Here is a 71,282-nt window from a genome sequence, read left to right on the forward strand (position 1 = left end):
CACAATTCTGTTTCACCCACACTTGTGCTCCTCTAGGATTTGCCGAGCTGTCATCCTGTAATTGGACTGCAGGGCTGAGTTCAGCTAAGGAAGCTGACTTTTCCGCCCACAGTTCCTGTGTTTTGAACAGTTGGGCATTTTACAGCTGGGTTGGTGAAAGGTTTTGATGCTATTGGTGTCATGAAACATTTTATAGGCAAGGATAATTGAGTTTTTATTTTTACTAGGAAGGAGCGCCATCATCCTGGCTTTGGGGACCAAAGTAGGTAAGAAGTCAATTAAGGGCCAGGATGCAGAGAGGTCCTGTAATTATGAAAACTACGTAGAAACAAATGCGGAAAAACAAGACCAGAAAGAGCACACACGGATTTTCATTCTCCTGTTAGATTATTCTCAGAACAGTGAGACAGTCAAGGGCATTATAAATCCATTCATTTATTTCAAAATTTGCAAAACAAATCCCTTCTCACACATAGTATTTGTACAACATGAAATTATTATTCAATAAGTTGACATTTTAAACCTATTACTGCCTAAACCCATCTATTACTGAGCTATTCAGAGCACTAAGTTAACATTTACCAGCGCGTTCATCCTTGCATCGTGGGGAGATCAAGCTGCAATCCTTTATTTCATATTCTGATCTTGGCAGGTCAGGATTGAAATCGGCTACCTTTCTGATACTTTAGTGAAAAGCCACTGTGAAATCCACAAAAGAAGTATTATCAAGTCACCGGAGTTATTCAGCTGGGTGTTGACTTTGATATGTCAAATCTCTGATCTTTAATAGAAAATTGATGGTCGCGCCCCGAGGGTCAGTCATATGCATGGCCAGGACAGGCCAAGGTTTGCATTAAATTACATCCAGTCTTGTGGTCCCCGGCCCTGGCAGCTAAAGTCAAACAAAGCAAATGGGTCCCTTGCTAGTTGGGCCTCTTCATTGTTTCTGTGTTGGTATATGGATTTAATTCTGTAATGGGGAACTGCTGGGCACAATCTGCCTTATTGATTTTCTGAAGAGAGTTTTTTTTTTCCTTAGTGTACCCAGAAGTGCAAGAAAAGAAAAGCAGCCAGCACAGTCGTGCTTTTTCTCGGCCTTGGACGACTGTGCTCGCAGCAGGTTGAGTCTGTCGCTGGAAACCTTATGAAGATGTTAAGTTATATCATCCAGTTTGATTTTAGAGGCTGTGTGTGTGTGTGTGTGTGTGTGTGTGTGTGTGTGTGTGTGTGTTGGGCAGTGAGGAGAAAGAGGCCGGTAGTTCCCTCATGTCCCAATCATAAGGCAAGCTATTTGGTCACTGAGCCCTCTGGATTTGGGGTGAACTAAATGGACCCCCGCAGTAACAGGCTATGGCTAACAGACCCCATGACCAGAAGCAGGCCGGTGGAGGGCGAGGGGGGTGGGGAGGCAGATCTGTGGTTTTTACAGAGACCTCACGGCTAGTGGCTGGGGCTAGCAGAGCTCCTAGCCCATGGAAAAATGGGCCATGTTTCACTCCTCCCACCACTGACACTAATGGTAGGGACTGTGAGACGCAGGGAAGCCGAGAGGGCCATCTCTCTCTCTCCCTCCCCTTTTTCCCCTTTATGTTTCAGTTAGTCACTCATAAACTGTGCCTTTCTCACAGGTTTGCTGTGAGAACCACGTGAGAGCTCCTGGCTTAGGGCCTATGTGATTAAATCCTGGCAGCTGGTCCTTGGTGGTGTCTCCTGGGACTGGGTTGGCTGGGGTGGCCCTGGGCCTAGGTGGTCTTTCTGGGATGGCTTGAGCTGGGGGCTTCTTCGTGTCTCTGGTCTTTATGCTGTTTGCAACTGAGGTCTGTGAGGAAATGGACCCTGGACTGTAGTAGTCCTTGGTGGACACGTTGTTTTCCGGGCTAGAGCAGGAAGTACCCGTCTGGCTGCCCACATCAATGGCCAAGCTCGTTTCAAGTTGTTTTGAGACAATCTGAGGGGATGGGGTCTTACCTCTAATCAATAAGTCCTGTTAAGATCAGGGCAAGTTGGGAGGTCACAGTGTATATTATTGACGTCACTAGGAAGTCTCCCCCGATCTTTTTAATTTTTTTTTTTTTTTGGAGACAGGGTCCCATGCATCCCAGACTTGCCTCAAGCTCACTGTGTTTTCAAGGGTAACAATGAAATTCTGATCCCCCGCCTCCATTTTTAAAGTATTATGCTATGCAGCGCTGGCAGTGTAGTGAGGCTTTGTGGCAGGCAGGTTCCCCACAGAGCTACATCTCTGGCATACAATTCATCTTTTTTTTTTTTTAAATCTTTACTTCATGTATTGGTGTTTTGCCTGCCTGTATGTCTATGTAAGGGTGTTGGGTCACCTGGCAGTGGAGATAGAGACAGTTGTGAGCTGCTAAGCAGGTGCTGGGAATTGAACCCTGGTCTTCTGGAAGAGCAGCCAGTGGTCTTAACTGCTGAGCTATCTTTTCATAAACTGTGTTGGTGACTATGTTATTTCTAAGTTCCTCTCTGGCCTGTTGGAGAGCAGCAACAGTAGTTGCCAGAGAGTTAACAAGAGTTCATTTATTTTTTTTCTGTAAAGTTTGAGTGTTTGTCTAAGATTGTATTAGTTACCACATGGAATTTAGTCTGGAGAAGGGGAAAAGAAAGTCTTAGGTAAGTGACCTAAGTTTCCCAGAGTCCTCTGGCAAGTGGCCACGCAGTCTTCAGGTCCAGGAGTGTCCCCTCTCTGCCACCATGTCACCACGGTGCTGTGGGGGAGGGGGCAGACAACCACACCTCGGTTTCCTTTTCTCCATGTCTTGTGGGCTTAGGTTAAGGATTGCTGCCGGGTGTCTCTCGTTCGGTCCGAAGCTCTTACAGCCTCAGAACGCCTTCTGTTTCCGCCGTCCCAGGGTCACAGGTGTTTGCCAGGTTTTTTTTTTCCCAGTGGGAGTTGGGGATTGAACTCAGGTCATTGAGCTTAGTGCAAATACTTTGACCTGCTGGGTTCTCATGAACACCTCCTTCCTACCTCCCTTAAATGGAATAGCAGAAAAAGGAGTGGAAATCCACCCTGTCATCTCCTGGGGCAGGTCATTCAGTCAACAAACATCCGTTCAAGTCTTTGGCTTCTGCTGCCTGCCAGCTTGTGACTGGTGGGTGAGACAACAGTGAAGTTTTGAGTTTTTTAACTTAATGCAGTGTGCAGAGTAAGTAACCTGTCCCGATATGCGGAGCACAGGGCGGAAAGCCCCGCAGCTGAAGAGACTGGGTTGGGTTCGGTAGGGGCGCTTTCTCCTTCCTTAGTGATTGTATATTCTACAGGACAAATATTCAGGTCCTACCTTTGGGGAAGAAGGTGTTGTGAGGATCTTGAAGGATGAATTTTAAGCATGGCCCTCTCCCAGGTCTGTGGCTGTGAATCTGAAATCGCACTCACCTGAGAGCAAGTAAATACTCATTAAGGGACTTCAAAACTAAGACGCAGGAGGAGGTTCCTTTAAGTCAGGGTCAACTGACGCCCCCCTCAGATCCACACCTGCCGCCGCCCCCGCCTTCCTTGCCACGCCTGAGTAGGTTTTAATGAAAGAGGAACACTAAATGTTTTCGCTGCATTTGAAGGCATCGAACTCTCATCCGGAGAGTTCTGCCTCACAGCCAGAGCTGGCCTCCGCCTCACCCTGCCCCTTTCATCTCCCTTTGTTGGGAGGCTACACCGAGGCTGAGATCCCCCCACTGCTCTCTGTCTGACTGCAGCTCTGAGAGATGATTGCCTTCTGGTGAAGCCCTTTCCCCCTTCTTCTGTACCCAGGCTCCGTGTTCAATGAACATCAAAAAGCCTTATCATACCCCGATGGTTTAAATCTTTAAACAGAGCGTAACAGCCGGAGTACATCCAGGACGCTCACATCCCAGAGTCTTGTCACTACGCGCTCCTGCAACAATTACCAGGAGAGGGAGGCTTCGGAGTGAATGAGCAGCTCGCGCGCTGTCTCCCCGGACCGCACGCTGATGCTCTGATCACGACTTCAGCGAAATTCTGTTTGAAATGAGAATAGACTAATTTTCATCCGACTCTTCTCCGAGGAATCCCATGTGGTCCAACACGCCAAGGGTCATCATTAGAAAGCCACCTTCAAAAGAGCCGGGCCATCTTGTGGCAAAGCTCGCTCCCTTTGTTAAATTTATAAACATTTATGTAAAAATGTATACATTAATTGTTCAGGCTCTTCCTGGCCTAGAAGAGCTGTGCCCAGGAGTGTTCTTGGGGGAAATAAACTCGCAGAAAAATACCCCAAGTCAGAATGAAAATGGCCTCGTTTTGAGTGAAAATTCAGAAGAATTCTGTGATCAAAGGCAGTTCTTACTCCCAGCTGTTCAAAGGGACTTATATTAAAAAAAAAATCAGATGTGACCAAGAATAGAAAAGAACTCATTAAGAGCTTAATGAGATGGTGGCAGGTGAAGCCATCAGTTGCTTAAACGCTGTATTTTTTTTCCCTCTTTCATAGTGTTATTCATCGTTTTGTTTCCCTGGACTCAATCTAGGTTTTCTAATAAACCACTATAAAACGCGGCTAAGTTCATCACACCGGAAACACCGTTCAGTCTGGCATCACCGGGCATCTGTGTAATTAAGACGTCACTTTCCTCCCTCCCCTTGCCCTTACTCCTTGGGAGATGTCTGTGAATGCAGCCAGAGAAACAAGCCATTCCCTTTTACTGCCTCTGCTTTCCCATTTCCTCTGGAGGGAAAACAAGCAGGTCAGGAAAGGCTGGATTCAAGGAAGTTTAGCAACAAGCCTCAGGACCCAAAAGAAAGGCAAGCTTCGGGAATCCTTAGGGACCCAAAAGAAGGGTCCTCGGGGACGTATGGCCGTGCACATTTTCATGGTTTTGTTTTTGCTGCTCTAGTGCTTATAAATACCAGAAAACAAAGCGAGAGAACCTCCCTCCCAATCCTAAGTGGCTTAAACCCCCTTTGCTTTCCCGGGCAAGGCCGATTCCCTGGCGCTCACCTTCCTGAGTCTGGCCCTTCCAACGCCAGTTGCCAGGTTCCTTTCTTTCTTTAAGTGCTGGAGGAGTCATGAAAAATTCAGACACTGGGTTTCCCTGAGACCAATCTGGTGGCTTTTTCTTTGTGCTAACTGCTCCTTTTCCATGCATCATTCAAAGGGTACATACCAAGTCGTCAACCCTGAATGGCTACTTGTGTTAACATGAATATTTGTAGCTTAGCAAGGGACTAAATTTAAAAAAAAATTAATATTTGACAAGCCCAAAGAAAGGCATAACAACAGATCCAGAAGTATCCATTTGAAAGGTGATTTTTTTTTTATATTTGTAAAAAGTCAAAACTTTTTGTCTAGCTGTGATGATTCTGAGCCACATAAGCCTCATGTTGAAAAACCACTGATCATCTTCCAGGAGCCTTGATTATGATCATAGCCGGACAGATGCACAGAGAAGTCATTTTTTTCCCCTTGTAGTTGCAGGAGGAATATTCATTCCATGAAGGTGCCACTAATCTGACCAGGAAGCCAAGCGGGATGACGTAAGGTTGACCACAGCCACACAAGCATACACATAACAACGGCAAATTTGCCTTTCCTTGCATTTCTTAATTAGAATTAGAATCAGCTTAGGATGAATAGAATCTCTTATTAGGAACAAAAAAACCCGAGGCTGGCTCTCCAGTTCAAGTGGCACATCTGCATAACTTACAGCCTTAAGAGATTATGGTCCCTGCTACTCCTGCCTCACTGCCTTAACTCTCTCGTATTAATGAGTTGTTCTAAATTTAGTCTGCTGTGACAAACTAATATTAATATAGTATTTTATGGCCCAGAGCATGTTAATACATAGGAGTTGAAATCCAGAGTCAAAGGGGGAGGGGGTGAGATTACTTTGTGTGATTGTCAAGATATAAGATAATCCATGTATGTAGATATTAAGACTTAAATATAATACACTGCTTATGGATTTATATTATGTGAAACATTTTCTATCACTTTAAATCCTCATGGCATTAGTTTCCTATTTTCAGGGGTTTATAACTTGGCCATACAAATTCACTCCGGGCTGAGGCTTGGAATGCAAGGTCTTAACCTGCAGACATTTTATTTATTTATTTATTTATTTAGTTAACTAAATTAAAAGTGAGTCTGGGCATTTTTAACCCGACCATGTAGCAAAGAAAGAGTAGCAGGTTTGTAATAAAATTTGGTACCCAGAGCTCGAGCCTGTTTCAAAACAGGGAGACACCCAGCAAAACAGACCACAAATGACAGACAGGGAGGGCGGGGTGGGGGAGAGATTTCTTGCAGAGGAAAATTGAGATTACAGGTACAGGTAATAAACACCGTGGAGAGTGTCTTTCTTTAAGCACCTTTTCAAATGTACAGTGTGGGTAGTAGGTGATGTCTATAGGTAGAGGCTTGGGTTGCTGGTCATAGACAGACATTGCAGAAGGGGATGAGTGTGTATGTGTGTGTGTGTGTGTTGTATATGGTATCTATGGTATATGTATACTGTATGTGGTGTGTCTGTGTGTGTGTGTGTGTGTGGCATGTATGGTGTGAGTGTATATTGCGTACCCGCACATGCATGCATGTGTGTGGTTAATACAACTCAAGTTTGTCTTCCGTAACCAAGGAGTAGAAACATCCAGTGTGGGATTGACCCTGCTTTCTGGTGAGGTACAGTGCTTTCTTTTTAATGAATCCACAACTTGAGGAGAAGAAAAGCGAGTGTCACAGTTATTATCATAGGCTGCTCCAGGCTGCCAGCGGCATCAGTCAGGAGCGTGTGAGCGAGGAAGCAGTGGGGTGGGAGCTTATGGCAGAGACAGATTGTGAAGCGTATTTTAAAAGAAATGCAGGGCGGGGAAGCAATGGAAATGGAGCGACGTTTTTCGTCTGGACCAGAAGCTGGACAACTTGCTGCAAAGCCAGCTCTGGGGGCTGCGCATGAGATGGGTACGGTATCCACCTGGCAGGTGTTTTAGAAGAGTCTTTTCATATCTTTAAAAGGAAAAGCCTGAGAGAGTAATTGTCCTATTCCCAAGATGTTTTCTTGTTTCTAGAAACACAGCCACTGACTCCTCAGTGGGAGACCCCTTCTCTTCCGGCTCCTCTGTGTCTTCAGCTCTTTGCTGATGGCTGTTTTCCCCTCTCCTGAAGTTCACTGTGTCAGGGCCAGTGCAGATAGTCACCGAAGAGATAGCATCCTGTCCTCCAGCACATCTCGGCAAGATGCCTGGAATTTTAGTAAAATTTTTTTTTCATAAGAGAAACAGAAATGGACTTAAATGTTACAGCGGAGACCCAAACCAAACCTTGTTGCTGTGACCTAGCGTGAGCCGCGTGAGCGGGAGACCTTCTGCAGGGAGCCGACCCAGGAGACTCTGCTCCGAATACGTGGGTGTACAGTAGGCATGCTGCTGGGCGGGAACACGTCCCTGAGATGGAAAACTGCAGTGGCGGCAGGAGCAAAAGGCAGAGTCTCATGCATACTCCTGTCTAAAATACAGCCAGCTCCAACACTAAAAGCCAGAAGTACCCACTTTGAGGTTTTTGGTTTCAAGTGTGCTTATAAAATTCTTAACCACACAAGACTCTTTCCTTGCTAACAGACTAAAGTACAAAGCAACAACCATATACAAATGAGCTGTGCATATGTGCTGGGGTGAACAGTCACCCCCCCCCCAGGATGCATATCATGACGTTTCAACCATAGGTTCCGCTTGTACACGCTGGACTCAAAGCATTCGAACTATTCAGATAATGTCTGTTGCTTCGATGTGACTGAGGTTGGTGTAGTTTTGAGCCAAGAAGGCAGATTTTTTTGCTTTAAATATACTTCTGTTATTTTTGTGATGCCCTGTGGGTTTCATACAAGCTGGAAGGAGCCGTGGACGTTTCATCATTGTTACAAGTTTTAATTGGAACTACGGGTAGCAGAGATTTGATAGAGTCCTAAATTAGGCTTGATCTTAAGAAAATGTGGTTTGGTTTTGGTATGGTGTCTTTAGGAGGGGTGAAATTGTTTGTGCAGATGAAACGAGGGAGTCTTCCTCTGAGGGATTGTTGACAGTGTTTCCTGTGATTGTTGTGTGTGTTTCCTCTGTTTTAAGTTTGTGGGGGAGCTGGTGGGCTCCTCTTCATGGTGAGTCACCTGTTGGAGCTCAGGCTCCGGCCGCAGGACCCTCAACCATTTAGCTAAAATTGGTTAAATTTTAACTTAGCTTTTAAAATTCACAAAGACAGTGCAGAGAAGAGAGCTGCCCTTTCTGTCCTGCTCTGTGGTGCTCTGACCCGCTTCCCCAAATCTGTGCAAGTAGAAATTCTCATCTAGGATGCATTGTATGAGAAAATAATCCATTTTCAGTAAAAGGAAAAGTATTTTTCTTTCATCGTCTGTTCCCTTTCACGTGAATGTTAGTGACTGTCTCCCACTGTTTTGTGTTTTGTTCAATTAATCAAGTTCTATATATATATACACATACATATATCTATATCTATATATATATACATACATATATACATATATATATATATATATATTTATTTGTGTTGGGGGGCATGCTTAGGGCACAGTGCACGTGTGTTCAGCCACTGACTTCCTTTGGTTCTCACTTCCTCCTCGTGCTGCATGCGTGCTTTGGGTGAGCTGGTCTGGAGGTTTCTGTGACACTCTCCTGAGGACCTTACACTTGACTTGGCTAATGTCCCTGAACTGTGCCCTGAGTCTCCATTAGTCTTCACTTATAAAATTGATCTTAAAGAATCTTCACATCAAATCGTTAGTTCCCCCCCCCCCCCACTTCTGCAGTGGCAGCATTATTTGTGTTTTCAAGTGTGCTATAATTAATTTCACCATCAACTGGGGGTAATCTAGAGTGTTTCCAACATTTTGCTACTAAAAATCCTGATCAGGAATAATAGCGAGACGCTGGGGTCTGGTGGCACAAGCCAATAATCCCAACCGCTCCAGAGGCTAACGTCGAGTGATGACAAATTTAGCACCTTCCTGAGGTACATAACAGGTTCAAGGGCGGCCTGGGCAACAGTGAGACCTTCAACAGAACAAATACCAGGAGCAGCCTCGCACCTATGACACAGCACACACATGCCAAGAAGGTCTGAGGGATAAACTAGTAGTACCATTACTGGCCAAGAGGTGAGCACGTGCACATTTGACGGGCACTGCTCGGTTAGCTTCCACGGGGACTTGGCGATTCACGCTCCTCCAGTGTTACAGGCTCACTCTCCAGTCCCTGGTCCACTAATTGGCCTTTTCAAACCACAAGGTCCTAGCCATCCTGACGGGCTGAAAAGGAAAACATGTCAGAGTAATGTTAAGTTTCATTTCTACCGTAGCCCATTGGAGCGTTTGAAAGTATGCTCAACAACTATTTGGTTTTCATTTTCTCAGGCAGGTTGTTCGTATCTTCAGTCACATGCACCCACTAAAGCAGCCTCTGCGCCTGCCGGGTTGGTGTCACAGGCACGTCAATCTGGTACGTGAAACTGTGAATTCTGATCTAATATCTTAAGTGTTTGAACAGGAGTGCTATAAAGATGTATTGTCTGACACCAACATGAAGAATACGGTGATATTTGCCTCACTCCTCTTTAAAAGCATTATGAAAATTCTGATTTAAAAAAGCTTTTTATTGATTTTTTTGTGAGTTTCGCATCATGCTCCCCAATGCCACTCATCTCCCTCTTCCTCCACATCCACCCTCTGCACTTGCAAGCCCCCCCTCCAGTAAAACAAAATAAATAGTATAGAACAAAAAATTTCTCATGAAAGCTGCGATGTCACAGTGTGTCACACAGTATATACCCTTCTGCCCAAACAGCTTTACTTGCAAATGTTCATTGCGATGAGTCTGGTTTGAGGCCTCTGGCTTCGGCTACACTGTCAATACCGGATTCTCACTATGTCTCCTCTCAGATATCCTGCTGTTGCCCCGTGTCATGGAGATCCCGCAGCTTTGGTTCTGCAGGACCAGCCCCTTCACATCCTTAGCAGTTCATGGATGGGGAAGATGCTGGGGTGGACCAACTCAAAGCTCTGGGTCTGGTCCCGGGTGGTAGCTGAGTTTGTTTAGCCTGCCAGTTCTCCTGTGTCTACACCACCAGGGCCAGCTCACCTCAGGCTGCCTAAGTGAGGTGCGGGGCCAGCTCTCCTGCACTGCCCAGGTGAGGGGTTGGGCCAGCTCTCCTGCACTGCCCAAGTGAGGTACAGGGCCAGCTCTCCTGCACTGCCCAAGTGAGGTACAGGGCCAGCTCTCCTGCACTGCCCAGGTGAGGGGTTGGGCCAGCTCTCCTGCACTGCCCAAGTGAGGTACAGGGCCAGCTCTCCTGCACTGCCCAAGTGAGGTACAGGGCCAGCTCTCCTGCACTGCCCAGGTGAGGGGTTGGGCCAGCTCTCCTGCACTGCCCAGGTGAGGGGTTGGGCTAGCTCTCCTGCACTGCCCAAGTGAGGTACAGGGCCAGCTCTCCTGCACTGCCCAGGTGAGGGGTTGGGCCAGCTCTCCTGCACTGCCCAGGTGAGGGGTTGGGTCAGCTCTCCTGCACTGCCCAAGTGAGGTACAGGGCCAGCTCTCCTGCACTGTCCAGATGAGGGGTTGGGCCAGCTCTCCTGCACTGCCCAGGTGAGGTACAGGGCCAGCTCTCCTGCACTGCCCAGGTGAGGGGTTGGCCTAGCTCTCCTTGTGTCATAGTTGATAAGGGGTGAGGTTGGTTCTGCATAGCCCTTGGATATCAACATGGCCCCAGGCAGCAGCACAGGCTAGTGACATTCACATGGCCTTTGGTGGTAACATGGGCCATTGACATTGACACAGACCCCTGCAGCTACAGGGTCACAGACCAGACATGGCACCAGCCAGGACCCCACCATGGCCTCAGGTGGCAGTGTAGGCTACTCACATGAGGCTACTCCTCACCACCCTCCTGTGTCCAGTTCTACATTTCTTCATGGTGCACAAACTGATGCACTTCTTGCCCATCTCTCTGCCATGTACCTGCTCATAGTAGTTGTGCTGGCCTCTGGCGTCCTCTGCCTACCCACATTGTGTGGCAGCGGGCCTCTTGAAAAATTCTGATTCTTTAACGTAGAGACCCGGAAAGAAACTTTGAAGTGGAGCTAGAGGTTCAGAAAGTCTAAGTTGAGACTGTGATTTGAGAACATTCTCTCAGAGTGGGATGCTCTTACACTTCAGGGTCCAGTCTAGGGACAACCTTCCTGTCCCCTGTTAAGTGATGACAGTGTCCCATGCAGTTCAGCTGGGAGAAACTGCAGAATGACTGCCAGGTTGTGCTTAAGCACTGAACCTGGGTCCTCTGGAGAACAGGTAGGGCTCTTAACCACGGAACCATCACTCCAGACCCTAGCTTATACTTTTTTTACTCATATTTTTAAAAAAAAATCCACGTGGCTATGTACATATATGTATAGACTTATATCCACAGGATAGTCATTGAAAAATATTTGTTTTGAGACAGAATCTCCAGCCCAGGCTGGTCTAAAATTCCTGCGTAACTGAAAGTGGCCATAAACTTGATACTCTTGCCTCTACCACTTGAATACTGGGCTCAGTCCCTCACCCCATCCCCACAGTGCATGGGATGGAACCCAGGGCTCCTGGGCGGCAGGCAAGCCCCTCACTCACTGAGCTCCACCTGAGGCTCTGCTTCGACCTTTTGACATGTAATATTTAAGTATCTCACTGAACATTTCCTCTCCTCATGGATGTTTTGGTTGCTGCTAATGAGTCGTAGTTTTTAATACTCATGCATTAAAAAAGATTAGTTCATGGGATCCATGAATAAACTCAGTGACACGTACGGCAAATGGGGAAAAACACAAGGCAATGTTGATTATTTTTTTCCTACACCCCATACATACAGAACTCAGGTTTCATATTTCTTCATGTAAGATTCTGTCCCAATTTTATAAAGGTTCCTTTCTGTCAAAGTTTGAAATAATATTTAAAAGTGAAGCTGAACCTACTCACACATAGTTTGAGTTGGAAACAACATACATTTCCCTTAATATCTGTTTTGGGGCTTTGTTTTCAAATTAATTTTTTGCATTCAAGTTAACTTAAAGATATTATCAAGAACACCTGTCCAGCACCCCCTCCACCACTCATATGTTGTGGTACTAGTGATCCTATCTAGGGCCTTACATGTGCCAGGCAAGCACCGCTCAGCCACATCCCAAGCCCCACAGCTATTTTAATAGACAGCAAACACATTCCCCAACTTTTCCTCATCCATGCTTGTTTAGGGAAAACATTAAAGAAAATTAAGAAGTTTCTAAGAATGAGTTTTCCAGACTTATCTAAACTTAGCTTTTCTTATACAAGTATGTCTTTGATATATTACTGACATTTTTTTATTTATAACTGAGATAACTATACTTTTTTGTGGAAAATTTCAATTTCTATTTCATTTTTTTAAGGATTGAAAACTAGAAAGGACGTGATGGAATATTTCTCAAGCTAATGTTTTTCTCTCCATATCATGTTGCTGACTAGAGGGTGAGAAGTCCATGGTTCACAGTGAGCATAACACTCTAAAGTGGACGCCAATTTTACATGTTATGCTATTCATGAACTCACAGAGTTCCTGGGCCCAAAGGACTAGGGGTATGGGACTCACCAAGGCTCACACTGGATGAACACAGATCACAAGTAACGTAATTTTCGCTTTCTTACATTTCTCAAGGAAAAGAGAGAGATGGTGATTTATAGCTGTGTTTAAAATTAAGACAGGAGAATAAGTGTTTCTGTTAAGCAAATACACTTAAATAGGAAATTTCCCTTTGTGGGTGTAGCCAGCACTTACTTAGTGTGGTGTAGCTGTGGGCTGCACACTGACAGAAAGCTGTGTGCTGCAGAATGTTCAAGAATGGCAGTGTAATGGCTTGGGCAGTGTCCTCCTGCAGAAGAAAGCGTTCTGTCCAACCAGCACTACCTTTGGAGGACTTTTCAATGGCCACTGAGCCTCACGGGAGCTTACTGTTGTCTTACTGTTTCCTGGGCAGCCAAACCTTCTTGCCTTCCCAGCGTTGAATCAGGTGGATCTATCCCTGTCTTGCACATTTATGACATTTTATATTCATCTGATTTGCATGCCTGTCCTCCTCACTTGGAAGTTCCTAGTAAGGGATACATGTGTGTTGATAGGGACCATATTTTCACCACTGCATCCTATGAGCACTGCAGAGTACAAAGTTAAAGTGGGAAGTCTTGAGAGTTCATCAAAAGGCAGGAAATGAGCAGATGGATGGATGGATGGGAGGGTGGGTGGGTGGATTTTGGGTGGATAATTGGATGTGTGCATGGGTGAGTAGATTTTGGGTGGGTGGTTGGGTGTGTGGGTGAGTGAGTAGGTCTTGGGTGGGTAGTTGGATGTGTGAGTGGGTGAATAGATTTTGGGAGGGTGGTTGGGTGTATGGGTGGGTGGGTAGATTTTGGGTGGATGGATGTGTGGGTGGGTAGGTGGATGGTGGGAGAGTGGCTGTATAGGATGGTGGATTTTGGGCATGTGAGTGGGTAAATTTTGGTTGGGTGGGCGGATGAATGTTCTGCTTAGGAAGATTATATCCGAGGAAGACATTTCCCCTCAGGATTTACAAAGTTGAGCAGTTTAAAGCGCACTAGTCCCTGTTGCTGCTAAAGTGGTAAAATTCACTAATGCTCTGCGAAGCAGCTTGGAAGCAGAGCTCCTCCCTCTGCCGGTGACAGCGGCCGGGCGTGCCCTCTATTGGAGAACAGTGACGCTCCAGCCTTGAGAAAGCTATCAGCCTTCACTTTATCAGCAAAGTACCGAGAAGTGAAGCATTGCTTGTGGCAACATCAGTTTTTTTTTTGGTGATACTTAAAAACTGAGATTGAGCCAAGGATAAAATGATGAAGAAGAGGAAGAGTAGGAGAGGAAGACGAAGAAGGGGAGAGGAAGAAGAGGAAAGGGAAGTGGGGAGGAAGAGGAGGAGGAGGACAACCAACCATTAAGGATATTTCCCGCACTCCATTCCCGTGTCTTCCCCTCCTTTCCTTCTGGTTCTGGCCGTTCAGAAGACTCAACAATCACAGATCCACTTCAGACACAACTGAGTTCTCTCTGAGGCCCCTGTGGCTTTATTTTAAGAGAAAACTTAGACTTGCTATAGGAATATGTCCCACTACCCTGATTTCCAAGCACACTGAAGACATTCAGCCATGGATGTTCACATATGACACCAGCCTTTGCAGAATCAGCTTGTGTATGTATACATTAAAAAAAGAAAATTAAAGCCCTTACAAAAATGTTTAAAAATGTTCAAAGCTTAGAAGAAAAGCTTTTCTTCATTAGTCAAGGTGTTTGAGATGGTATTAAAATAATATCTAAAAAAAAAAAACGTAAGAGCAAGGAGACATTTAATTTTTGGTGTGCATGTGTGTGTGTTGTATACATTTGTGGGAGGTGTGTGTAATTGTGTGTAAGATGCACACACCTGTGAATACGGACGGGAGCCAGATGAGGGCCCTGGGTGTCCTTCTATACCATCCTCCGCCTTGTTCCTCCTTTGAGGCAGGGTCTCTCAGCGGAGCTTTTGTTTTCTTGGCTGGCTCCACAGCCCTCCTGTGTCTTCATCAGATCTGAACTCAGGTCTTTATCTTTGCTCAGCAGTGTCCCCCCCCCCCCCCCCCCGCTTCTCTGCTTGAGCCATCCAGTTCCTGGGAACTACTTATCGTTTCAAGTTGATGAAAAAGAATAAAAAAAATATACATCACTAGTCAAAATAAACAAACACTTCAAACTTTATCAGTTTGTGCCATTGGATTGTCAAATGCAAGAACCAGAATGACATTATGTGAGTAAGGTTGTGCCAGGCCGCCCTTATCTGCTCTGACACAATGTTAGGGAGGATGTACAGACATTATAACCCAGGCGGCCAGGACACGGATCCTTTAACCCAGAGCAGCTGGGCTTCCAGTTGGAAGGGTTTACCTGGCTGCCTGCTCCTGCAGACTCTGCAGACCCACGGTCTACCTGAGACCCTTGGAGAGTTTTCTCACTAGAGGGCAGCATTTGACCAACTGTCCGAATAGAAGGTTGCTGGTGAGTGGGCGAAAGCCAGGCAGATCGCTTGCCTTAATAACTCAGTTAGCAGTCTCACACGGATTTCTAATTCGATTCGCTGGACGGGGACCCAATTTGGTTTGCTAAGCCTTTAGGAAGGAGTTTTAGGGATTTACTCCACTAGTAAATAGGAATTGTCTTTAGATAGGTATTAATGCTAGGTCTGTGAAAGTCATGCTTACCCCAGCACTTGTATTGCCTCGCCTTTTAAATGCACATACATTATTGTGTTAAATTATTTATTATTGCAGCTGAATGGAACAAGAGCAGAGGTCCTGGCTCAGCAGACTTCTTTGTGTTTTCAACCTCTGCAATGGCGTCTTTTTCCCAGTTAGTCTGTATTATTTTGGGGGCGGATTTTTTGTTTTCAGTGTGGCCTGTGGCCATGCTGTAGATGGCTGCAGAAACAGCAGGTGGAGCACTGCCTTGCGGGAGATGCTTTTCCTTTGAGCTGCTCCTTGAGATAGGGTGTTTCCCATTTTCTAGACAGCATGCCTAAGGGCTGGCCCACTAATGAGTTTAGGAGCTCATAAGATAGCCCTGCTCTTAATTTGAGGTCAAAGGAACATGTCGTCGCTCAAGTCTCCTCATTCTGTAAGTGTTGGGAGAAAGCAACAGCTCTTGTTTTCTGGCAGAGCTGACTGTGTGGTGGAGCCATACGGTGTGTTTGCGGTTTTCCGTGGTTGTAACAAATGCATAGGCCAACCAGCTTATAAAGAGAAATAGTTTACTCGGCTCACCTTTTTGGAGGTTCCAGACCATGACCAGGTGCACGTATTATTGTTGGGTTGTGCCTGGGGTGTGGGCAGCACGCCGTGGTGAGTCTGTGGGGTAGAAGGAGCCATTTAAATCATGATTAGGGACGGCGTGGAGGGGGGCAGCGGGGAGCCGCCTCTACCCCTTTCAAGGCTGCGTTCCCAGTGGTGGGAAGACCTCTTGCTTAGGAAGGAAGTTCTTCAAGTCCCTACTACTTCCCAACGGCACCAAACGGAGGCTGAACCTTCCACACAGGAACCTTTCTGGGGACAGCAGCGCAATTATAGCACCTGAGATCTGGAGGCTGCGGCGTCTGAGCGTCCGTTGTGTCCCAGGGCACTGTTGTGGAGGCCAGTGCTGGAGAGAGCGGTGTCACCAGGAGGGGCCATTTAAATAGTTTTTCCTTTCTGACCCATGGATTATTCCTCAAGTGCCTCAGCAGAAATTTACATGGACAAACCTGCGTACGTTCCCATATGTGTAAGTTCTTGTACATGTGATGTAGGTAGACTGCCGCTGATTTCTCTTTTCAAGTATTGAGGCAAACTTACTTTGGTGTCAGCCTGCTTTTATGCGGCAATGTAGAATCTTAGTACCTTATGATGTTGAAGGGGACACGTTTCTATACCGAATTTATAATAGTTTATTCAGTGTGTGGAGTATGTATGTGTTTTATGGGTACATGCATGAGGGCGCACATGCACATGGAGGCCAGTTGTGGTATCAGGTGTCTTCTTCAATCGCTCTGTGTCCTTCCTGTTTGAAGTGGAGCCTCTCAGCCATTCAGCTAGGTTAGCCAATGAGCTCCGTTCAGCTAGGCCTGTTAGCCAATGGGCTCCGTTCAACTAGGCCGATTAGCCAATGGGCTCCGTTCAACTAGGCCGGTTAGCCAATGGGCTCCGTTCAGCTAGGCCGGTTAGCCAATGGGCTCCGTTCAGCTAGGCCTGTTAGCCAATGGGCTCCGTTCAACTAGGCCGGTTAGCCAATGGGCGCCGTTCAGCTAGGCCTGTTAGTCAATGAGCTCCAGAGATTTGGTCGTCTCCAGGGCTAAGACTACCGGGAGTGCATTGTGGCACCTGGATTTTTAGGGTGCTAGGGATCCTCAGGTCCTCATGCCTACACAGCAGATATTTAATCAATTGAACCATCCCCCAGCCCACCCCAACTTACATTATCAACAAGTAGTCTAAACAACACACTTCTGAGGTGTTATGTTGGGTTTCTAACGGCTACATAAACAGAATTAAATTTCCTAAATGCTGTGATTGTTGGGTAAGGTATTTTATGTGGCAGCACATTTTCCACACAAAGGCCCGAGACAGTCTGAAGGTAGAAATGCTGTGAGTGAGGGAGTGAGCAGAAACTTCTGGTATTTTATTCCTCAGGCCTACTAGCCCTGGCTCAAGTAAGCAGAGTTCACCTAGTATTTTTGTATCAGTTCTGGGGACTGGCTGATTCTGTTCCATTTCATCAGTTTGAAAGGTTTTCTGAACCATTGTACCAAAAACTTGCACAGCATATCCTGTTGCTACACCAACCTTGCTTTGCTTGACCCCCAGCATGCGTCTGAAGTTAACACCTAAGTGTTTTTCAGAATCACAGAGGCATCCTCCAAGTCATAAGGAATGCTGGCTCTCTTTAAAGGCAATCAAATTGAGCTAATTTAACCCATGAGAGTTGCGAGTGACAGAGCCCTGCTCAAATTGAGGCGACGTTAATGAGAGCCTTTGGTCACTGCTGAGCCTGGGAGGGTCAGGTGAGCCGCTCACACGCTGCCGTTCTCTCCTGCCATGCTTGAGGGTGGCTTTCTGTCACTCTTCACCTTTTCTTTAGCATTTTGCCTAGGTATGGTATGTCTGAACAAAGTGAGCCATATAGGGATTGGGCAGCAGAAAGGGCTCCCGGTCGCTCCAACCTTTGTTTATTCATGGGACAAGCCTCTACCAAGTGCTCACACCACAGCAGAGTAGTGGATGCTGAGGTACTAGGACACAGCTCCTGCCTCCCTCCACACAGATCCAAGCCAAGCATCGGCAAGATGGTGCTCCAGATGTAGAGGTCTGTGTCTGGGGTACGGTAGGGGACAGAAGACGGAGCAGGCTTGGCAGTGATAAGCAGCCATGTTTGCTCTGGGCAAGGGGATTTTATGGGATTGTGGAGGCTGAGCCTGGCAGCATGGTACTGCAAAGGGCTTGGTTGATGTCTTCTCCTTTCTACAGCTGTGCTCATATCACCATGTGGAGTAGTGATCTGGCCTTCCAACATCACTCTAGGGAGAGTGGTCCATGACCACAGAGTTAGTGTTAGACACCTAAGAGATGAGCCAATGGTGGTGGAAAATGAATGGACACGGGGAAGGCTGAGTGGAGGGTGAAGTGTGTCTGGGTTCTGTTATTTTGTTAGATTTGCCACTTTTAGGAACTTGTCTCACCTCTCTGCACCCCACAAACCTCTGACTTCACAGGGTTTTATGAAATTCAGATGCATTTTTGCTTATAAATTTATTAGAACTTGGGTTGGAGAGATGGCTCAGAGGTTAAGGGTACTGCCTGCTCTTCCAAAGGCCATGAGTTCAATTCCCAGCAACCACATGGTGGCTCACAGCCATCTACAATGAGATCTGGCGCCCTCCTGTGTACTTAACAAATAGATAAATCTTTTAAAAAAGTTATTAGAACTGACTCTTAATCTATGAACAAATAAAGATAAATATTTTAGTAGTCCTGTGAGCTGAACACTTTCTATAATGTCGCTTTTTGTTTTAAAAAGAATGCTTACACTTATGTAGTGTGTGTGTGTGTGTGTGTGTGTGTGTGTGTGTGTGTGATGTGTGTGGTGCTCACACAGGGAGGTTGGAGGACAGCCTGTGGTGGCTAGCTCTCTTGGTCCCATGCAGGTTCTAGTGGTCAAACTTAGGTCATAGGCTTGAGAGTCAGATCCTTTAGATAGTTGAGCCATCATGCTGGCTCAGAATCTTGCTTATTTTAAAAACAAACAAACAAACAAGCAAACAAACAAACAAACCAATCTTTACTTTGTGTGCGTGATTGTGTGGGTCAGAGGCCAGCGTTCGCCCCCTGAGCCATCTTGCTGTCCCTTCATGCCGCCACGTTCTTTGTCCGTCACCCTCGCTTGGTGACAGGCTGTTCTTAACCTGAGCTCACACGTCTCCGCAGCCGGACTTGTGAAAGAGTTGACCAACGGCCCAGAGCTAAAGCCCAAGCTGTCGTGATCCCACAGGGAGAATGACTTGGTCCACCCAACCCTGCAGGTGGCCAGCGCTACTGAGGCAGCACACTGGTCCGGCAGTGTGTGTGGCCCGGCTGCCTGAGAGCTGGGCAGGCCTGTGGGGACGGTGAGTGCGATGAGGTTCAATCCTCAGGGTCCTGAGTGGGTTCTCAGCTCAGGATCTGGAGCCCCACCTTAGACGAGACGTCATCTTCCAGGGTGGGCAGTGCAGTCCCAGGAGCTGCAGTTCAAGGATAGCCTTTCCCTGAGAAATGCCACAGAAAACAAAACGCTCCTGGCTGTTGAGTGAGGCAGAAGCTTCAGGTTCTGTTTTTCTGATCCGTTTTCAGTCGGCGTCACAGGCCTGTGGACTACGGAGGACACAGACCGCGGCATCTAGTGCTTGCTGGGTATGCGGTGAACGCCGGTGAGGGGCACGTCACACAGCTCTGTCTATTCAGCCCTCACTGTCATTCTAAGAGGTGGTGTTACCGTCTCCTCTCACGGCCACACAGACCGAGGCACGCCCGATTCTGGTAACTGCCCATGGTCAAACTTCACACGGCCCTGGCTTCAGGCTGTCTGAGGGCAAGCCTTGAAATCTTTTTCAGGCTGTACAGAGTAGGGGAGCAGCTGAGCTAGTCTACCTTGTGTTTCTTCACCCATAAAACAGCCCACAGGAAGCTAATCCTCAGGGGTGAGAAGACGCTAAGTGAGAATTCATTGCGCGGTGCCTGCTGCAGTGCTTAGCATGTAGCAGGCGTCATAAACAGAGGCGGTCTGCTGTCCGTCTGTCTGCACATGTCTATGGGCAGGATGCTTCACTCTGTGTTTGCTCAGGTCAGTGACTCATGGTGCCTACTTTGATTTCATTATTTCATCAACAGACATTGGATACCGAGCACCGTGCTCCACAGTATAAGGCCCGTGGTAGCATGCTGAACATGTTGGAAGGTTCTTGGTCTGGGTGGGCTGCAAACACATGACAAAAGTCACTAGAAGTGGCCAGTGTTTATATGTTACTTCCTGTTTATCAGGCATGGTTTGTTTGCCAGTTGGATATGTAAGTAAACTGAGGTACGGAAATGCGTTCAGCTTAGAGAAAGCCATGCTTGGGATTTAGACAGCCAGTTCCTGGGCCCCTGTGCTCGCCTTGATTAATGGTTAGGACAACAGTAGCAGCAGTAGTGACACTGTGTTGGGCAACCACTGGGCACCTGGCTCATTATCATCCTTGTCTGCTCTCACAGTACCTCTGTGTGCTATGGAAACAAAACCCGAGACCTGCCATGCCACGACGAGGAGGAAACTTGTCTAAGGACTTGCAGTTGGTGAGTGACAAATCAAGGATCTAGACCTAGGGCGAGCCATCTCTTGGTGTCATCTTTTCATTTGCTGCTCTTGTCTCCCTTGAAGGAGTACTGTTGGTGAAGGGGAGCATCCCAGGTAGCCATGGTGACCAGTGTGGCATCACGGCATTATGTTTGGCTTGGTGTGTGAGAGAGTGTGTATGTGAGTGTGTGAGTGTGTGAAAGTGTGTGTGAGAGTGAGTATGTGAGAGTGTGTTAGAGTGTGAGTGTGTGAGTGTGTGAGACTGTGTGAATGTATGAGAGTGTGTGTGAATGTGTGTGAGTGTTGTGTGTGTGTGAGGGGGAGTGTGTGTGTGTGTGTGTGTGTGTGTGTGTGTGTGTGTGAGGGGGAGTGTGTGTGTGTGTGTGTGTGTGTGTGTGTGTGTGTGTGTGTGTATGTGCTTGCTGTATATACACATATAATGGAAGGATGAAGGACAAGGCTTGGGAAATCATCCCGGCCCTTGAGGCGGCTTCAGCATTAATCTCCTGCAATAGCACAGGCACTTCAGGCAGAGGTGAGGAGGTGTTTCAGATTTTTTCTCCCTGAGTCACCCCAATTCTATTTCTGTTGACTTTCTTATACTCATTTCAATGCTCTGCTCCCTTGCTTCTGTTTTTCTTCCAGCTTGGTTTAACAGTAGGGTTTCCAGACTAAGCAAGTAAAACAGAGGGCATGGGGCATAAGCTAAGTTATGTTCAGTTAAACAGCAAGGTTTTTTTTTGTTTTTTTTTTTGTTTTTTTTTAGTATAAGAATGTCCCACGCATCTTCATGTATGCAACCCATGTGTAAAAGGACTATGGAAAGGCATGAGTCCCAGTCATGGGGCCGGGCAACCTGGGTAGCAGCAACTTACACGTTTCATAATCTCTTTGTATTCTTTTTGCATGGATGGAACTCTGTCCTGTCTGGTGTTCGGCCATGCAGAAAAAGTCCTCACAGTCAGCTCTTATCTCCTCCAAATTCCTAAGTCCACTTCTGATGACCAATGAGGAAAAGAGTATTCAGAGCGGAAACTGGTCTTAATGGCGTTATGCCAACAGTTGTGAGCAGATACGCTGCCTTGCGGTACCATCTCATTTCTCTTTGCTGGCTTCAGGGGTCTCCTTGAAAGTAAGGCATCCTTGCGCTTGCCTGGCTTCCTCTTTGGTTGCCGTCCATGGCCCCTTCCTTCATGCCACGCCCCCCTTGATATGGGCATGCCGCCAGCTGAGCAGATGGCTGGGAATCTTGGCATGCCAGGAAACTATTAGGTTCATCAGTGGGAGCAACATGGGGTAAGTTCCTATCTGCAGTGTGAAAGCAGACGCCCTCCAAGGGCACAAAGCAAAAGCCTCTTTGGTTCAGGGGGGCTGACCCTTCAAGCCCAGACACACTCTCTGCTGAGCTGCAAGTGCAGAGCTCCTCAGGAACAAATGGCCTCAGGAGACACGGAGGTAGACGGAAGACGGACAGAAAGTCCCATTGCTGCCTCCCTGGAGGCACCGAGGGCCAAGACCGCTGTGGGTGACAGCAAGTGGATCCAGCAGGAACCTGTTTTCCATTTCTGCTGAGAAATCTCCTGAAGAGAGGCAGCGAGTCTGCCAGCAGATGGGATATGCTCTAGTTTCCTACTCTGGGGTCACAGTGTTCCCCTAAACCTGAAATGCTAAGAAGGCGTCCACTCTGTTTTCTTGCAGCCTTGATTTTTTTTTTTCTACTTAAAATGCACATGCTGGCTTGGTAAACTGTTGACTGAGCATGCGTGAGGCCCTGGGTTCAGTCCGCAGCATTGGGCATGGTCCCAACACTCAGGAAGTAGAGACAGGAGGATCATAAGTTCAAGGTCAGCTCTGACTACATAGTAAGTTCCAGGGCAGCCTGTACAAAATGAGACCTGCGTCTCAAATGCAAACATAAAAAATAAAATAAAATAAAAGCTTGATTGCTAGAAAACCCCTGTATGTGTAGAAGTGTGGGGCAAGTGTATCTTCGATCTCGTGTGTTTGTGCGTGTGAATACAAATATTTATATTTAATGATAACTAACCTGCCAGGCTTGAATCTTTTATTTATTTCTCAACTCCATCAAATTGCTGATCTAGTTTCAATGGTCACATGATCAGCTTCCTGCCATTCAGTATAAAAATGGTTTCTTAGTTACAAATATTAACATTGTGGTTGATGTATAATTTAGGTTTTCTTGTATAAATGGTCCCCTCCTCCCAATCCTCTTTTTGCTGCTGGTCTCTCAAGCCATCGATGACGTTCCGTGGGCTTTCTCTTAGAGGCTCCCTGCTCTTTCTCAACTCCTGGCCTGTTTATGAAGCATGTGCTTTATGTAAGGACTTGGAGATTTCATGTGCGTTTCAAATGTCTTTCTCCCCATCTGAACCCAATCAACTAACATCGAATACACTGTCATCCATTGTACGACCTGTGTCAGAAATATCTTCCTCTGCCTAGCTCATATCTCATTAAACATTAATGACGTAAATGTTTCTCAGAAAAGATGTTCATATCACCACCACATGACCTAACCAGTCCCTGAGAATAGACCGGTTATTTATGTCTAAGCTGTAAGTCCACTCAAAACATCTCACCACAGCCACGACCTTCCCGTTCTCTCTGGCCTGGCTTGGCTGGTGGTAGAATTTGGAGTCTGTGGAGCGGCATGCTGAGGCTTTCTCCAGGGAACCCTCTTCTCACCTGAGAAGCTGGTGGGGTGGCCCTGAAATGCGTCAGTGTGCAGTGTGTGGGGCACCAAGCACCTTGGACATGGTTATATCTACATTAACAGGCATCAAGCAGAGGCTAAGGCTAAGATTCTGGGTGGAAGCTGAGTAAGAAAGGATGCTCAGAGAGAAGGGACCAGAAGAATGCCTGTCAGTCAGGATGCCAGCTTAGAAAAGACTTCCCGTCTCTTCTAATGTATGACTAAGAGTGCATTACACATTAAAGCTAAAATGGAGACATGTTAAGACTGATTCACCTAGATACCCGACTTTACCTTAGAACAAAAACAAGACCTAAACCCTCAAATAGCTGTCTGACTCCCAGGTTTAGTCATCCTGTGAGTGTCCTGGTGTGTCACGGTCTGTGAGCGGAAATGTGATGGAGGACAAGGCCGCTTGCTACTTGAGGTCACTGTTACTGAGTCACTTATGAGCTGGGCAGTGCTGTTAGAGTGAGGCCTGTCGTTTTAGATGACCCCACAGCCGCTCTTCAATCATCCAAGGAGGTGACATCCGTAAAATCTTGCTTTTTCTGTACATCAGCAGAGAGTGGTGGCTGTGGTGACAGGGTTAAATCTTCGTTTTTTTCCTCATTAAGTAGTCAATATTTTAACGTCCCACCTGGATAAATGTATTGGAAAGGAACTCTTTCTGATGGCTGTTCAAGCACTGGGACCTATGTTGGTGAGGCACCATCAGGAGAACAGGTATTTTGAAAAAAAAAAAAACCATGCATCAGAACCATCAGTCTTTAGAGGCTGCCCCATCTGGAGTTGAGTAGATTTTGGTCATAAAGGTCACAGGCTATGCAGAGGTGATCCTGGGCCGGCGTGGTAATGAGTGAGCAGCCGTGCGAGAGGAAACCGGATGGAGCTGACTCTGTTTCCCTCATGACCAGTGGAAAATCCCAAGGTCAGCCAAAACTCGGCCAGCCTCCTGCTGCGCCTGGTGCAGCTGGATGCTCAGGACTTGACCGTGCCTGTGAGGTCCAGGCTGGAAGTCACCAGAAGCACAGGCTGGTAAGGAATGACTGTGTTGCTTTTGAGGAAACTGTGTGAGTTTGTAAAGGAGGAAGGCCAGACGCTGGCGCTCGGTGTTCAGCTGCGCTTTGCCTCAGGGTGGGGGTTAGCTTGTGTTTGTGTCGTTCATGCTGTTGGGTACACAGCTGGCTCTCAGTACATTTTGGGAGACTCAATGGTAGGACCCAAAGCAGTGCTTGCTCTTGGGAGGTGAGATGGTGACACAGCTTTGCCATCAGTACTCGATGTGGGAGGGACACATGAGGCCCTTTCACCCCTATGACGAGATATAGGCGAGTCTGTCTTAAAGCTCACATTCTTGTTTAGAATTGAAAAGGCCAATAAGAGCTACAGCAAACTTGCTTTAGGTGGAAAATGTGCCAACTTCTACCAGGGTTCTCTTTGTGGGGTCAAACAGGGCCTGGTGTCACAGGGCGGCTGCAGATTGTGAGCTGGAGAGAGTGGATTGTCCAAAGCATTGCCCAGAGCCAAGACCTTTCCGAGTTCAGTATTTAAGTTTACCTTCCCGGCTTCTTTTGTGTAAATATAGCCGCCACTATTTTTTTCACCTGGATGACTTTGTTTACTATGCCTCTAAGTAAACCATGGCTTGCACATGAGCAATAAAGTGACGTCACAGAGTAGCACACCTCCCCAGCTCTCCATGGGTAAGTGGATAGAGTCCATCGTGCACACCCCTCTTCAGCTTTTCTTTTGTTCTTTCAGATCAAAACTGCCCTTTCTTAAGCCTTGGTCTTTCAGGAGGTAAGTGTAAAATGGATTTTTTGAAGGAAAAATATTTTTTTGTAGCTTATTCCTCACTTGTTCATGTTCCTGAGTTTGCCTTGTAAGAACCAAATCTGAATGCTTGCAAGCCACCAGCAGGGTTTTCTGGCTTAGGAGATAGATGCAGGGAGCAAAGTCTTTTATTATGGCTCAGTAGTTAAGAGCACTGGCTGCTCTTGCAGAAGACCCTGGTTTGATTCCCAGCACCTATGTGGTAGCTGGTTTGATTCCCAGCACCTATGTGGTAGCTGGTTTGATTCCCAGCACCTATGTGGTAGCTGGTTTGATTCCCAGCACCTATGTGGTAGCTGGTTTGATCCCCAGCACCTATGTGGTAGCTGGTTTGATTCCCAGCATCTATGTGGTAGCTGGTTTGATCCGCAGCACCTATGTGGTAGCTGGTTTGATCCCCAGCACCTATGTGGTAGCTGGTTTGATCCCCAGCACCTATGTGGTAGCTGGTCTGATCCGCAGCACCTATGTGGTAGCTGGTCTGATCCCTAGCACCTATGTGGTAGCTGGTTTGATCCCCAGCACCTATGTGGTAGCTGGTTTGATCCCCAGCACCTATGTGGTAGCTGGGTTGATTCCCAGCACCTATGTGGTAGCTGGTCTGATCCCTAGCACCTATGTGGTAGCTGGTCTGATCCCTAGCACCTATGTGGTAGCTGGTTTGATTCCCAGCACCTATGTGGTAGCTGGTTTGATCCCCAGCACCTATGTGGTAGCTGGTTTGATCCCCAGCACCTATGTGGTAGCTGGTCTGATCCGCAGCACCTATGTGGTAGCTGGTCTGATCCCCAGCACCTATGTGGTAGCTGGTTTGATCCCCAGCACCTATGTGGTAGCTGGTTTGATCCCCAGCACCTATGTGGTAGCTGGTTTGATCCCCAGCACCTATGTGGTAGCTGGTTTGATCCCCAGCACCTGTGTGGTAGCTGGTTTGATCCCCAGCACCTGTGTGGTAGCTGGTTTGATCCCCAGCACCTGTGTGGTAGCTGGTTTGATCCCCAGCACCTGTGTGGTAGCTGGTTTGATCCCCAGCACCTGTGTGGTAGCTGGTTTGATCCCCAGCACCTGTGTGGTAGCTGGTTTGATCCCCAGCACCTATGTGGTAGCTGGTTTGATCCCCAGCACCTATGTGGTAGCTGGTCTGATCCCCAGCACCTGTGTGGTAGCTGGTCTGATCCCCAGCACCTATGTGGTAGCTGGTCTGATCCCCAGCACCTATGTGGTAGCTGGTCTGATCCCCAGCACCTATGTGGTAGCTGGTCTGATCCCCAGCACCTATGTGGTAGCTGGTTTGATCCCCAGCACCTATGTGGTAGCTGGTCTGACCCCCAGCACCTATGTGGTAGCTGGTTTGATCCCCAGCACCTGTGTGGTAGCTGGTTTGATCCCCAGCACCTATGTGGTAGCTGGTCTGATCCCCAGCACCTGTGTGGTAGCTGGTTTGATCCCCAGCACCTGTGTGGTAGCTGGTTTGATCCCCAGCACCTATGTGGTAGCTGGTTTGATCCCCAGCACCTGTGTGGTAGCTGGTCTGATCCCCAGCACCTATGTGGTAGCTGGTTTGATCCCCAGCACCTGTGTGGTAGCTGGTCTGATCCCCAGCACCTATGTGGTAGCTGGTCTGATCCCCAGCACCTGTGTGGTAGCTGGTTTGATCCCCAGCACCTATGTGGTAGCTGGTCTGATCCCCAGCACCTGTGTGGTAGCTGGTCTGATCCCCAGCACCTGTGTGGTAGCTGGTTTGATCCCCAGCACCTGTGTGGTAGCTGGTTTGATCCCCAGCACCTGTGTGGTAGCTGGTTTGATCCCCAGCACCTGTGTGGTAGCTGGTCTGATCCCCAGCACCTGTGTGGTAGCTGGTTTGATCCCCAGCACCTGTGTGGTAGCTGGTCTGATCCCCAGCACCTATGTGGTAGCTGGTTTGATCCCCAGCACCTGTGTGGTAGCTGGTCTGATCCCCAGCACCTATGTGGTAGCTGGTCTGATCCCCAGCACCTGTGTGGTAGCTGGTTTGATCCCCAGCACCTGTGTGGTAGCTGGTCTGATCCCCAGCACCTGTGTGGTAGCTGGTCTGATCCCCAGCACCTGTGTGGTAGCTGGTTTGATCCCCAGCACCTGTGTGGTAGCTGGTTTGATCCCCAGCACCTGTGTGGTAGCTGGTTTGATCCCCAGCACCTGTGTGGTAGCTGGTCTGATCCCCAGCACCTATGTGGTAGCTGGTTTGATCCCCAGCACCTGTGTGGTAGCTGGTTTGATTCCCAGCACCTATGTGGTAGCTGGTTTGATCCCCAGCACCTATGTGGTAGCTGGTTTGATCCCCAGCACCTGTGTGGTAGCTGGTTTGATTCCCAGCACCTATGTGGTAGCTGGTTTGATCCCCAGCACCTATGTGGTAGCTGGTCTGATCCCCAGCACCTGTGTGGTAGCTGGTTTGATCCCCAGCACCTATGTGGTAGCTGGTTTGATCCCCAGCACCTGTGTGGTAGCTGGTCTGATCCCCAGCACCTGTGTGGTAGCTGGTCTGATCCCCAGCACCTGTGTGGTAGCTGGTCTGATCCCCAGCACCTGTGTGGTAGCTGGTCTGATCCCCAGCACCTATGTGGTAGCTGGTTTGATCCCCAGCACCTGTGTGGTAGCTGGTTTGATCCCCAGCACCTATGTGGTAGCTGGTTTGATCCCCAGCACCTGTGTGGTAGCTGGTCTGATCCCCAGCACCTATGTGGTAGCTGGTCTGATCCCCAGCACCTGTGTGGTAGCTGGTTTGATCCCCAGCACCTATGTGGTAGCTGGTTTGATCCCCAGCACCTGTGTGGTAGCTGGTCTGATCCCCAGCACCTATGTGGTAGCTGGTCTGATCCCCAGCACCTGTGTGGTAGCTGGTTTGATCCCCAGCACCTGTGTGGTAGCTGGTTTGATCCCCAGCACCTGTGTGGTAGCTGGTCTGATCCCCAGCACCTGTGTGGTAGCTGGTCTGATCCCCAGCACCTGTGTGGTAGCTGGTCTGATCCCCAGCACCTATGTGGTAGCTGGTCTGATCCCCAGCACCTATGTGGTAGCTGGTTTGATCCCCAGCACCTATGTGGTAGCTGGTTTGATCCCCAGCACCTATGTGGTAGCTGGTTTGATCCCCAGCACCTATGTGGTAGCTGGTTTGATCCCCAGCACCTATGTGGTAGCTGGTTTGATCCCCAGCACCTATGTGGTAGCTGGTTTGATCCCCAGCACCTATGTGGTAGCTGGTTTGATCCCCAGCACCTATGTGGTAGCTGGTTTGATCCCCAGCACCTATGTGGTAGCTGGTTTGATCCCCAGCACCTATGTGGTAGCTGGTTTGATCCCCAGCACCTATGTGGTAGCTGGTTTGATCCCCAGCACCTATGTGGTAGCTGGTTTGATCCCCAGCACCTATGTGGTAGCTGGTTTGATCCCCAGCACCTATGTGGTAGCTGGTCTGATCCCCAGCACCTATGTGGTAGCTGGTTTGATCCCCAGCACCTATGTGGTAGCTGGTCTGATCCCCAGCACCTATGTGGTAGCTGGTCTGATCCCCAGCACCTATGTGGTAGCTGGTCTGATCCCCAGCACCTATGTGGTAGCTGGTCTGATCCCCAGCACCTATGTGGTAGCTGGTCTGATCCCCAGCACCTATGTGGTAGCTGGTTTGATCCCCAGCACCTATGTGGTAGCTGGTTTGATCCCCAGCACCTATGTGGTAGCTGGTTTGATCCCCAGCACCTATGTGGTAGCTGGTTTGATCCCCAGCACCTATGTGGTAGCTGGTCTGATCCCCAGCACCTATGTGGTAGCTGGTTTGATCCCCAGCACCTGTGTGGTAGCTGGTCTGATCCCCAGCACCTGTGTGGTAGCTGGTTTGATCCCCAGCACCTATGTGGTAGCTGGTCTGATCCCCAGCACCTGTGTGGTAGCTGGTCTGATCCCCAGCACCTGTGTGGTAGCTGGTTTGATCCCCAGCACCTGTGTGGTAGCTGGTTTGATCCCCAGCACCTGTGTGGTAGCTGGTTTGATCCCCAGCACCTGTGTGGTAGCTGGTTTGATCCCCAGCACCTGTGTGGTAGCTGGTTTGATCCCCAGCATCTATGTGGTAGCTGGTGTGATCCCCAGCACCTATGTGGTAGCTGGTCTGATCCCCAGCACCTATGTGGTAGCTGGTCTGATCCCCAGCACCTATGTGGTAGCTGGTCTGATCCCCAGCACCTATGTGGTAGCTGGTCTGATCCCCAGCACCTATGTGGTAGCTGGTTTGATCCCCAGCACCTATGTGGTAGCTGGTTTGATCCCCAGCACCTATGTGGTAGCTGGTTTGATTCCCAGCACCTATGTGGTAGCTGGTCTGATCCCCAGCACCTATGTGGTAGCTGGTTTGATCCCCAGCACCTATGTGGTAGCTGGTCTGATCCCCAGCACCTATGTGGTAGCTGGTTTGATCCCCAGCACCTATGTGGTAGCTGGTCTGATCCCCAGCACCTATGTGGTAGCTGGTTTGATCCCCAGCACCTATGTGGTAGCTGGTCTGATCCCCAGCACCTGTGTGGTAGCTGGTCTGATCCCCAGCACCTGTGTGGTAGCTGGTTTGATCCCCAGCACCTGTGTGGTAGCTGGTTTGATCCCCAGCACCTGTGTGGTAGCTGGTTTGATCCCCAGCACCTGTGTGGTAGCTGGTTTGATCCCCAGCACCTGTGTGGTAGCTGGTTTGATCCCCAGCATCTATGTGGTAGCTGGTGTGATCCCCAGCACCTATGTGGTAGCTGGTCTGATCCCCAGCACCTATGTGGTAGCTGGTCTGATCCCCAGCACCTATGTGGTAGCTGGTCTGATCCCCAGCACCTATGTGGTAGCTGGTCTGATCCCCAGCACCTATGTGGTAGCTGGTTTGATCCCCAGCACCTATGTGGTAGCTGGTTTGATCCCCAGCACCTATGTGGTAGCTGGTTTGATTCCCAGCACCTATGTGGTAGCTGGTTTGATCCCCAGCACCTATGTGGTAGCTGGTTTGATCCCCAGCACCTATGTGGTAGCTGGTCTGACCCCCAGCACCTATGTGGTAGCTGGTTTGATCCCCAGCACTTATGTGGTAGCTGGTCTGACCCCCAGCACCTATGTGGTAGCTGGTTTGATCCCCAGCACCTATGTGGTAGCTGGTTTGATCCCCAGCACCTATGTGGTAGCTGGTCTGATTCCCAGCACCTATGTGGTAGCTGGTTTGATCCCAGCACCTATGTTGTAGGTTGCAAGTCTGTAACTCCAGGTCCAGGAGATCCAGTGTCCTCTTCTGGCTTCCATGGCAGTATGGTTAAGTGCTACAACTGAATACACACAGGCGAGACACTCACACACATAAACTAGAAGTTAATTTAAAAAGCATCCATATTTTAAGGCACAATTAATTGTTACAGACAGTATCCATTGCTCTCTATTAAAAATATAACTCTGATTTCCTTCCTTCCTCTCTCCCTTCCTTCCTTCTAAGGTCTCACTCTGCAAGCCAAGCTGACCTGGAACACAGACCAATACTTCTGCCTCCGTTTTGAGTGCTGTGACTATAGCCGTGACACCCCAAGCCCAACTTAAAAGAATAACTTTAAAGAAGGTTATTTAATTAAAAAAACTTTTAATATTTGCTTTGTATTCCAGTAGACCCTTAGAATACTCAGTGGTCCAAGTGCAATAAAGCGCCATAGGGTTTTAAGTCTTATAAGAAGCCTAGTTACACAGCGTGCAATGTGTCAGCACCTTGATTCTTTGAGGTGCATGTAAGTGGTATTACGTTTATACATATATTTATATATTTTGTTTGTTTGCTATTTGTTATTTAAGATAGGATTTACACTGTAGCCTATGTTAGCCTGGGCTTCTGTGGCACTCTCTTGCCTCATCCTGCTGTATAAAGGTGTGCTCCACTGCCTTTATAAGTATTTGTAAATATTTATAAGATTACAAATATTTCCTACAAAGAAAACGGGGTATGAAAAATCTTTCCTAGTGTATCCAGCTGTTTGCTTTCAAGACGAGGAGCGAGTGACACAGCAGCTAATTTAATTCTCTGCAGAGAGGAATGAAAAACCCACTTGCATTGCTTCTTTGGAATGGTGCTAGTCAGCCCTTAACTGCTGGCAAGGTGGAAACAGAGCTCCTGTACCACTCGGGGCTGCCCTCATTCTGTGAGGAAACCCTCCCCTTTGGGGTCCATGTGTGGAGGAGGAGCCTCCAGGTCATCCTTAGGGCATCCCGGGTTAGCATCCCATCCTTGGGGTAGTCTGCCTTTCCAGGCTACAGCATTCGGCTCTTGTGTCCCTGAGGTCTCAGGGGAGGAGGTGTTTTCTGTCGCCAGTGTGTTTGCTGCTTAAAGATTTCCCAGGATTTAAGAGTAATCTCCAAGGTGTGTTAAACATGCAGCATTAAGTGCAGCGGTGGAGGGAGGCGGTGGGTTGAGGTTTCCTCTGAGACACTCATTTTTATTAAGGGAGCGCGCTTACCCAGGAAAAGAAAAAGAAGAGATAGTAAAGAAGCCGCAGTGGTTGAGTAAGAGCTGCTGGGCAGGCTGCTTGCCGAGAGGAGTTAGTGGCGTCTCAGAAATGATGCTGCGTACTCAGGGATGAAGTCAAATAATTAAGGTGCAGGTCTGCGACGCCGCTGGTAATACGGTCCTCTGGGAACGCTTTCTCTATTACTCTTGGGCTGAGTTCTATACGTGATACGTCATTTTAGGAAACGTGTTAATGTACAGATCAAAATGTCCTGCTAAACCACTCGACATCACCACAAACAACAGTGCCCAGTGACAGACGGAAGTGGCAGAGCTGCGAGGGCGACTCGTGGCGTTCGTAATTGGCCACAGGAAGTAAGAGGAGCCTGTATTTGCTCAGATAATCTTCAAGAGGAGATGATAAAATCAAGAGAGACAAAAGGTGAGGGCTCCTGATGGATCAGCAACATCTGTGGAAGTGACGATGGGACTCAGGGCAAACCGGAAGTGATGGGATTCACGGCAAACCGGAAGTGATGGGACTCAAAGCAAACAGGAAGTGATGGGATTCACGGCAAACCTGAGAGGCAGGAGCAGTAACCACAGGCCTTGAAACGAAGATGAGGATGGAGTCGGCTACTGTTGATTGAGAAGTTGCTGCATTGAGCTTCCAATTCCAAGACGTGAAAAGATAATTTTAATTAAGAGATTATTTATTACTTATTATTATTAGTACGTGTGTGTGCTTGCGTGCGCATGGGCACGCGCGCGCGCACACACGGGGAGGTCAGAGGGCAGCTTGCTGGAGTCACTTCTTTCTTTCTACAGTGTGGGTCCTGAGTTCAGAATTCAGGTCAGCCTTGGTGGTAAGTACCCTTACCTAGGAGCGAGCCATCTGACCAGCTCAGAGATAACTTCTTAAAGGGGAAAAATAAATTCATGGGTATGTCATGAAAAAAGACATGGACAAACATGAGCTTGGGACTGACACACAGCCTATGTCTGCTGAGTCGGTTGTGTTTTTCTTGTTTTTCTGGCTCTGACTTTGGAACCCAGGAACTGAGCTGCACTCTAGCCTTTTGTTTTATCCTCCTCTTCCTCCTCCTCCTCTTCTTTTTAAAGCCAAGAGTGATTTTCTTCTCCTTTTGTCTGTAAATTTCCATTCACGCTTCAGCATGTATCTAGATTTTACCTTTTTGAAACTGTGGGCTCCCCAGCTTCCTGTCTTTCCCTTTTACAAACATCTTCTGACGTACAGTGCCCCACGGTGGCCTACGATGGCCTACGTCTGCCCTCTCCCATGCCTGGTGCTTGACTATGGGGCCTCGGCTGTCTGTGTCTTTGGCATGGAAAAGAGGCCTGGTGTTTGTGTGTGTGCACGTGCATATGTGTGTGTGTATGTATGTTTGTGCATATGTGTGTGTGTATATGTGTCGTAGAACTTTGTTCCTCCCTACTCTCTACTCTTGAAAATGTTCCTTTAAAATCTGATGGACTCAAGTCTCTCTCTTCTAAACCCTGTGGCTCCTGTGTAATGACAAGAGCAAAACTCTCCAGTGCGACCCTCCACAGGCCCTGCTCATGCTGCCCACTTTCTCCTTGCCACAGCAGTCCCCAGCAGCACCGTCCCACCTCCTAAGATGCCTTTTTGTTTCCTTGCCTTCGTTTCCCCTCATTGCCTGCTATTTCTTTTTCACCCTTTACTCACACCTAAGTACAATCATTACCTCAGTGACACCCCCAGAACCTCCTATTTAAAACCTGGTTTTTAAACTCTCTTGGTGTCCCTCCTCCTCAGACCGAGCCCATTGACTCTGTGATACCCCTGGCACCAAGATGCCAAGCAGCCCGTGGGCTCCTGCTCTCCATCTTCCTGACTTAAAGACATTTGGAAGTTGGAGGACCGAGAGTTGAAACAGATTGAGTATCTTTCTATTTCATTTCCCCCTCAAGAATGAAGGAGAGACAGATGGAAAGTCTGTATTTAAAGGATGTTTCCATAAATTATTCTGTGTAAAAGACACCTAAGAGCCCACTCAGTCACGAGAACTCAGGCCATTTGGCCTTCGTGTTCATTGGTTTTCCAGTTATCTTGTCATGGCCGGGCACAAAATAATGCTAATTGCCTGCGGCTTAGCTAAGGACACCTTGTTACAGAAGAGAAAAGGGGCCCGGGGAAGCATTGGCAGTCTGAAGCCTTCAACAGGAGAGAGAAACTATCTATTTGTCAGAAGAGGTTTATTCAGTTGTGGGCTCCTGATAAGAAAAGACAGACTATGATTTACCTTCTAGGATGTCTGAGCATCTTCAGCCCACCTCCCACCATCAATGTTCAAGGAACATTTTTCGTAAGGAGTTCCCACCAGGACCTTCTGTGTATTATCAGGGGCCGGGGAAATCAACCGTCTCCACCCCCATGACCCAGTACACATGGAAGGTGTGTGAAATTATTACGTGGAAGCTCTGTGGTTTGAAAGAGGCACAGAGAAACCTACCTCCCATCCAGTGGCCTGAGGAGGCTACACACACACACACACACACACACACACACACACACACACACACGGGTTCTCCTCTGCAGATGGCACCCTCTGGCAAGGCGCTCATGATAGTAACACAGGGTAAAGTCTGTAGCCAAGTGAATTTCTTGGGCATGAACTTTGTACCCTCTTCCCGGTCATCAAGCAGCTACGGGAACGCACAGTCAGCAGCTCTAATTGTAACTTAGCCGTGCAGTTCAGAAAGTACCCAAGCTGCTCTGCACCCTCCGGCTTTTGGAGTCCTCTTCTCCTGATCCTGTTAGAACTCTCTTAGATGCTGCCCTCGCCTGCCCGCTGTCACACTAGTTTGTACTTTTGTATTCAGAAATGGGCTGCAAAACAGAGGCACCAACCCACCTACCTAATACTCTCTGTTGTGCCCTGGAACCACCCAGTTATGAGGCAGCCACCTTTCTCTTTGTCTCAGGACAAACTACCTGGCAGAAACAGTTTAAACTAAACAAAACAAACCAAACAAACAAACGAGCTTACGTTTATTTGGGCTCACAGTTTGGGGGTATCGCCTGTCGTGGTAGGCAAGGCAGGAGGGTGAGGCGGCTGTTCGCCCTACATCTGTAGGCAGAGGTAAACGCTGGCGCTCAGGGCACTGTCTCTTTTTTTATGCAGCCTGGGATCCTACCAAGCCTGGGGAATCTGGCTCCCTGGTGTGGAGATACATCTTCCCTCTTCAGGTAACCGTTCTGGAAACAACCTCACGGACAGACCTACCGATGCGTTTGCAGTAATTCTAAATTAAGGCGACAGTGAAAGTGAGCAGAGGATGAGGGGGCGGGGCGGGGGGCGGGTGGAGACACTGCGATGCTGTGTGGGTTGTGCGCGTGAGGCCCATTCTGGTCCTATTCAAGAATGTTCTACTTGTCACTCTTATTCTATAGGTGCGCCACTTAGTTCACTAGCTCTGCAACCTCAGGGACTATAGTAGGGGGCCTTGTGCTGGTCCTGGGGAATCTTTGTTGGCCCATTTAGCTGTGATCCCGACAAACTATATAACCCCTTGTACAGCGAAAACTGGACTAGGGAAGTACGGCCCATTACTGAGTCTGCGCAGATCTAGGGAGGAGCCGTGAAAGGGGCGGGACTCACAAGGCTGGTTCCTAGGCGCTACTCTCTCATCTGCTTTTCTCCCAGTCATCCCAAATCTGCAGAAAGTCAGTAGTGCGTTGAGCCAATTATGGAAAGGCCAAAGGGTCATTTGTCCTTTTCTATTTCGCATTTGTTTACTGCATCTTGGTTTATGACTGGGTAGCATCACTTCACACAGAGCTATCAGCGGTCATCTGTCACATGCAAGGAGCTTGTGACTCACGGACAAGTGACCTAATCAGTTTGTCGGTGAACTGTTCGTTCCCGATGTGCTGAGTGCACCGGCTCTTTGTGTAGTGAGGCTGAGCACCTGTTTAGTGGCTGTGGTAGCCTACTCTACACCCAGCTCCCCTTCTGCAAATCTGGTTTAATTTATCAAAGGAACGAGAGGCAGAGTCACAGACCAGCCAGGCTAGACAGGACAAGGACACTGTGGCTGGGATCTTGCGGGCTGGGTGGTGCTGTGGAACTGTAGGGGGAGCCATTCACACGTATTACGGTGTAAGTGGTGCCCACTGGTATTAGGAGAATTCAAATCTTTTCTTTCTCAGTCTGTGAGTTCTTGGGCCATCTTTTGAGTCATAGCTTCCCCGTTTTTTTTTTCTCCCCATCTTTCTTCTTCTGTACCTGAGGCCAATTGGGGGTTTGCATGTTCGCACTTGGCTGTTGGCATCATATAGAATTGCATTTGTCAGGATAGGTGAGGTTATGTGGCAGGACCAACCTCCTCCATGTCCCAGAAGCACAAAGAACAAAGGTCTTTTTCTTCTTCCAGGTCATCTTCAAAGCCGCGGCGAGAATGACACCCATCATTTCATGGGGGGGGGGGGGGGGAAGAGGAGCCACAGAATCTCTTTCAAGGTACCAGCTTGCATTTCATGGTTAAAGTGGCTGTCCTTACTTGAAGGGGAGGACCCAGGAACGTAGCTCTGTGTCTGTAAAGATGAGATCCCGGTGCTCTTAGAAGAGTGACCAGCACAGACATGACCTAGGAGAGTCAAAGGGTGTGGATGGGTTTTTGTTTTATTTGATACTGGATGTCACTGTGTAGCCCAGGCTGACTTCAAACGTGGTGGCATCCTCCTGCCCTGGCTACTCAAAGGCTGTTATTGATGGTGTCAGCCACCACACCCATTGTGGGAACCTGGACTGAGGAAATGTGACACTGAGGTTTGAGTCTGACTTTTGTTTCTTGTCATCTGTTTAATAACTGAGGCATTGCCTTGTCCTCTCTGTGGCCCCCCCACCCCTCCCTCCCGTTTTCACAATGGTATTTTCTTGGTGGTGGTACAGGGCCAGATATAAGGTAGGAGACCCACAAATTCCTTCTGTCCCGTGTCCCCTGCCCTGCTGTCTACCTAAGGTCTTCTGCATCAATCTATACATCAAAGGGAGAAACTGTCCTCTGTCTCTAACAAACAAGAAGGCCCTTTGACGCCTGCAAAGCTCTGAAATATCCACGAGGAAGGCAAACTGCCCGGGGAAGCCATTCGCTGGGCTTTCAGCTTGTCAGGCGGAGCCACACAGCCCCGCCAGTGAAACACGGGGCCTCCGCCTCTCAGCTGCAGCGGTTCAGGATGACCCGGAAGCCACGAGTGACTTCAGGGTACCTTTCATGCTTGGCAGGCGTCCCCATTTTTATTTATGATATCAAAGCTCGGCGCTGTGTTCTCTCCTGCTGAAGACATGAAAGAGATTCAGAAGCCATCCAAATCATCTTGTAATTAATGTTACCACGCACGCCCAGGACATTAAAATGTTAACAGTGTTAGGATCCTGTGTTTTGGAATACTGAGCGAGGGCTTTATTAGAGAGGAGTGCTCAGCAGATGTCAGCCGCCCTAATTGAGGACATCAAGGTGCCCGCTGCTTGTTCTTATCAGTGGTGCAGAGTGGTTTTTTTTTTTAATTTATTCATTTTCTTTACTGCTAGAATCTGCTCTCATTATTAGACTATCTTGTCAGTCATTTGCATTTCAAGTGCTGAGATGGGGGGGGGGTGGGCTTTGCAGCCGTGCGCCTTAGAAGGAAGACTTCAAGGGTTACTATATCCAACAGCAGCTCGGCGGCGCAGTGAATCTGACATCTGGGTTATCTTATTCCCAGACGCTCTGTGGTGTCATTAGCAGGATTAATCTTAGCTTTAATTTCATAATGATTCTTATTCTAATATATGTGAATGAACACAAAGTCTCTTGACTCATTATCACCAATTTACCCAAGATATGTAATCAGGCTCTTACGTTCACCAACATTTATTTTTGCTAATACATCTAAAATTGTAGATTAAGCAAATCCAGTTAGTTCCAGCTGAGTGAATGCCTACTGAGGTAGTACTGTACTATTTATGCTTTAATTAAGTCCATTAATGGTGTTGTTTTTAAATATGTACTGACCAAAAATGTGTTCGTGGGGAACTGTGGAGCCATTTTTCGGGCAGCGTCCAGCTGTAAAATTAGTCACAGCAGCATTGTGTGAGGAGCCATTACCCACTTCGTTTTGGCAAATTATTGGAATTCCCTCCGCTAATTATGTTTTTAACCTTTATAAACAAGACGGAGGTACAGAGCCTCAATCCAAACAGCTCTGCTCCCCTCTGGAAACAGGCAGCAAGTCCTTAATGGTGAATGTAATTGTAATAAGCCTTGTTCTCACTCGTGCCCAAGGTCAACGTGTCACATCAAATATTGTCACCCGTGGTTTTATGATCTGTCCTAGGCAACAGCCCGCTCCCCTCCCACTTGACACTGAGTTTAGTAAAATGCTGGTGGGGGAGGCAGGGGAAGAGACAGCAGATTCCAAATCGCCCCCCCTTCCTTCGGCCCTGGATTCTTCCTTCACCAGCCTTCAGCAGATGTTGTCACCCAGCAGCATGTACTGCTTTATTATTGATGGGTAAAATGTTCAAACATTTAAAGAAATGAAAGTCGGCTTTGCATTTTTAATTAATTAATTAAAAGTACCGTAAATGCCAGCTTGTTAATTGCTTTGCACCTGCAAGCCAACACAGGTTTTGTGCACTCTTCCTTTGAATATTAAATTTTTTTCCCCTCACGTGTCTCTATAATGCTTGGGAAGGCTCCCCAGCAAACATATTAGTAAAGAGTAAATATTGAATCTTAGACAAAACTTGTGGCTTCATCTTTCACTGTACCCAGAATAGGATTCAGAGGAGGATGCAGGTTCCTAAGCCTTCTAATTAAGCAGTGATAATCAGGCTTTGCGCTGAGGGTCACTTCCTGGGAGTAATTCGAGTTATTAAAATGCATGTTTTTGTTTGTTCTGCTTTGCGAGCTAAAACTGATCCCTTTTAATATAGCAGCAAATATGCAAATTGGTGTTTCATTATATTGTGTAATTTATGGCAATCTTCTCTAATTTACTGAAAGGTCAGGAGCCTGACCTTGTCATTCATTTTTTTTTCCCCTAGTAAAGCTAAACTAATTATGTGGATTCTTTTTTTTTTTTTTTAATTTTATGAAACTCTGAAAGTGGGCAGCGTGGCTAAGAATGTGACAACTTTAACTTTCATTTAGCTCCACACTCACTGAGGTGGCCTCAGTCTGCGTGGATCCCTGCTGCAGAGTGGGTGTCTCCCACACTCACTGAGGTGGCCTCAGTCTGCGTGGATCCCTGCTGCAGAGTGGGTGTCTCCCACACTCACTGAGGTGGCCTCAGCATGCGTGGATCCCTGCTGCAGAGTGGGTGTCTCCCACACTCACTGAGGTGGCCTCAGTCTTCGTGGATCCCGGCTGCAGAGTGGGTTGTTTCTATTGGGACTGAGGAATTGGTTGGCTTTAAATACTGTCCAGAAAATAGAATATTAAAAAAAAAATAGCGTATTCCATTTTACATCAGGAAAACGACGGGCTTTCCTCAGATAAACAGTGCATGCAGTATGATGCGGTGGTCAGGGAATGCCAAAAGAACCACCACAGACTGAAGGTCAAGTTCTCTGCTCAAAGGAGTCACTAAGCCCTTACACTAGTTTTTTTCTTTGGATGCTCAGGGTGCACTCTTCACTGTCTTCACAGTCTTATGCTCTCCTCAGCTCGGCACCTGACACAAGCAGGTGCCAGTGACGGCTGCCAGGTGAGTGGGTCTCATGCCTCTGAGTCGAGAGGCACGTGGAGCTATGCTGAGCACTAAACTCTGTTTGCTCCCCTTCGAAACTGGCTCTGAAACTGACTTCTAGAAACCTGCCATATGATCTGAATTCTATACATGGGGAGAACCCACATCCCTTTGACTTCTTTTCCACTCAAAACACTGATTTGTTTAATTATTAATAGAAAAAACACATGTGGGCCGGCAGGGGTTGCCGAGGTGGTTGAGTTGTCAAAGTATTCGCCTATAAGCATCAGAACCTGCACTCGACGCCCATCCCCCACGTAAAAAGCTGGTCACGGCAGTGTACACGTGTAATCCTAGCATGGGGAGGTGGAGACAGGCAGATCCCTGGAGGTGACTGGCCAGCCAGGTCAGCTCCAGGTTTAATGAGAGACCCTGCCTCAAATTATAAGGGAGGGAGCAATTGCTGGAGACGCCTGATGGGGGGCTCTTTGCTCTGTGTGCACACATGTGTATGCACTCCTGCGCACACAGCTGCACAAGTAAGAACATAAAAGATACAGTTGGCAATTTTTTTTTTAAGTAAAGAGATTGCTAACTCTTAAGGAGCTGTTTGGAAATACGGGTGTATAAGAAAATTAAAGGACAGCATTAAGGACACTGTACACACAATTATGAGCAAAATGCGATGAGAATGAAGTAGCAATAAAAATAGTTCTAGCTGGGGAAGAGAGGACAAATGAGATGATATTTAACTAGATTTCAAAGAACGAGAAGTTTCTGCCAGGAAGAGAATATAGCATAGGAGAGATGTTGACGGCCAGGGAGAAACTTGGAGCAAGTTTGGAGAAGAGTGCATGCTGGTGTTTTCAGGACACAGTGAGCAGCCCAGTGTGACCAATGTGTATGCTGTGCCATGGGTGCTAGTGAGTGTAAGTTTGGCATGCCTCAGTGCCAAGCGGTTGGGGTTTTACTCAGATGACAGTGAACAGTGTGCCGCTGTGAACTGTAAGGTAAGATGGTGCATTGGCTTGAATGAGAGCGTCCCAGGGTTCTGTTGCTGTGAAGAGACACTATGACCACGGCAACTCTTGTAAAGGGAAACACTCAATTGGGGCTGGCTGACAGTTCAGAGGTTTAGTCCGTTATCATCATGGTGGGAAGCATGGCAGCGTGGGGGCGGGGTAGACATGGTGCTGGAAGACCTGAGAGTTGTACACCTTGATCCAAAGGCTGCAGAAGGAGACTGGCTTCAGCAGGCAGCCAGCAGGAGGCTGGTCCATGTAAAGTGGAGCCTGAGCATTAGGGAGACCTCAAAGCCCATCCCTCAGTGACTTCCTCCAACAAGGCCACACCTCCTAATAGTGCCACTCCTCAAGGGCCAAGCATTCAAATGCAAGAGTCTATGGAGACCAAACCTATTAAACCACCACAGAGCTTAACCCCCATAGGCTCATACACTGAATGTTTGGTTCCCAGGCAGTGGAATTGTTTGGGAAGGATTAGAGGTGTGTTCTTGTTGGAATGGGGGTGGCTTTGTCAGAGGAGGTGTGTCATTGGGAGTGGGCCTTGAGGTTTCCAAAGCATACCTGCTACCAAGCTTCCTGCCGTGATGGTCTTGGAGGTACCTTCTGAGGGTGTAAAAAAGCCCCACAGTTAAATGTTTCTTTCTTGAGTTGTCTTGGTCCTGGTGTCTCTTCACAAGAGAACAGGGAGTAAGAAAGAGGGTGACCTGGCTAAGCCTGTGTTTGGGAGTGGTTTGAAGGCAAGAGGCGGGTTCTCCTGTTGTCATCGGGCGGGTGGTTCATAGTTTACAGAAAGACCCTAAGGGCCTTGTTGAGGTGATGGAATGAAGGTGTGCTGGATTCAGAGGAAAGATGCCATTTGAGCACGTGTTTATGTGGGTGATGAGGGGAGGGCTGGGCGAAGGGACTTAATACAGCATTTCCAAGGGGGAGACCACGCGGACAGAGATGGTGCCTTAACTAAGATGGGAAATATAAGAAAAGGAACCTGCTTAGAGGAAATGAAAGATTTCCTTATGGTGGCTTGTTATCCCCACCATGTTTGAGGACCACCAGCACCAGCCAGCTCTAGGAAGCCTGAAGGAGATACACAGGTATTCCGTAAATGTACACATTTAAACAATATTTTCATGTATTCGTTTGAAAATGTAATTTACATTTGAACAAAATGTAGAATCCCAGAACTCCATTTTAGCCCTAACAAATAAGCATTTCTACACCGGGCCTGGGTCATCTATGTGGTCATGAAAATAACAGAGGAGCCAGTACAGAACTCACGTGGTCTCTTGTTGGGAGTCACCAAAGAGCTCCATGCAGTGTTTCGTGGTCAGATAACTTTAAGCAATGCTCCACACAGAGACTCCTATTGGAGATTCAAAAGTGCAAACCAAGGTAGTAGGTTAGAGCCGCCAAGCTCTCTAGCCACGGAACTTACTGCTTCTGTTGTGGCCGGTGTGTTATAGTGCTGGCTGGTTTTTGTCAACCTGACACAAACTAGAGCTGCTGGGAAGGAGGAACTTCAGCGGAGGAGTGCCTCCATGGGCGTGTCCGTGGGGGGCGCTTTCTCAATTCCTAGTTGGTGTTGGAAGGCCCAGTCCACTGTGGACCTGGGCTGCATGGGAAAGGTAGCTGAGGGCACCGTATTCCTCCATGGTTCTGCCTCTGCATCTGCTAGAGTTCCTGACTTCCCTTAGTGATGCACAGTGACGTGGAAGTGTAAGACAAATTTGCCCCCCAACTGCACCCATCCAGCCCCAAGATACCTTGTTTTATCACAGCAACAAAGAAGCAAGCTATGACAGTCACATTGCACCATGTGCAGGTGTGGTGTGTGCAGATGCACTGATGACAAGGTTGTACAGGAATTCAGGATCACTCAGTCCAACAAGTGGAACATTTACAGGAGAAAGCAGAGGGGGTGCAGAGGCAGAGGGTGGAGTCATGCGGCCACAGGCGCAACCATGGCAACCCCTAGAAGCTAGGAAGAGGCACAGATAGACTTTAAGAGGAGCTGCAGAAGAAGCCACCCGGCTGTCTTTGAGGCAAGGTGATCTCTCTGGGTGGAAGACACAAGTGAAGATGTAGTGAGGGATGCAATAGGTAGCACACCATCCAAAATCAAAATTCAAACAGGAAAATGGTTTTTAAAAGGAGTACTTTCATTGCTTTGGTTCTTATACGTAGGCTTTTGGTTCACTTGAGGAGATTTTTGCAATGTTATTTTTATGATACTGGAGAGAGTTGTGCCACAAGTGCTCTCAAGTGTTTAAGAGCAATGGCTGCTCTTCCAGAGGACCGGGGTTTGATTCCCAGCATCTGCACGGAGGCTCCCAACCCTCTGTAGCTCCAGTTCCAGGGGGTCTGATGTCCTCAGGTACTGAGCACAATGGTGGATAGACATACATGCAGGAAAAGCACACCCACATAGAAACTCAGACAATGAAATAAAACACATAAAACTTGAAGAAATTCTCTCTGTCTCTCTCTCTCTGTCTCTCTCTCTCTCTCTCTCTCTCTCTCTCTGTCTCTGTGTCTCTGTCTCTGTCTCTGTCTCTGTCTCTGTCTCTCTCTCTCTCTCTCTCTCTCTCTCTCTCTCTCTCTCTCTCTCTCTCTGTCTCTGTGTGTGTGTATATCTGGGTGCAATGCAGCAATTGTTAAAAAATTAAAGGTGGAATTATCATAGGACTCAGAAATTCCAATTCTGGCTGTCAGTCCCAAAGAATTAAATGTAGTGTCTTGAAGTACTTGCAAGCACATTATGGTAACATTATTGACAATTGTTATAACAGAAGAAAGGCAAGTTTTGTGTGGATAGACAAAAGCCAACATGGTATATGCAAATACTGGAATTCAGCCTTACAGGAAGGGAATTCTGGGACATGCTTGAGGTCAGCACACTAACAAAGTCAGACATGAAGGGACAGATGTCCTGTTACAGAGACAGAAGGCAGAATGCTGGTCCCCGGAGAAAGGGCTGGGGTTATCATTTAATGGATATAAAACTGCACTGTAGAAATGGACATTGATGACGTCTGCACAGCATGATGTGTTTAGTACTATTGAACTTATAGTATGCTTCATGTTCTTGTATAGTTTGCTATAATAAAAATTGAGAAGAAGTGAATTTTAAAAAGAGGACAGGGACATCTGACATGGATTTGATGGGTGTTTACGGAGAGTAGGCTGGGAGATGGCCTGGCGGGTAAGAACACTCACTGAGAAAGTATGAGGACCCGAGGTTAGTTTCTTGGCATCCACATAAAAGTTGAGTATGGCTGCATGTGCCTGTGACCCTGGCACCAGGCAGGGCACAGGCACGCACATCCCGGGAGTTCACTGGCCAGTCAGCCTATCTGAAGCAGCCACTTCAGTGAGTGGCCCTGTCTCAACGAGTAAGGTGGAGAGTGACTGAGAAAGACTTTATATGTCCTCTTCTAGCCTGGGCATGTGTGTGCGTGGGCACATGCACCTCTCACATGCTCTCATACGTACAAGATGTAGGGAGAGAGGTGGGGGAGAGGGAGGGGGAGAGAGAGAGAGAGAGAGAGAAAGAGAGAGAGAGAGAGAGGGAGAGAGAGGGAGGGAGAGAGAGAGGAAGGGAGAGAGAGAGACACAGACAGACAGAAAGGATAGAATAGGACCAATGAAACCATGACAGGCTGTCAGATAATAGAAGAGATAGACGTGACTAGGGACGTCCTAAGAGCCCACCATCTTCCAGGAAGAAGTCTGGGATGGTTAGGCAGTGGGCACACAGGTGGGAAAAATTAAACAGCAGGAAGAGTTCCCACCCCCAGGAACAAGGTGTGAGCAAGCTCTGCTGCCTGACTTGGGAGCTTCTCCTCACTTAGGATGCTTTGATGGTTGACTGTAGATTTTTATGACCCTGTTCATGGCCTGTGGAAGATAAGAAGGAGCAAAGGCAGAGAGAAGGGAAGGAACTAGGGCAGTCCTCTGCCTGAGGAGAAAAGGGAGGAAGAGAAACTGCTATGTATTTTTTTTTTCAACAAAGGAATTTCTTTTTGTGGAAGAACTGATGGTAAAATTTGAAACTATTTTTACTCTTTTTCTTTTCTTCTCCTGGGGGCTAGTCAAAACGATACTTCCCCAAGACTGACAAGTCTTCGTGATTTGTTTGTCGTGCCTTACTGACACTCTCGTGTGTCAATATTTACAGAGCTGGGTCGATGCTAACACATAAGCAGACTAGCGCTTTCCTAGCCTCTTACCGGCATCACATACCTCAGCACATTCAGAGTCAATGTTGATTTTGGTTGTGATTAATGTTGACTTTGCTAATCTGTAAGCAACAGACAACGATAATTGGGTTTAATAAGAAAACAAATCCTCCTTCCTAAGTTTTTGTTTCACATTTAGGATTTCGTCTTATTTCCTCCTTACTCTGGACCATTTTTGAATACAGAATTACCTTACACTCAGTGCCTTAGAAAGCATTGCTTTCAGCAAAGGGCACAGTGCCTGGTTACCTTTTTGGGCATCTCTTATTGAAGTGATTCCCATCTCTCCTAGAAGCTGCACCTCCATGGAACCCCATTCATTAGTAAGAGAGAGGCTGCCTGTAGGCTTGCTGTACATAGCCTTTATTATGTCTAGGTATGTGGCTTGTATCCCTGCTCTTTCCAGGACTTAGTGGGTGTCGGATTTTGTCAAATGCTTTTTCAGCATCTAAGGAGATGATCGTGTGTTTTTTTCTTTAAGTTGTTGATTTGATGAATGACATTGATGGATTTCCGTATATTGAACCATCCCTGCATGTCTGGGATGAAGCCTGCTTGTTCATGGTGAATGATAGTTTTGATGTGTTCTTGAATTCGGTTTGTGAGTATTTAATTGAGTATTTTTGCATCAATGTTCATAAGGTAAATTGGTCTGAAATTCTCTTTCTTTGTTGAGCCTTTCTGTGGTTTAGGTATCAAGGTGACTGTGGCCTCATAGGATGAGTTTGGTAATGTTTCTTCTGATTCTGTTTTGTGGAATAGTGTGAGGAGAATTGGTATTAATTCCTCTCTGAAGTTCTGGTAGAATTCTGCGCTCAATCTATCAGGCCCTGGGCTTTTTTTGGGGAGCCAGGGAGACTTTTGATGATTGCCTTTATTTCCTTAGATGTGATAGGACTATTCACTTTGCTTACCTGATCTTGATTCTATTTTGGTAGTTGGTAGCTATCAAGAAAATTGTCCATTTCACTTAGGTTTTCAAATTTTGTGGCGTGTAGGCTTTTGAAGTGAGGCCCATTTCTGGAGCCTGTGCATGGTGCAAGAACAGAAACAGCCTCTGAAAGTTGTTCTTGATGCACATGTGTGTCATGACACACACACACCTGTGTACACATATGACCACACGTGCACACACAGTAAACACAACAAAAATTAAAAACCACAGCTCTCATTTCAAAGGGAACAAACACCTTATTCCTGGTTGGGTTTTTTTTTTTTTTTGGACTCAAATATAAGTGAACATGGTGTGAATCCACACAGACTCGTGCTGCTTTGGGTACCATGCTCCAAAACAGTAACAGTTTCACGGGATCTCTCTAGTAGCAGAACAAAGAACTTTATAAATCAAAACATTAAAAACAAACCAATGTCAGAAACACTGGGTAGGCAGCCACAAGATGAAGTCAAGCCTGCTGTCTGCTGACGCTCTGAAACCTGAGGTGGATGGAAGTTAGGCATCCACTTGAACATTGAAGAGAATTTTACCAGAGAGTTATAAGGATGTTAGGTCACAGGCAGAGGTGAGCAATAAATGACTATTTTGCCGGACAAGGAGGCTGAGGTAGCCTCAAATAATTTGGTTCCCAATCTGTAGCATCCCGTCCTGAGACAGTCAGCTCATAGAATGTCTAATTCTGGGGTGGCCCAGATGTAGCCTTCTCTTCCAACGTCAGTTAACACCGTATTTTCAGAATCCTTTGCTCTATAATTGGTTAAATAAACACTAGCAGCATCCTGCAGCTGTCAGATGTGTGCGCTCTGTGGTTCTGGAAGGCACTCCATTGTGATTCCAGAACGTGAGAGAAGTCCAACCACAGATCAGTCGCCTCACAGCCTTTAGCAACGCCCCATCACGTCCCGAAGAGAGGGGTGTCTCTGTCAGCTGTTGGATTTTAGCAAAAACAAGCAAGCAAAGAAAAACAGAAACAACAGAATACAGACACAGTGAAGACCGGACAAGTAATCGCCACCTGTTTAAATAATGATATAGTCATGGTCTGAGACAAGGAAAACAACAATATAACAGCCAATTCAAACATCTCCTCCATCAGGATGGACTATTATGGGAGAAGAAAATATGAGCCGGGTTATAAAAAAATTTTAAGCGGTTTTGGGACCAGCAAGATGGCCCAGTGGGTGAAGGGCACGGCCTGCCAATCTTGACTGCCTGAGTTCATTGGGCAGGACTCAAACGGTTGAAGGAGAGAGCTAGTTTCCTCCGGCTGCCCTCAGACTTCACACACACAAACGCGTGTGACCCCTCCCCCCATTTAATTGCTCAAACAAACGGACAAACACAATGTTTAAAAATCTGGTAGGAGAGACTGAGCAAGAGTAAGGTTCTTAAGACTAGGACTGCGCTGCGCTGGAGGGGGGGGTGGGGGGTGGGGGGGTGAGGGGGAGTGGAGAGGGGAAGGGGGAAGGGTAGAGGAACAAGGACAGGAAGAAAGGAAGGAGGGATCGGATCGGTGGGCATCTATCTGAGGCTAGCTGTGCTAATTTAAAGCTAGCCTGATCCAATCAATGCAGGGACGCCTCAGGCACCTTCCAGATGACAGGGCGCTGGGATTACCTCCCATTAGGACATTTTCTGCCTGTTGGTAGGCAAAGCCCGCCCTGTGTGCCTCACTAGCTATTTCTGGTGGGAGGAGAAAGGGGGAGAAGTTGAATTTTTCTGAGAATCGCCTGAGCAGGAAGCCGACCTCTTCTTGAAATATGCTCCGGAAGTGGGGCGTGGTGGCGCACTCCTGTAATCCCAGCACTCGGGAGGCAGAAACAGGAGGATCGCTATGAGTTCGAGGCCAGCCTGGTCTACAAAGTGAGTCCAGGACAGCCAAGGCTAAACAGAGAAACCCTGTGTCAGAAAAAACAAACAAACAAGCAAACAAACAAACGAGGTGAGGCGCAAGAGTGGACCCTCCGCCACTTTCTGCGGGTACCTGAGGCTCCTCCCCCTGTCAGGTACGCGTGCAGCGGATGCATTTTATCCTAGTTTCTACCTTTGTAAATTTGATTTAAACTTCCCCACCTCCCCTTTTAATGTGCTGGCAGGGCGCACCTGAGAGCGATGCAGACAATGAGCCTGTGGCTTAATTGTTGTTAGTGTGGAATTTGACGCTAGCATCTCAGCTGGTACGATTAGCATTTCGCCATCTTTTATCACGGCGCCGCGCGCCGACTGCTGCTCAGCTTTGACGATGATGCCAGCAGTCGCTGCTTGGCACTTAACAGGTTTATGAGTCGGAGAGTTTGGCTTTAGCATTTTAAACTTTTGAGGCCTTGCATGCGTAGAGAAAACAATTTGAGTTTCTGCAGACCGTGGACGATTCCTGTCTTACGTTATCCTTTGGTCCTTGAGCTGATTTGTTTGGGTCAAGAGTGAGACCTGTGAGACTGCCCGAGCTTTCAGCACAGGTCTATTAGCTGCGTAACCTTGCGTGAATCATTAACCCAACTGTCCCTTAGCGTCTTCATTTGTAATTGGGGATAGTAATGCCTGCCCACTCGGAAGCCTCTGAGGAGATGTGGGTGAGTGGTGGTGAGGAGTCACTATGGTTGCCAGCACCTTCAGTCGCCAAGCTCAGCGTGGGAGGGCAGATGGACGAGGGTAGTTATGGGCTGGGCTTGTCCTAGTTTCCCACCACAATAGATCTTTAAGAGGCATAGATCCTCAGGACTTTTATATCCAGACTTCTGTTGATAATGAACCCCTGGGCTTCCTGGAAAGCTCTGTGCGAGGATCACAGGCGTACACTACCATATCCAGTGTAATTTTGATCCTTTTGGGAGACATAGCATGGGGTGAAATTAAGTCTCTTGGATGCAGGAGAAAGTGTAGGTCTAAAGAAGCTAACTGAAAGGCTGGAAGTGTCCTTACAGCCCAGGGTCTTGGTGGTCATGACCCAGGGCTTTACGTATTTTAACTAACTTCACTATAGGCCCATGGGTTAGATACCATTTCTACCACTGCACAGACCAAAACACTAAAGCATATAGACGTAGGCAAAGCTTGGGCGGGCACATGAGTAAAGAGCATCTGGCCAGAAAGGCTATGCTTTTAATTAATAATCATGCGTATGTCAATTTCTTGTATATTCTTGAGTTTTGGTATTTATCAGCACTGTTGTAGTAGGTTTTATTTGTAAAAAATATGAAGTGATTTATGGAGAAGGTGATAGATTTTTAATGTTAGGTTAACCTCATAGTTAACATGGGAATTTATCCTGACATAGCCAAGGATACTGGCTCATGCCTGTCTTCCTAGTGCCTGGGAGGCAAAGGGAGAAAAACGGGGAACTCAAGAGCATCCCGAATGATACATGAAGCTATGTCTCATTTAAACAGCCAAACAAACAAACAAACAAACAAAACAAACAAAAAACAACAGAAAATTAACTCCTAAAATTACACTGTCCTGAAATTCTTACAGCATGTGGGTGCTAGGATTTGAACCTGGGTCCTCTGAAAGAATGGTTAAGAGTGCCCTCAACCACTGAGCTATCTCTCCAGCCCCAGGGCTGCTTTTAAGTGACACAAAATGGCGGCTGTGCATATTTGTGGAAGTACCGCGTGATGCTTTAAAAGCACCACACAGTGTGTGACAATCAAAGGAAGTTGTGTGTCATGATCGTGTCTCTAGCGTTTCTGTGCGATGAGAATCGTAACAAAGTCTTTTCTCCCAGCTGTTTTTAATGCAAGTCCAGCCATCCAGTGCAACATCAATGACTGTAGTCACCTATGTGCAAAAGAATATCAGCTGGGCACGGTGGCGCACGCCTTTAATCCCAGCTCTCGGGAGGCAGAGGCAGGCGGATCACTGAGTTCAAGGCCAGCCTGGTCTACAAAAAGAGTCTAGGGCAGCCAAGGCTAACACAGAGAAACTCTGCCTGGAAAAACCAAAAAAAAAAAAAAAAAAAAAAAAAAAAAAAAAAAAAAGGAAGGAAGAAGAAGAACAACAACATCACAATGTACACCTCCATCTGTCTACAACTCTGCAGCCCTGACCAGCCTCTCCTGTTCCCTAACCCTCCCCAGCCTTGGCAGTCTCATCTCCTTTCAGCACTGTGTGTCTTACGAATCAGTTTAGCTAAGTCCACACCGAGTTCAGGATCAGTGGTGTTTGTCTTTCTATGCCTGGCTTATCTCACCTTAATATGGTGCTCTTGGCTCTGTCCCTGTTGCCACAATGACAGAATTTCACTGTTTTTGTTAAATGGTGTTCCTTCCAGACTGTGTGTGTGTGGTATGTGTGTGTGTATATATGTGTGTGTGTGTGTGTATGTGTGAGTATGTGTGTGTATTGTGTGTGTGGTGTGTGTGTGTATGTGTGTGTATGTGTGTGTGTGTGTGTGTGTATGTGTGTGTATGTGTGTGTGTGTGTGTGTATGTGTGTGTATGGTGTGTGTGTGTGTATGTGTATGTGTGTGTGTGGTGTGTGTGTGTGTGTGTGTGTGTGTGTGTGTGTGCACAGCTCTCATTCTCTTTATTCATTCATCTACTTAAGATGTCTTTTAGGATTCTTGATTGCCAGTTATAGAAACAATTGGGATGAGTTTAAACAATCAGAGTTACTCACCCTCCCCCACCCCAAATAATCAAGATGAAAAAAAATCCGAGGTCTGGAGAGATAGCTCAGTTGTCATACAGGCATAAGTATTGGGGTTTGACCAACACTCATGCAGGAAGCTGGGAGCTGCACACTTTTCTGGCTTTTGAAAAGTTGGGGTGTAATTGGGTCCCTCATCCTTCTCAATGGCTTTTAATCCATTTGAAGTGTTTTCAGGGAAACCAATTGTCGCACGTTCCGTTGCATTCTCCAGGTAGACTCTGCTGAGGCCCAACAGCTCTACAGAGGCGGTGGCAGGCTGGGGAGGCATAGGGAGAGCTCTCCAGGAGAGGCCCCTCAGCTGTAAATGGCACCACATGTTATGTCAGAGGTTGCCATGGATGGGTCTCAGCAGTGGTCCTTGCATGCTGGTAAACAGGCCGTAAGGGCCTCTCTCCGCTCTAAAGCTGGGAGATGGAACACCTACTCCTCGTTCCTCTATCTCTGTTTCCCACGACATTCCATTGGCTGGATGAGAGAGGAAATGTAGCCCTTGCTCACTGCAGTTTTTTTCTTCCTCTTTCTCTTCTTTTTCTACTCTTCTTCCTTTTAGCCTCCAACTGCCAAACTGATGCTTTTCTATCTGATAGAACATTTAAAGTCCTTCTGCTCATCATTGTTTCTCTCTGCTTTTGTAAACCCACGCCAAAATCGTCTCAACCACTGGGTATTTCTCACAGACAGTTTGCCTTTGCTGTCCCTTACCGACCCTGTTGGGTCCCCAGCAATGCAACATGGTGTGATTCCTGCCTGGTCACAGGGTCACAGCATCTCCCTGCCTCTTTTGCTCAGTGGTCTTCAGTCCCACTGGCTCCTGCCTGTCTCACTTTGTAACTTCTGTTTAATGGTTGACATAGCCTTGTCTATGGTCTCCACATTAGTGCTTGCCATGTGCTCAAGATGTCTAAGAAGTGGTCCAGCAGGGCATGGTGGTGCACGCCTGTAATCCCAGGACTCGGGAGGCTGAGGCACCTGGATTGCTGGGAGTTCGAGGCCAGCCTGGTCTATGAAGTGAGTCCAGGACAGTAGCCAAGGCTACACAGATAATATCTGTCTCGAAAAACCTAAGAATAAGAATAAAATAATAATAATCATGATGATGATAATGATAATAATAATAATAGGAGGAGGAGGAAGAGGTGGCAGGAGAGGAGGTGGAGGAAGAAGAAGAGGAAGAAGAAGAGGAGGAGGAGGAGGAGGAGGAGGAAGAAGAAGAAAGAAGACGACGATGATGACATGGTCCAAATATTGAAATGAAATGAGCTCTGTTCAGCGTCTGGAACCTGGCAGTGGAGCTGCTGCAGAAGGACCTTGGCCTGGTGACTGGATTGCTTATTCCTTAAGGTGCAATGGTCAGTCCTTCTGCTTTGCCAAGAATTGTGTCAAACAAGCTTAAGCTGGGGAACTGCCTCGCTCAGCGTTGGAAGTAGCCACGCTTGCACGCAGTGCTGGCCGTCTACCCATCCGTCTTCTCTTCCCACCCCTCGTCCTGGGCATTGAACCTAGTGTTTAACATGTGTTAGGCGTGAGTTATGTCCAACTGAGCTGTATGCCCACTCTCCCTCCTCCCCTCCCTGTGCCTCCCTCTCTCTTCCCCTTCTATTTCCTTCTACCTCCTTCCTCCTCCCCTTTCTTTTCCCCTTCACTCGGTGTTCCTGTTCTATTCTCTGAGACGCTCAGGCCTACGAGGCTTGCAAATGGATGCCTTCTCCACGTGCTCACCCAGCACCATCCTCTATCAACAGGAAGGGCCCTCGCTCTCCAATTAAACATCACAGCGGACCAGCTGTGAATTAATAAACAATCGGCAATGACTAAGTCTGACGCTCAGAGTCCTAATAGAATATTAAGGGACCTTCTCCATGGCATGCACAGAGCCCAAGGCTGCCGGTCTGCGACACAGGCCAGTCTGCTCCACACAAGGTTTCAGTCACAGAGCAGAGAATGTCCCCCGCAGTGGTTATGGCCTTGGTTTGTCCAGGCAGCGTCAATTATTCATGCAAGGGAGATAAATTAGGTAGAGCCAGGTGCTCTGTTTCCCTCATGAGGCCCTGCCAGCGAAGACGAGGAAGGAACGGTCCCAGGAAGCCAGGCTCGCTGAGGCACTGTGTTGAAAAGCTGGTTCCCTCACTGTGCTTAGAAAGGAATTAGCACAGGAAGAGCATGTCACAGGTGACAGAGTCCCCAGGAGGGAGAACCATTTCCCCTACAGCTTTACAAGTAGAAGGAAAGGTTCAAAGAGAATTGCTTTAATGGCATTTGTCTTGGAAAATGTGTTGGGTAGTTCTGGATAAGCTGCCCTTACTCTCAGGGTCTAACTACCACTGTTCCTGACACCTTCCCACACCAGAACAGAGCTTGCTGGGAACTCACTGTCTTCAGTCTCTTTAATGACAGTGCGATTTGGCCAGTCTGATTTTCCTGTCTTCCACGGTTGCTCTGTCTCGGAAATGTTGAACATATATAATTGTCCTTAGGTGGCTTAAGAACAGGTGTGGTGCCAGGAAGCAGCCTCTTCCAGAGCTTCTTCCTCGACGAGGGACGGTGTTTCCTGGAAATTGTGAGGGGCTATGATGAAGTTGTACAAGTCATATCCGTCCTGTTAGCAGGGCAATGTGGCTGTCTTTTTGCCTTAAAAGGTTTTCTCTGTTATCGGGATGTGTCTTAAGGACAAGAACAAATGCCACTAAATAGCTTTCTTCTGAGTATTAAAATATCTTAAAACTTCCCATATCATGGATAAATAATCAGCTAGTGAAACATTTATGAAGCTCTTGCTATGAATGAGGCACAGCTAAGAGCGAGGCTGAGTTCTCGGAATTATAAAATCTGCCCTGGAGGGAAGATAAGAATAAAGTCAAGTGACGATCCAAGAGTGATACTGTACCTTTAAGAAATGGGACCTTCAGCGGAATGCACTTCCCTGGCCATGGGGTGGGCAGGAGGTGAAATTAGAGCTAGCTCTGGTGGAGTGGGCTGAGTGGAGTTCAGCACATGGCTTCCCACCCTGGAAGGGAGTGTGTGGTCATCCTCCATGTGCGCTTAGGAGACCCAACACCAACTTCAGACCTGCCGTGTTCTGAAGCGCATGTGGGTCTGCATCCCTCTTTCCCGAAGTTTCACTGGGTATGCGGATTGCAGGGCTATGACAGCTGAGCTACAGAGCAAGTGTTTCTTGTGGGGGAAAGCCCTGGGGTTAGGGACAAAGACACTTGTCTTTATGACCTGTTCCCAACATCCTCTCTGTTTGTGTGTACATGTATGTACATGTGTGTACATGTGTGTGTGTGTATTTTAGTGTACATATGTGTATGTGTGTGTGGAGGTCAGACAACAAGCTAAGAAGTCATTCCTCAGGAATTGTCCACCTAGGGCTCTCTCTCTCACCAGCCTGGAGGCCACCAAGTAGGCACCTTTGTTTTTGTGACATCTATTCCCCACCCCCTTGCCCTCGCTCCCCCCCTCCTTGCCCTCCCTCCCCCCTCCTTGCCCTCCCTCCCTCCCTCCTTGCCCTCGCTCCCTCCCTCTCATCTTCTTCTTCTCTCTTTTGCTTTATTTACTTATTTATTTTTGACAGGAGGTCTCTGTGGCTGCCCTGGAACTCGCTCTGTAGACCAGGCTGGCTATGAACTCACTGAGATCTGCTGCTTCTGTTTCTTAAGTGATGAGATTAAAGGTGTGCCCACTATGCTGGGCACATCTCTCTCCCCCCTACCCCCCAAAGCTTTCACGAATCCTGCCATCCACTCATCTGCTTCTGTGCTTGAGACAAATAATAGAAGTACAGCGATCCGCTACCCACAAACTAGCTTGGGAAATGGACCCCTGCCCCCAATGGCTATCACTCAGCGTCCCGGGGTGGCGGGACACTGCTTATGGATAATGTGAGGCGCTCCATTGTCAAGATTAGCAGAGTCTGAGAGATTTTTGAAGCCCTGTTCATCAAGCCCTCAGGGAGCCCCCCCACCCCCCCAAGAGCGTGTCGAAGTGTCTAGCCTCAGCTAGGCCAGGTGTGTGTGTGGTAAGGCCTTGCACTCTAACTTACACCCGTCTTCCCTCATCCTCTGACTCTCTTTCTAAGCAGCTGTAGTTAGGGTTGAGTTTTGTTAACTTTCTACAGCATTGTGTTACAGTGTTTATAATTTCTGGGTTCATGGGGAAAAAAAAGAGGGAAATGGTGCAGTGACTTTTCTGGACTCTCCCCGACCCTCACAGAACAGAGGGCGGCACCAGGGGTCTTGGGTGAAGTTGTAGCTCTCATTCCTTCCTCAGGTGGGATGGCTCACTGTACCCTGGATTGGCTTTCTCCCTCAGACGGCCTTCCCTTCATGAGGCTGGAACCAACGCTGTTGCCCAGGCCTCTCTGGAACTCTGACCATTTGCTCATGGTGCCATTTCAAGTTTCTGACAGAAATGTGTGAACTTCCTCCTCTAAGAGCTTTTACATGGGTCCCAGCAGCGTCCCCCAGACGTAGTCATCCTTCTGTGGGGAATTTTTAGAACTAGGTCACTCTGCTTTCCCCGTGGGCCTTTCATGGTTAAGGGTGAGGGATGGATTTGACCTATAAGGTGTTCTGGAGAAGGTCAGGTGACAAGCATGGGCTTGGAGAAACTATGCACAGACTGTATTTCAAAAAAATAAGAATTTTGAAAATTCTGAGAAATGGTCACTGTTTGAGGAGGTAACTGTGTTTAATTGTATTTAAATGTTATGGGTGGGATTGTAAGAGGGGCGTGCTCCTTTTCTAAGGAGAAGGGGAGGGGGGAATCAGGGAAGGAGGTGGGAGGGGAGGACGAGGAGGAGAGGAGGGAGGGGGCTGTGATCAGGATGTAGAATGCATAAATGAATAAATGTAATAAAACATTGCACAGGATAGACTGTATTGAGTTATCTCAACACCCACAGTGTTTGTTTTCCTGTATCAGTCAGAATGGATATATTTGGATTTAAAGTGAGAATGATAGTTTCTTAGAGTTTGAGGGTGCTCATCGCCTGCCGGTACTTTTAGGGGGCGGTTTGTCTTGAGTAGTTTGTCTCTTCAATTACTCCTAGTACAGTTCACGTTAACCCTTTAACTTCAGCTTTAGAATCTCAGATCTTGTCATAAAGTGACTTAATTTCACCTGTGCCCTGAGATGCACTGACATGAAAGCTGATCATAAAGTGTCCTCACATATTTTAGAATTCCTGCTGCATTTGTAGTTGTGTTTCTGTCATGACTGATGCATGCCTGGGCCATTTTTAAAATTTCTGGATTGATCTTTCCAACAAGTTCGCACCCTTGTCCTGTTGAAGAGGGAGATTTTGATCCTCACTGCTTCCCAGTGTCTGTCCACTGCTTCCCAGTGTCTGTCTGTCCACTGCTTCCCAGTGTCTGTCCACTGTGTCCCAGTGTCCACTGCGTCCTAGTGTCTGTCCACTGCTTCCCAGTGTCCACTGCTTCTCAATGTCTGTCCACTGCGTCCCAGTGTCTGTCTACTGCTTCCCAGTGTCTGTCTACTGCTTCCCAGTGTCTGTCCACTGTGTCCCAGTGTCTGTCCACTGCGTCCTAGTGTCCATTGCTTCCCAGTGTCCACTGCTTCCCAGTGTCCGGTCCTGTTCCATCTGTTCTTGACCTCGGCGTCTGCTATCCAGCATCATGGTGGAAGTTCAGCTCCAGATCCGAGATGTCTCCATTCCTGCCCCAGCTCTGCTTGCTGTGATTTCTGTGACTTTGGAAGATCAGCTATATACATGAGCTAAGGATGCGTATATGTGTGTGTGTGTGTGGGTGTGCGCGCGCGCCTGTGTGTGGATCTGACTGTGAGAGCCGCAGCTGTTGAGTGGCTTCTCTATGGAAGCGTCTACTGGTTGCTATGGCCGACTGATGTCCGGACTCTCAGTGTTTACAACTGTGTTGGGGTGAACGAGACAGGCGTATTGAAAAGTGGATGCCCATCACAGCAGAACTTCAAGGCTTCAAGCAAGTTAGGGCCCAGGACACTACCTTTTCTTTTGTTCCAGTTTAACGGTCCTTTTATTTTTAATTGAAATAGCAAAGTCAAGTGAGCCAGCTGAAACAGCCTTCAGGGGAACAGAAAATGGAGTCTTTATCAGTTAAAGAAACCAGCTTGCCATCCCCGCCAGACAAAACAGGGGGACCCTCAGACAGAGGGAGCTCACAGTCAGGGTGGGTGAGGCCAGGGGACCTTCAGCAAAGGTCAGTTTTCAGAATTATAGGGGAAAAGGGGGATAGCGTTCAGAGTTACACATGATCTCCCGCTGACAAAGTCCTGGCCAACTAGGGTGCATGAAAATGTTTGTTTCTCCCCTTGTGGGGACCCAGTGACATGAGAAGCCGTGGACGGCTCCAGCTTGCCTTGGAGAGGCCCTTCCTGTCTCTTCGCTCGTTGGCGGCAGACTGGGGACAGTGAGGCCCTTCCTCCTCACAGTGTCCCCAGGAGGCCTCAGCGGACCCCACCGCTTACACCTGCCCCTGCGGCTCCACTGGTTCTCAGCTTTCCTGGTGAGAGTCCCAGGCGCTCTGATGGGCTCTGGGGAAAGCCTGTCAGCCCCAGCGTCCTCTCCTTCCTACAAGGCTGCCTGGAGCTAACAAGGCCCCTTCCTAAGATGCCTCTCGATGCGGAGGGTGGGGGACGGGGGTCTGCCTCCTTTTCTATGTACTCCGACATTAATCGGCAGCGTAAAGGCAACCGTGATCAAGCCATTTCCTTGCAACCCTGTGAAAAGCTCTCCGCCCTGTGAACCTGGAAGTGTAGGGTTTTTCATCCCTCTTGTGCTGAACTCAACTCCCGCATCTTCCTGTTCGCCAGCCACACTGCCATCACTCCCTGTGGGCGTAGGGAGTGGCACACTGTTTAAAAGACCTTCCCACTTTTCACCTGACTTATTTCCTTTAAAAAAATCTACATATTTATTTTTTCATGTGTGTGTATATGCGCCGAATGCGAGAGGTACCTGCCTGAGGCATGAGGAAAAGATGGATCCTCTGGCACTGCGTGCACAGGTGGCTGTGAGGCACCTGATGTGGGCGCTGGGAATCCAACTCCGGTCTTCCGGGAGATCAGCCGTGGGGGGCCCCTAACTGCTAAGCCGTCTCACCAGCCCCCACCTGGCGCCTTCTTCCCATCCTGTCTCCAAGGCTCTGCTCACAGGGCACCTCCAGCAGGAAGATCGCCCTGTCTTCTCATTCTCTTGGCTTTGTCCCCTTGCTTGCACGTTAGTAGGTGGCATCTTTAACGTCTTCTCCAGGACTTCCTGCTTTAAAATTGCCCACTAGTTGGCAACAGTTGATTTCCAGTGCACTTGAGCTTCCTGAAGGCAGGAATATGTCTTCTCTGTTTATGTTACCAAAGCCCGCCTGGCTCAGGCTACACATACTGCCCACAGCCAGGCTCACACTACACACACTGCCCACAGCCAGGCTCACACTACACACACTGCCCACAGCCTGGCTCACACTACACACACTGCCCACAGCCTGGCTCACACTACATATACTGCCCACAGCCAGGCTCACACTACACACACTGCCCACAGCCAGGCACACACTACACACACTGCCCACAGCCAGGCTCACACTACACACACTGCCCACAGCCAGGCTCACACTACACACACTGCCCACAGCCAGGCTCACACTACACACACTGCCCACAGCCAGGCTCACACTACACACACTGCCCACAGCCAGGCTCACACTACACACACTGCCCACAGCCAGGCACACACTACACACACTGCCCACAGCTAGGCTCACACTACACACACTGCCCACAGCCAGGCTCACACTACACACACTGCCCACAGCCAGGCACACACTACACACACTGCCCACAGCCAGGCACACACTACACACACTGCCCACAGCCAGGCTCACACTACACACACTGCCCACAGCCAGGCTCACACTACACACACTGCCCACAGCCAGGCTCACACTACACACACTGCCCACAGCCAGGCTCACACTACACACACTGCCCACAGCCAGGCTCACACTACACACACTGCCCACAGCCAGGCTCACACTACACACACTGCCCACAGCCAGGCACACACTACACACACTGCCCACAGCCAGGCTCACACTACACACACTGCCCACAGCCAGGCTCACACTACACACACTGCCCACAGCCAGGCTCACACTACACACACTGCTGCAATACACAAATATAGAATGATGCCACTTAGAGGCCTTTAAGTGAGTGAAGATTCTGTGGAGGGAGAAGTCTTATGTTCTAAAGAAGGAAGTGTGTGTGTGTGTGTGTGTGTGTGTGTGTGTGTGTGTGTGTGTGTAGGGAGTGGTACAAGTGGCAGAGACATCTCCAACTAATGAGCAGAGATGTCAGTGGGTTTGAGAGACCTTTGGGATGATGCTTTGGAGGAAGGTGAGCCCCAGGTGGGCTGGAATCAGATTTTGCTATTACAAACTGTCACTTAACTGCTATCCAAAAGAACTTGTTTCCCAAACAAAATCAGTATATAGAAACTCACTCCTCCCCCTCTTTCTCTCTCTCTCAAAGTGAACTGCAGCAATGCTAATTTGACTATATTGAAAATTTCTCTAAAAGGAGGGACATGCTTTAAAAAAAATTATTAAATACTTTTTGGTAATTAATTTCCTTTCTTTTAAATACATTCCAATCACTACCTGTTGAAAGTTTGCTGTGCTTGGAGCTACCATCGAGATAGACAAGAGTGGTGAGGTGCCCTTGCTTTGGGAAGGGTGACGTGACACCGCCACAGAGGCCCGCTCAGCCGGAGCACATCCATGGTCCCTAGGGATCATGGATAAGGAAGGATTGGCCCTGTGTGGAAACAGGGGGGAGTTCTCAGAGGAAATGAGGTCACGTGTCCCACAGCCTACTGTCCCAGCCGAGCATGTTCCTGTAGGTGTCCCTGGAAAGGCTTCCCCCTTCATCCAGTGTGTGCGGGAGGCTTCTTTCCACCTTGAACTACTGCCTTAGATGGAAAAGTCGTTTATTGCACAGTTGCCCAGCATTTATCTCCCAGGAGTGTGGACCTGTTGATGCTAGCTCTGGGACTACAGAGACAGTGACATTCAGAAGCAGCTTGTCACCACCCAGGGACGTCTTCATTTCTTTTAACCAGTGAGCCAGTATCCAGATATTTCTTAGACCTTTTATTCTGGGCTTTCTCCTTCATGATGGGGGATGCCTGGCATGCTTAAAGTTGTTGGGCAGCTTTACAAATGCTTTTACTAGTACTCACTAGGACATTTTCCACACATGCACTTCATGTTTTTCAGTTCCATTCCCCTAACCCCTTTTGTCTGCCCCCTGCTTGCTTCCCAAATTTTCTTATACTTCAACACCTTTCCCCCACCATGGCTCAGTTTTTTTTTTTTTCAGGCTCCCTACAGGAGCAGAGTGAAGGCTTGTACCTTACCAGTGGCTACACCAGTGAGGAAAAATGTTGAATGTCTTGGCATTTGCATTTGGGAGATTCAGCATTAGGGAGCAGGGGCTGTTACCTCTTCAAATGTTGTGCTGTTCTGAAGTGGAGGGCAGGAGCTGGGCAGAGTGATAAAACCAGCCATTGTTGTCCAGCGCTGTGACTGCTCATCAGAACGGGCCTTGGAGACATCCCTGTCCAAACTCGTCTCTGCTGGGGATGGTGATCCCAGGATCTGGAGAGCTACAGTCTCTCTTAAAATCTCCACAGTTAGTTTATCCCCCGATCTTGTTGGAATTGGAGAAGGGGACGTGGGAGAATTTGGGAGTTCATCTGAAGATGAAAGCGAGGCAATTACTTCTCCCAATTAAAAGAGAATTTAAAACACTTCCTTAAAGCCTTTTCCAAGCACTGGTTTGTATAATTAACGCCATTGCTTTCTTTCCCTTCCCTCCAAACCGAGAGGATTTGCTGCTCTGACCCACAGCTCCTTGTGCTGCGGACACTCTCTGTGTCTGTGGCTTATTGGGTAATGATTTGTATTTGCAAGGGAGTGCTTGGCGTATGTGGGCTGGGTTAGTTCAGCCAGAGAAACTTGATAATGAAGCCAAGGTTGAGGGGTTTGGTCCCTGGGAGCACCTTGGCTTTGCTGTGATCCTCAGCTGCAGCACAGACCTAATCCCCTTTAGTTGGCTCACAGGTGTGGGCTTAGGTGCTGAGAGAGAGCTGAGACAGAGGGAGGCTGGATGCTCACCTGTGGCAGAGAGCTGCCCACATAAGAAACAGGACTGGTACTGACGATTGTTACAGCCACAAAGCCCTGCCTCCTAATACCATCCCCTCTAGAGGATTTCAGCATGTAAATTTAGTGGGAAGTGAGCACTCAGTCCTTCACACTGACTACTGTGTTGTACACTCAGAGCCTGCCTAGAATTTGAACTTGGGTTTGACTCTTTAACACACATAATGGAGACACCCTGAATGCTTGGTTAGGGACTGGCTGCCTCTGAGCAATGTTAATTTGCTCCCTCTTATCTAATTGTTAGTAGACTGGCTGGCAATGGTAACCTATTGCCTGTGGGTATGAACTCAAGAGAGTGCTACATATGCACTGCCTCTATGACCTGGAGCAAACGACCAGATGCTCAGCCTTTTCCTTCACGTCTGTCAAATGGATCACTAGTTTCCTTGGGGATGATCAAGTTACCAGCCATAGAAGTTTCCGAGGAACACTTTGTTGAACATTCCTGTTGGACGAGCTAAAAAAAAAGGAAGCCAATAGTCATGCGTTAGCCTTTGAGTCGTCCTTGTCGTCATCGTCATCGTCCTTACAGGATGCGTTGTTCCCAAACTGCCAGTCTCCATGCTCATAAAGACAGCGGAGAGAGCTGGCGGGCGCCAGTCGCACTGGACAGTGGGTGCACGGAAAGCACATATTACATGTGCCTCTGAGGAAGCCTAAAGTTCTCTTCTCATGCCTTCCCCTTACTGTGCCAGGGAATCATGTGTCACAGAGGCCACTGTGCTATGGCCTGTCCCCAGGGTGAGGTGTATGAGTGTGCTGTTCCCACGAGTGTCGCTAGGCTCCTGCCCGCAGTAATGGAACCGCCAGGGAAGAGCGTTCCCTTTATGTGAGGGAGCGATGCCCTTGTTAACCACAGGTTGATGAAGAGCTGACTTTATATTTATTTTTCATTAGGTGGATGGTCCTTTTGATAATTGGATACAAGCCGTGCCAAGGGCTTTACTTTTTTCTCTGGGAACCGCCTGGAGTATTCTCCCATCTAGAAGGAAAACGTGCTGCTTATGAGCAAAGGATGCCAAGGAGGCGTTTACACGCCCCACTCGCTGGGACAGCTCAAGCTGCTTGAGTGCAGCGGGTGACTTTATTTTCTTACATTTCTTCTCGTAGGAAATAGGAGCTTCAGACAAGATCCCAGGCTTCACCATAAGCTGTGTTCCATCACGACCCCACAGATGCCCAACCCTCTTCCAGACGGGCCGGGTGGTCGAGGCTGCGGCCAGCTGCACGTGGCCTCGGCTAGCTACACAGTGTGACCACACTGAGGGGAGAGAAGCGAGAGTCTAGAGGCACCAGGGTTGTCACTGGAGGTTGAGGGGTCCATAGTGGCCCTTCCCCCCACTTTCAGATCAGTGTCTGTGACAGCAGCAGATGCCTCCCTTGTCTGGGGATCTGGTCCTCCAACTGCACATATTTTGTTTGTTATGACTAGGCAGATAAGGGGAGCTTAGGGGCAGTCACACCCTAGTGACCTTGTCAAAGTTCGTAAAGCCTCCTGAAAATGGGGAGCTGCACAGCAAATATCCCCTGCATTTCTCCCAGAGATTTTTTTGGGGGTGGGAGAGACTTCCTTAGACTGCTCCCCAAACTACACAGATGGAGAGCTAATGTGGCCACACTGGCGTGTTGATTTAGACCCAGGCCTGTATCGACAAGCACAGTCCTCCTCTGGGATACATTATTGAAGGCAAGGGGTTTGTATGGAATTAGCATAGCACACATACTTAGAAACTGTGATGGTGGTTGTGTTTTGTTTGGTTGAGTGCTTATAGGCTCATAATAAGTTGCTCACTTACAAGACCATACATTTTATTTAGTGTTTTTCTCACCCGCCTCTAATTTAAGGAAGAATAAGTTTTGGGTAGGGATCAATTTTGGGAAGAAAGAAAATAATTATTGAATTCCAGTTACATGTTGGATGTGGTACTAAGTATTTTGTAAAAGGATTTGTTTTTGCTTTTGTATAACTGTGTAAGATAAAAATTTAAATCTGCTTTTTATTTATTTATTTTTAACAATGGAGAAACCAAGACCTAGGGTCTCAGGGTTAATACATTTCACTGAGTGGGAAGCCAGCTGGATCCTCTCAAGCTTGCTGTGGAGTGTGGTACTCATGGCACAAGAGTTAAACTGAGGACAAAATTTTAGGGAGTTACACACTGGTCAGGGTGCTGCCATGCTGGGGGCGGTGGCAGCGAGGCAGGAGGAACACAGTGCCTTCTTACTCAGGCTTTCAAACTGTGCCTTTTCTATGAGTTGCCTCAGGCACTGGGCAGCTAGGGATCTTATTTTAGCAGAATTAAACTCTTTAATGGATTTTCCTCCCCATGCCCTGAGAATATTTTTTGTTTGAAAGATAGCTTCCTTTTCAAGAAGTTCTGTTTGTCTCAACAAAAGACCAGGAGCAAATATATTTGTAGTCATAAGAGGGGAAAAAAGGGGGAGGGGGCCAGAGAAAAGGGGGAGGGGTCAGAGAAAGGGGGAGGGAGGTCAGAGAAAGGGGGGAGGGGGGGTCAGAGAAAGGGGGAGGGGTCAGAGAAAGGGGGAGGGGGTCAGAGAAAGGGGGAGGGGTCAGAGAAAGGGGGGAGGGGGTCAGAGAAAGGGGGAGGGGGTCAGAGAAAGGGGGAGGGGTCAGAGAAAGGGGGAGGGGTCAGAGCCAGATTTCACCCTTGTGCTTCTTCCCCTTCCCCATCCTCCCTTCTTCTCCCCCCATCTTTCTCCTCCTCCTTTTCTTCTATTTTCTTTTCTTTGTTTTTTTGACAGCAACCAAAATTATGCTGATTTGTATTTACTATATGGGGTAGAAATCCACAGCACTTGGCCATTTGTTTAAATATAAGATCTACAAAGTCAAGAAATTCCATCGCGTGGTGGCGCACGCCTTTAATCCCAGCACTCGGGAGGCAGAGGCAGGCGGATCGCTGTGAGTTCGAGGCCAGCCTGGACTACAAAAGCGAGTCTAGGTCAGCCAAGGCTACACAGAGAAACCCTGTCTCGAAAAACCAAAAAAAAAAAAAAAAGAAATTCCATCTTGAAAGGGGTGTTTTGTTAAATTACCAAGTCCTCAAATCAGGGCTTGTCCAGTAAAGTTCAGCACTACTCCCTAGTACTTTACAAATGGAATTTTCTTCCACTCGTATCCATTTCCAGGGCCTTGTGGACCCATGCATGCTCTTCTTATTTAGAATCAAGGGTTCCCTTCTGAAGAGATCATGATCTTAAGGTAAAACCTGGCCCAAGTTCCTGAGTCCCCACTTTCTTTTCACTCCTGCACGTGTGCCTGTGAAGCCTGGAGCAGATGTAATCTCGCTGATGGCGCGACGTGGCCACTTGCCTTCCAGTGAGCTGAGGGCTGGGAGGAAAGAGAGAAGTGAACATACATCCAACAGAATGACCCAGCCGCGTTGCAAAGTTACTCAGAACTCTCTCGGGCACATGTTCTGAGGGGCCTTAGCCTGGTCTCTTAACTTCTTTACGTAGACGAACACTACTAATTTAAAGTGAGCACGGACCATTTGGCAAGTGACTCAAAATAAGTCCATTTGGTGTTTCATGATCTTCATTAATAACAACCAGGTCTGCGAAATCTCTTGCAATGCACTGTGGGATAATTTTTTTTTTCAGAGCCTGTCCTCGTCTGTAGTAAACATGTGGATCTGGTATGACTGGTGAGAGCTGCTCACAGAGTCGTCCTGCCCTCCCATGAGGTCCGTCTGGTGTTGTGGTGACAATCTTGGGAGACATCTGTTGAAGAAGCAAACTCATCTGTAGCTTCATCACCTCTTCATCACTGGGGTCTACTGTGGTTTCATCGTAGACGTGTTGTCAGTGGTCTTCTTGGGTACAGGCTTTGGCGGAGGCTTAGCACCAAGAGCCTCTCTTTCTTTTTTAAGTTTCTTCTTAGCTGCCAACTTTTCCTTTCGCTGCTGCTGTTTCCACCATGTGAACATCAAGTGTTGCCTCTGTTTGTTCTTAATCTCTGAGATACTGATGCCCCAGGGAAAGCAGGCGCTTTCAAGGGGCTGCACCTCGCTCTCTGCCGCCCCATCGCTGTTAAGACTGTCCCTTTTATGGCCGGGTGTGGTGGCGCACGCCTTTAATCCTAGCACTCGGGAGGCAGAGGCAGGTGGATCGCTATGAGTTCGAGGCCAGCCTGGTCTACAGAGTGAGTCCAGGACAGTCAAGGCTACACAGAGAAACCCTGTTTCAAAAAACAAACAAACAAACAAAAAAGCCAAGCCAAACCAGAACAAAAGACTTGTCCCTTTTATAAGACCTGGGTTTGATTTCCAGCACCCACATGGCAGCTCACAACCTTTTGTGACTCCAGTTCTAGGAGATCTGGCACCCTCTTCCGGCCAGTGTAGGCCCTGGGCGGTTATGTGGCGCGCACACACACACACACACACACACACACACACACACACACACACAGAGGCAGAACAACCATACACGTTAAGAAAAAATTTTAAAATGTTCTTCACTCAAAAAAAAAAGGTCTTCACTCTGTCTTGACACAGACTTAGGATTTTGCATCAAATGACCATCCTAGGACCAGGCAGCAGGGACAGCGTGGGCGGGTGTTACCGACGCGTGGCTATGTAAGTGGACGCAGGACTCTGCTGTTAGCTTGTTCTCATTCTGAGGAGCTGAGGAAAGTGGGGGCCCGAGAACATTCCTCTTTCACTCCATGGGGCATGAATATTAACATCGCAGGCAAAATACATATTTCAGACTTGCAAATGTTTTTGGTCATGAAATCAAAGGGAATAGAGCATTCACTGTAAGAGCAGAGGCGGCTGTGGGGGAGATGAGAGGCGCTCTTAGTGTCGGTGGGGTGGGGGGGCAGAGGATAACAAGGCCAGCTAGAGTAAATCATTTCCATCTCATCCCCGCTAAGAACGTCCCCTCGCTCACCTCTCCAATTCCCTGCTCACCTCCTCTGCATCCCAGACAAATGATTATCGACTCCCCACTCCTGAAGTGACCCTGAAGTGTGGGGTGTAGTTATGGAATTCTGCAACGCCTCTCTCGGGGGGCCTCTTCCCTAAGCTGGCAGACTGCAGGCATTAACGGGGATCTGGTTTTAGACATGTTTTGCAAAGCCCAGTTTGTTTGTATCATTTGAATTTGTGAGCGCAGCAAACACCTCCCCAAGTATATTAGGTATTCTTATCTTGGGGATTCATAGCAAACTCTGGAATTTCTGCAGTGAAAAAAAAAAAAAACCAACAACAAGCGAGCCTGTATAATGTATCCAGTGAAAGCTAGCAGAAATGCAAAACGAAGTGGCTACCGCCAGTTACTCCCCCAGCTCAGAATGACACTGATTTCTCCCCAACTCCCTTCATCACTACACAGCCTGACACATTCTCTGGCCCAAAAGACAGAGACAGTCTTGCAAACAAACAAACAAAAAAAGTATTTGTGTGTGTGTGTGTGTGTGTGTGTGTGTGTGTGTGTGTGTGCGCGCGCGCGCGCGCTTGTTTAAGACAGCACTGTGTTCCAGGCATGGTTTAGCCTTTCAATATGTGGGAAAGCTTAAACAAAAGCACCAAATGAGACAAACCATGAAGAGAGGAAGACGCTCACCTACTTGCCCTGATCACCACATCATCAGGGGGCGGGGCCTCTCAGGACTGACATGGCAACCATCCTTCAGTTGCCTTGGTGTGAAAACCAGTGACTTAACCTCTTAGCGGACACTTGTTTTTCTTTTATGTGTGTAGCGAGCACTCCACATTAAGATAATACCAGCCCAAAGAACCAGCGCTTTCTGGGCTGGGCGTCAACGTGCGACTGTAGCCCTCGAGCTCGGTAAGGTGTGGTGCTCAGTGAAGAATGCTGGCGTGACACCTCTCCTCCTGCCTCCGCACTCCCCCTGCAGGGGTTAGAGCCTGCATTGGTGTGCGTTGCATTGCACAGAGGGGAAAGGGAAGTTCACCAACAGGCGGTTTCTTGCCTTCACCACCTTCAGTGTCTGAACTGAGCTCTGAGAGCTGGGTTGACTCTTGAGGGAGGAGGTGAGAGGCGAGAGGTGGATCCTGTTCTTTGCTTGAACAGCGACAACTACAACAGTTGCAGCTTGTAACCCGAGGCGTCTCTCAGGCCCAGAACATGAACTTTAAGCTGGGAGAAGGCCAGTCTGAATCAGTCAGTCTGAATGGCAGAGACACACGTGACAAGTTACAGGATTGACTCCTCTTCTCGGGAGGGCTAAGGAAGCTCATGGTGAGACATGGGCCGCACTCCCATTGTAAGACACTCAACACGATACGCCAAGTCTGGGATTTCCATGATGTAAATACTTGAAGTACCAGGAGAGTTAAAAATTCCTTAATCTCCCAGATAGCTATAACCCCAATCTAACCCTTTCTTTTAATATATTTTATTGATTTGTTCATATTACATCTCAATTGTTATCCCATCCCTTGTATCCTCCCATTCCTCCCTCCCTCCCATTTCCCCCTTACTCCCCTCCCCTATGACTGTGACTGAGGGGGACTTCCTCCCCCTGTATATGCTCATAGGGTATCAAGTCTCTCAGAGGGAGGATAGCAGGCTACCAAGAAGAGACTTGATAACCTCTTTCCTATATTGCCCTTTAGAGGTTTTTCTTAGAGCAAGTTAGGGTAAAGCCTGCCTGTCGGAGTCTGTGTGACTCACCGGTGACCCAGGAGAAAATCCATTCTTATAAAATGCTAAGCCTTGCTCCCTCAGCCTTTTGGGACGATTTGTGTTTGAAACCAAAGTTGTCTTTTTGGCAATGTCTTAGGTAGAATGAATTTCATGTTCAAGTGTGTATGTGAAGATACAGCAGGCACGGCTGAGCCAAGCTGAACACTAACAGTCTTAGAGGAAAAAGGACGTCAGATGTGTCTATGGGCCCATTGGCAGGTCGTATGCTCTGTTCTTTTTTCTTTCTTTCTTTCTTTCTTTCTTTTTTTTTTTTTTAAGATTTATTTACTTATTATAAAAGTGCTCCATTTGCAGAAGAAGACATCAGATCTCATTACAGATGGTTGTGAGCCACCATGTGGTTGCTGGGAGGGACTTGAACTCAGGACCTCTGGAAGAGCAGCTAGTACTTTTAACCGCCGAGCCATCTCTTCAGCCCCTGTTGTATTCTTAATATATAGATTTATAAACTTAAATTTTCCCTCAGGGGCTGAAACTGCACATAGCCGCCCCCATTTCTCCTATCTTCAAAAGGCAAGCTTTGTGCCAGCAATGGACTCCTGCGATTAAGACCTTCTAAGGCTCTCCAAGTCAAGCCTGAACCTCTTACGTGGGGGCCAGATGTGTGTTCCAGCCCCTGGGGTAGGGGTGGCTTTTGCTTGGAGCCTGCCTCTTTCCCTTTAGACATAGGAGAACGGATATCAGCACTCTCCCACAGAAGCATTACCACATTTGAATATATAAATGACAGACTTCTCTGTCCTTTTTACGTATTTCTGTGACAGGTGGATTAAAAAAACATCTCTCCTTAAAACCACAATGTTGATATAAATATCTGAAGGGGAATTCTAATCACAGTATACATTGAACGGGCCCACTGATCCTGTATACCTGGAAAAGATTTTTCAAACAGACTTTGTCAGCTCAGCGCTGGCATTCCTTGTCAAACAAAAGCACGCCTAAAGACACATTTCAAAAGCAGACGATGCAGCACTCGCTGCACTGCAGAAAATCGAAAAGGAACTCAGAGGCCAAGAACAAACAGAATAGAGAACCAGCGAATAACAGGGCATAGTTCTGAGAAACACTTTCAGAGAACCAAATGTGTTTTCAAAAGACCGCATCAATAATTAAACATTAGCAAGTCAAATTCCATTTTTCATTTGCTGCGATTGTCTAAAATGTGTAATGAAGAAATGAAATGATTGATTTGGCCTCAGAGAAAAGGAGCTGACTAACACCCTTAATCTGGAGGGCAAGATGAACCAGGGCTAGAAGGAAGGAATAGTGGCTTTTCAAGGAATGCTGTGCAAATCGACTTGTCCTCAGTTATGTCTTAATGCAAGCCTTTCAGTCAATGGTGGCTGATTGCAAGTTCAGCTCTCTTTTCAAAAGGAAGAGCCCATTTCTTTACTCAAGTTTATGCTAGCCTCACAGCGTAACTTTGGTTGACTGGTCTGTGCAGTTCAAGCAGACACAAGCCTCTCTTTACTGCTACCCAAATAAAATCACATGGTTTCTTATAGTTGTAATACTTTTTCCCTGGATGGAAAGTAATTGTGACTTAGAGTAGACTTGAGTCTAGACAACACCAACAGATTCATTTTAATTATGTACAAGAAGAATGAATTTGGTCTTTCATGGGCATTTTCTTAACTTTCCACACTCAGGATGGTGAGGCCGGGACATGCATGGTGAGGCCATGATGTGGATGGTGAGGCCGGGACATGGATGGTGAGGCCGGGACGTGGATGGTGAGGCCATGATGTGGATGGTGAGGCCATGATGTGGATGGTGAGGCCATGATGTGGATGGTGAGGCCATGATGCGGATGGTGAGGCCGGGATATGGATGATGAGGCCATGATGTGGATGGTGAGGCTGGGACATGGATGGTGAGGCTAGGACATGGATGGTGAGGCCATGATGTGGATGGTGAGGCCATGATGCGGATGGTGAGGCCATGATGTGGATGGTGAGGCTGGGACATGGATGGTGAGGCCATGATGTGGATGGTGAGGCTGGGACATGGATGGTGAGGCCATGATGTGGATGGTGAGGCCATGATGCGGATGGTGAGGCCGGGACATGGATGGTGAGGCCATGATGTGGATGGTGAGGCTGGGACATGGATGGTGAGGCCGGGACATACGTGGTGAGGCCAGTACACGGGTTGTGCATGAAGATGGACAGGAAGCTGCTGCTTGTCAGTGGCTGCAGATGTGAGAGTGAGACTGGGCCTTCTGAAAGGGAGATAGAGAGCTTTACCTTGGCCAGCTGTGGCACGTCGACAACGATTACTCTCTTCAGTGTTCAAACGGTGAAAATCCAGAAACTGGAACAGAGTAAAGATGATCAGGCACCCTTTACATGGTGTATCATGTGCCAACTGAGTCCTGCCTTTCCTTGGTGTTAACTGAAATGCCACTTTAGTATAGCCAAAGCGATGAAGAGGAGCTTCGTATTTGATTTGTTAAGGTCTTAGTCCCTGTTACAGAAAGGGAAAAGAACAAATCACTAAAGACAGTTCTTTTTTGTTCTTTTGTTCTTTTTCTTTTTTTTCTTTTCTTTTCTTTTCTTTTTTCTTTTTTCTTTTCTTTTTCTTTTTTCTTTTTTTTTTTTGTGGAAGGAGACATTTCTTTGGCTTACCAGCCACAGCGCTTTGACAGCTCCTGTCCTTCCGGCATCTGCAGACCCACCATTTTTGATACACATGACACTGGACAAATTATTTGACTTCTTGGTATCAGAGATGCAGGGTAATAAGAGCACTTACCTAATAAAATAATTGAGAGGATTGCACACACACACACACACACACACACACACACACACACACGTGCACATCAGGCACATGCAAATGCTTTGAACCCCGACTGGCGTGTGGAACACTTACCAGTGTATGCTGTCATTCGCCCCATCAGTGCAGAACCAAGCTATCTTTTAACGTGGCCTTTTATTTATTTATTTTCCCCATGGTATTTTTTAAACACCAAAACCTCTCAACATTTATAAAGCCTAATTCATGAATGCCTTATTTAGTGGATTCTTCTGTTGTCACACTTAATAGACGCTTGGCCCAACCTCTTGGGTGTGAAGATTTTTTTGTTCTCTGAAGATGTTTGCAGTACAGTTGAGCTCTGTGCTTAGCGTGTGTTTACACTGCAGCCATTTATTCCTCCATCAAGGAAGTGTGCAGATAAGATGGCGTTGTCCCTCTTAAAGGAGATGACAATCTGGGGCACACACAAAACTGACCACAGCACGGGCTCCTGAGGCAGAGTGGGAGCCCTTCCTGGACTTCCAAAGTGTGGCTCTCTGAGCTTGTGCAAGCGAGGACCTGAGAGGAGAGAGCTCAGTGGGAAAGGAAGAGGAAGCTGCTATGAGGGGTGTCGAATCTGAGGGGTCCCCAGGATAGCCAGTGAGGACCTGCAGACCAATTGCTTTATTTCTGTAGCGCTCTAGTTAGGGAAGCAGCTTGGGCTGAGGGTTGGTGACTGTCAGCGTGGAGCCCTTGTGAGCGTGGCCTGAGTGTGCGGGAGCACGGTGAAGTTGTTTCCTCTGGTTGGTGGAGCACGCCCGAATTCCTCATTAAGTGTACCAAGCAGCTCTCTGGAAGCCAATTAGCCTTCAGCTTGATAACTCATCATGTATCAATGCATGAGAGTTTAATTGCTTCGCATCTCAAACAGCTCTCCTCGGCGGCGGTAATTTTATTCTTTCGGAAGTAGGTAAGTGGCTGGTTTGTTGTAACAAGCCTCAGATTTCTTAGCAGCTAGCCGCAGTCAAAGGCTCACTCTCATCTACGTAGCAGTCCCGCCCAGGGCCTCCTGCCTTCCTCACGGTGACTCACACTCTTGGTGGCGTCATCCACCGTTTGCTCTAGCATCTTCTAATGCCTCAGGAGGTCCTCACTGGCATGGCTAAGCCGGGAGGAGGAAGGCGGAGAGAAGACAGATGCAGCCGGTTACCCTGTGGTCCAGGGGGTGGAGTGTGGGGCTTGGTTTACATGTAGTCCCTGCATTTAGAGTGGGAAAGCTGCTGCTCCAAGACAGCTCCCAAATCAGAAGGGATCTGGGGGTGTGGCCTGCCTCCTATGACACAGGAGGCACGCTGATAGAGCGCCCCAACAAGGGGTCTGGAGGGCTTTAAAAACTGCCTCACAAACACTACAATCATTGACTAATTTGATTGCTTTGAACCACTATGTATCCTCAGTGCCATTATAAACACAATAGGAATAGAATTGAAATGTGGGTTGAAAGGATCAAAAAGTATTTATTAGGAACTTACTATAACACTTTGCGAAATGCAGGGTTTTGTTTTGTTCTATTTTATTTGTTTGTTTGT

At 47.8% G+C, this 71,282-nt stretch overlaps 2 long non-coding RNA genes and 1 pseudogene across 4 annotated transcripts in view; 2 read left to right on the forward strand and 1 right to left on the reverse strand.

Moving 5' to 3' along the window:
- The first annotated feature begins 19,483 nt into the window (after positions 1–19,483).
- Positions 19,484–20,450, forward strand: LOC311585340. The gene is made up of 3 exons (XR_014775193.1): positions 19,484–19,621; positions 19,759–19,925; positions 20,336–20,450. It is a non-coding gene; the product is annotated as an uncharacterized lncRNA (long non-coding RNA).
- A 3,723-nt stretch (positions 20,451–24,173) lies between these two features.
- LOC311584427 lies at positions 24,174–38,523 on the forward strand. 2 transcript variants are annotated; one of them, XR_014774865.1, is made up of 3 exons: positions 24,174–24,933; positions 34,618–34,682; positions 35,870–38,523. It is a non-coding gene; the product is annotated as an uncharacterized lncRNA (long non-coding RNA). The 2 variants fall into 2 exon arrangements; XR_014774866.1 differs by lacking the exon at positions 24,174–24,933 and adding an exon at positions 32,460–33,887.
- Positions 38,524–63,432: 24,909 nt separating this feature from the next.
- Positions 63,433–71,282, reverse strand: part of LOC311584236 (ribosome production factor 1-like) — a 17,536-nt pseudogene continuing 9,686 nt past the window's right edge. The window contains exon 2 of the transcript in view: positions 63,433–64,357. The product of the transcript in view is annotated as a ribosome production factor 1-like (transcript). The remainder of the gene's footprint in view (positions 64,358–71,282) is intronic.

The sequence above is a fragment of the Acomys minous genome (genome assembly GCF_964271855.1).
Source record: "Acomys minous genome assembly, chromosome: 15".
NCBI lineage: Eukaryota > Metazoa > Chordata > Mammalia > Rodentia > Muridae > Acomys > Acomys minous.